The following is a 72,089-nucleotide window of genomic DNA, read 5'->3' on the forward strand; positions in this document are numbered from 1 at the left end:
TCCCCTCCACACACAGCCAGCACTGTCAGTGCTCCCACCACACAGCCAGCACTGTCAGTGCTCCCCCACAGCCAGCACTGTCAGTGCTCACCCCACACAGCCATCACTATCAGTGCTCCCCCACACAGCCAGCACTGTCAGTGCGCGCACCACACAGCCAGCACTGTCAGTGCTCCCCCGCCACAGCCAGCACTGTCAGTGCTCCCACCACACAGCCCGCACTGTCAGTGCTCCACCACACAGCCAGCACTGTCAGTGCTCCACCACACAGCCAGCACTGTCAGTGCACCCCCCACATAGCCAGCACCATCTGTGCTCCCACCACGCAACCAGCACTGTCAGTGTTCCCCCCACAGCCAGCACTGTCAGTGATCCACCACACAACCAGCACTGTCAGTGCTCCCCCCACACAGCCAGCACTGTCAGTGCCCCCGTCACAGTCAGCACTATCAGTGCTCCCACACACAGCCAGCACTGTCAGTGCTCCCCCACACAGCCAGCACTGTCAGTCCTCCCCCACACAGCCAGCACTGGCTGTGCTCCCCTCACACAGCCAGCACTGTTAGTGCTCCCCCCACACAGCCAGCACTGTCAGTGCTCGCACCACACAGCCAGCACAGTCAGTCCTCCCCACACACAGCCAGCACTGTCAGTGCTCGCACCACACAGCCAGCACTGTCAGTGCTCCCACGACATAGCCAGCACTGTCAGTGCTCCCACCACACAGCCAGTTCTGTCAGTGACCCCCCCCCCCACACAGCCAGCACTGTCAGTGCTCCCACAACACAGCCAGCACTGTCAGTGCTCCCCCTTTACAGCCAGCACTGTCAGTGCTCCCACCACACAGCCAGCACTGTCAGTGCTCCCCCCGTGCAGCCAGCTCTGTCAGTGCTCTCCCCTCACAGCCAGCACTGTCAGTGCTCCCCCACACAGCCAGCACTGTCAGTGCTCCCCCAAACAGCCAACACTGTCAGTGCTCCCACCACTCAGCCAGCACTGTCAGTGCTCCCACCACACATCCAGCACTGTCAGTGCTCCCCCACACAACCAGCACTCTCAGTGCTCCCCCCACACAGCCAGTACTGTCAGTGCTCCCCACACAGCCAGCACTGTCAGTGCTCCCCTCACACAGCCAGCACTGTCAGTCCTCCCCCACACAGCCAGCACTGTCAGTGCTCCCACCACACAGCCAACACTGTCAGTGCTCCCCAACACAGCCAGCACTGTCAGTGCTCCCACCACACAGCCATCACTGTCAGTGCTCCCCTCACACAGCCAGCACTGTCAGTGCTCCCCCACACAGCTAGCACTGTCAGTCCTCCATCACACAGCCAGCACTGTCTATCCTCCCCACACACAGCCAACACTGTTAGTGCTCCCCCACACAGCCAGCACTGTCAGTGCTCCCACCACACAGCCAGCACTGTCAGTGCTCCCACCACACAGCCAGCACTATCAGTGCTCCCCCACACAACCAGCACTCTCAGTGCTCCCCCCACACAGCCAGTACTGTCAGTGCTCCCCCACACAGCCAGCACTGTCAGTCCTCCCCTCAAACAGCCAGCACTGTCAGTCCTCCCCCACACAGCCAGCACTGTCAGTGCTCCCACCTCACAGCCAGCACTGTCAGTGCTCCCCTCACACAGCCAGCACTGTCAGTGCTCCCCCACACAGCTAGCACTGTCAGTCCTCCATCACACAGCCAGCACTGTCTATCCTCCCCACACACAGCCAGCACTGTCAGTGCTCCCACCACACAGCCAGCACTGTCAGTGCTCCCACCACACAGCCAGCACTGCCAATGGTCCCCACACACTGCCATCACTGCCAGTGCTTCCTCACAACAGTCAGCACTGCCAGTGCTCCCTTCCACCCACAGTCAGCACTGCCAGTGCTCCCCTCCACACACAGCCAGCACTATCAGTGCTCCCACCACACAGCCAGCACTGTCAATGCTCCCCCACAGCCAGCACTGTCAGTGCTCACCCCACACAGCCATCACTATCAGTGCTCCCCCACACAGCCAGCACTGTCAGTGCGCCCACCACACAGCCAGCACGGTCAGTGCTCCCCCGCCACAGCCAGTACTGTCAGTGCTCCCACCACACAGCCCGCACTGTCAGTGCTCCACCACACAGCCAGCACTGTCAGTGCTCCACCACACAGCCAGCACTGTCAGTGCACCCCCCACATAGCCAGCACTGTCTTTGCTCCCACCACGCAGCCAGCACTGTCAGTGTTCCCCCCACAGCCAGCACTGTCAGTGCTCCACTACACATCCAGCACTGTCAGTGCTCCCCCCACACAGCCAGCACTGTCAGTGCCCCCCTCACAGTCAGCACTATCAGTGCTCCCACACACAGCCAGCACTGTCAGTGCTCCCCCACACAGCCAGCACTGTCAGTCCTCCCCCACACAGCCAGCACTGGCAGTGCTCCCCTCACACAGCCAGCACTGTCAGTTCTCCCCCACACAGCCAGCACTGTCAGTGCTCGCACCACACAGCCAGCACAGTCAGTCCTCCCTCACACAGCCAGCATTGTCAGTGCTCGCACCACACAGGCAGCACTGTCAGTGCTCCCACGACATAGCCAGCGCTGTCAGTGCTCCCACCACACAGCCACTTCTGTCAGTGACCCCCCCCCCCACACAGCCAGCACTCTCAGTGCTCCCCCAACACAGCCAGCACTGTCAGTGCTCCCCCTTTACAGCCAGCACTGTCAGTGCTCCCACCACACAGCGAGCTCTGTCAGTGCTCTCCCCTCACAGCCAGCACTGTCAGTGCTCCCCCACACAGCCAGCACTGTCAGTGCTCCCCAAACAGCCAACACTGTCAGTGCTCCCACCCCTCAGCCAGCACTGTCAGTGCTCCCACCACACAGCCAGCACTGTCAGTGCTCCCCCACACAACCAGCACTGTCAGTGCTCCCCCCACACAGCCAGTACTGTCAGTGCTCCCCCACACAGCCAGCACTGTCAGTGCTCCCCTCACACAGCCAGCACTGTCAGTCCTCCCCCACACAGCCAGCACTGTCAGTGCTCCCACCACACAGCCAGCACTGTCAGTGTTCCCCCAACACAGCCAGCACTGTCAGTGCTCCCACCACACAGCCAGCACTGTCAGTGCTCCCCTCACACAGCCAGCACTGTCAGTGCTCCCCCACACAGCTAGCACTGTCAGTCCTCCATCACACAGCCAGCACTGTCTATCCTCCCCACACACAGCCAACACTGTCAGTTCTCCCCCACACAGCCAGCACTCTCAGTGCTCCCACCACACAGCCAGCACTGTCAGTCCTCCCCCACACAGCCAGCACTGTCAGTGCTCCCACCACACAGCCAGCACTGTCAGTGCTCCCCCACACATCCAGCGCTGTCAGTGCTCCCACCACACAGCCAGCACTGTCAGTGCTCCCCCACACAGCTAGCACTGTCAGTCCTCCATCACACAGCCAGCACTGTCAGTCCTCCCCACACACAGCCAGCACTGTAAGTGCTCGCACCACACAGTCAGCACTGTCAGTGCTCCCACGTCACAGCCAGCACTGTCAGTGCTCCCACCACACAGCCAGCACTGTCAGTGCTCCCAGCACACAGCTAGCATTGTCAGTGCTCCCACCACACAGCCAGCTCTGTCAGTGACCCCCCCACACAGCCAGCACTGTCAGTGCTACCCCAACACAGCCAGCACTGTCAGTGCTCCCCTTTACAGCCAGCACTGTCAGTGCTCCCACCACACAGCCAGCACTGTCAGTGCTCCCACCACACAGCCAGCACTGTCAGTGCTCCCCCACACAACCAGCACTGTCAGTGCTCCCCCCCCACACAGCCAGTACTGTCAGTGCTCCCCCACACAGCCAGCACTGTCAGTGCTCCCCTCACACAGCCAGCACTGTCAGTCCTCCCCCACACAGCCAGCACTGTCAGTGCTCCCACCACACAGCCAGCACTGTCAGTGTTCCCCCAACACAGCCAGCACTGTCAGTGCTCCCACCACACAGCCAGCACTGTCAGTGCTCCCCTCACACAGCCAGCACTGTCAGTGCTCCCCCACACAGCTAGCACTGTCAGTCCTCCATCACACAGCCAGCACTGTCTATCCTCCCCACACACAGCCAACACTGTCAGTGCTCCCCCACACAGCCAGCACTGTCAGTGCTCCCACCACACAGCCAGAACTGTCAGTCCTCCCCCACACAGCCAGCACTGTCAGTGCTCCCACCACACAGCCAGCACTGTCAGTGCTCCCCCACACATCCAGCGCTGACAGTGCTCCCACCACACAGCCAGCACTGTCAGTGCTCCCCCACACAGCTAGCACTGTCAGTCCTCCATCACACAGCCAGCACTGTCAGTCCTCCCCACACACAGCCAGCACTGTAAGTGCTCGCACCACACAGCCAGCACTGTCAGTGCTCCCACGTCACAGCCAGCACTGTCAGTGCTCCCACCACACAGCCAGCACTGTCAGTGCTCCCAGCACACAGCTAGCATTGTCAGTGCTCCGACCACACAGCAAGCTCTGTCAGTGACCCCCCACACAGCCAGCACTGTCAGTGCTACCCCAACACAGCCAGCACTGTCAGTGCTCCCCTTTACAGCCAGCACTGTCAGTGCTCCCACCACACAGCCAGCACTGTCAGTGCTCCCACCACACAGCCAGCACTGTCAGTGCTCGCACCACACAGCCAGCACTGTCAGTGCTCCCACCAGACAGCCAGCACTGCCAGTCCACCCCCAAACAGCCAGCACTGTCAGTGCTCGCACCACACAGCCAGCACTGTCAGTGCTCCCACCACACAGCCAGCACTGTCAGTGCTCCCACCACACAGCCAGCACTGCCAATGCTCCCCCCACACAGCCAGCACTGTCTGTGCCCCCCTCACAGTCAGCACTATCAGTGCTCCCACACACAGCCAGCACTGTCAGTGCTCCCACCACACAGCCAGCACTGTCAGTGCTCGCACCACACAGCCAGCACTGTCAGTGCTCCCACCAGACAGCCTGCACTGTCAGTTCTCCCACGACACAGCCAGCACTGTCAGTGCTCCCCCTTTACAGCCAGCACTGTCAGTGCTCCCACCACACAGCGAGCTCTGTCAGTGCTCTCCCCTCACAGCCAGCACTGTCAGTGCTCCCCCACACAGCCAGCACTGTCAGTGCTCCCCAAACAGCCAACACTGTCAGTGCTCCCACCCCTCAGCCAGCACTGTCAGTGCTCCCACCACACAGCCAGCACTGTCAGTGCTCCCCCACACAACCAGCACTGTCAGTGCTCCCCCCACACAGCCAGTACTGTCAGTGCTCCCCCACACAGCCAGCACTGTCAGTGCTCCCCTCACACAGCCAGCACTGTCAGTCCTCCCCCACACAGCCAGCACTGTCAGTGCTCCCACCACACAGCCAGCACTGTCAGTGTTCCCCCAACACAGCCAGCACTGTCAGTGCTCCCACCACACAGCCAGCACTGTCAGTGCTCCCCTCACACAGCCAGCACTGTCAGTGCTCCCCCACACAGCTAGCACTGTCAGTCCTCCATCACACAGCCAGCACTGTCTATCCTCCCCACACACAGCCAACACTGTCAGTTCTCCCCCACACAGCCAGCACTCTCAGTGCTCCCACCACACAGCCAGCACTGTAAGTCCTCCCCCACACAGCCAGCACTGTCAGTGCTCCCACCACACAGCCAGCACTGTCAGTGCTCCCCCACACATCCAGCGCTGTCAGTGCTCCCACCACACAGCCAGCACTGTCAGTGCTCCCCCACACAGCTAGCACTGTCAGTCCTCCATCACACAGCCAGCACTGTCAGTCCTCCCCACACACAGCCAGCACTGTAAGTGCTCGCACCACACAGTCAGCACTGTCAGTGCTCCCACGTCACAGCCAGCACTGTCAGTGCTCCCACCACACAGCCAGCACCGTCAGTGCTCCCAGCACACAGCTAGCATTGTCAGTGCTCCCACCACACAGCCAGCTCTGTCAGTGACCCCCCCACACAGCCAGCACTGTCAGTGCTACACCAACACAGCCAGCACTGTCAGTGCTCCCCCTTTACAGCCAGCACTGTCAGTGCTCCCACCACACAGCCAGCACTGTCAGTGCTCCCACCACACAGCCAGCACTGTCAGTGCTCCCCCACACAACCAGCACTGTCAGTGCTCCCCCCCACACAGCCAGTACTGTCAGTGCTCCCCCACACAGCCAGCACTGTCAGTGCTCCCCTCACACAGCCAGCACTGTCAGTCCTCCCCCACACAGCCAGCACTGTCAGTGCTCCCACCACACAGCCAGCACTGTCAGTGTTCCCCCAACACAGCCAGCACTGTCAGTGCTCCCACCACACAGCCAGCACTGTCAGTGCTCCCCTCACACAGCCAGCACTGTCAGTGCTCCCCCACACAGCTAGCACTGTCAGTCCTCCATCACACAGCCAGCACTGTCTATCCTCCCCACACACAGCCAACACTGTCAGTGCTCCCCCACACAGCCAGCACTGTCAGTGCTCCCACCACACAGCCAGAACTGTCAGTCCTCCCCCACACAGCCAGCACTGTCAGTGCTCCCACCACACAGCCAGCACTGTCAGTGCTCCCCCACACATCCAGCGCTGACAGTGCTCCCACCACACAGCCAGCACTGTCAGTGCTCCCCCACACAGCTAGCACTGTCAGTCCTCCATCACACAGCCAGCACTGTCAGTCCTCCCCACACAAAGCCAGCACTGTAAGTGCTCGCACCACACAGCCAGCACTGTCAGTGCTCCCACGTCACAGCCAGCACTGTCAGTGCTCCCACCACACAGCCATCACTGTCAGTGCTCCCAGCACACAGCTAGCATTGTCAGTGCTCCGACCACACAGCAAGCTCTGTCAGTGACCCCCCCACACAGCCAGCACTGTCAGTGCTACCCCAACACAGCCAGCACTGTCAGTGCTCCCCTTTACAGCCAGCACTGTCAGTGCTCCCACCACACAGCCAGCACTGTCAGTGCTCCCACCACACAGCCAGCACTGTCAGTGCTCGCACCACACAGCCAGCACTGTCAGTGCTCCCACCAGACAGCCAGCACTGTCAGTCCACCCCCAAACAGCCAGCACTGTCAGTGCTCGCACCACACAGCCAGCACTGTCAGTGCTCCCACCACACAGCCAGCACTGTCAGTGCTCCCACCACACAGCCAGCACTGCCAATGCTCCCCCCACACAGCCAGCACTGTCAGTGCCCCCCTCACAGTCAGCACTATCAGTGCTCCCACACACAGCCAGCACTGTCAGTGCTCCCACCACACAGCCAGCACTGTCAGTGCTCGCACCACACAGCCAGCACTGTCAGTGCTCCCACCAGACAGCCTGCACTGTCAGTTCTCCCACGACACAGCCAGCACTGTCAGTGCTCCCCCACAGCCAGCACTGTCAGTGCTCACCCCACACAGCCATCACTATCAGTGCTGCCCCACACATCCAGCACTGTCAGTGCTCCCCCCACACAGCCAGCACTGTCAGTGCCCCCCTCACAGTCAGCACTATCAGTGCTCCCACACACAGCCAGCACTGTCAGTCCTCCCCACACACAGCCAGCACTGTAAGTGCTCGCACCACACAGCCAGCACTGTCAGTGCTCTCACGTCACAGCCAGCACTGTCAGTGCTCCCACCACACAGCCAGCACTGTCAGTGCTCCCAGCACACAGCTAGCATTGTCAGTGCTCCCACCACACAGCCAGCTCTGTCAGTGACCCCCCCCATACAGCCAGCACTGTCAGTGCTACCCCAACACAGCCGGCACTGTCAGTGCTCCCCCTTTACAGCCAGCACTGTCAGTGCTCCCACCACACAGCCAGCACTGTGAGTGCTCCCACCACACAGCCAGCACTGTCAGTGCTCGCACCACACAGCCAGCACTGTCAGTGCCCCCCTCACAGTCAGCACTATCAGTGCTCCCACACACAGCCAGCACTGTCAGTGCTCCCCCACACAGCCAGCACTGTCAGTCCTCCCCCACACAGCCAGCACTGGCAGCGCTCCCTCACACAGCCAGCACTGTCAGTGCTCCCCCACACAGCCAGCACTGTCGGTGCTCGCACCACACAGCCAGCACAGTCAGTCCTCCCCACACACAGCCAGCATTGTCAATGCTCCCCACACACGGGCATCACCTCCTCACAACAGTCAGCACTGCCAGTGCTCCCCTCCACCCACAGTCAGCACTGCCAGTGCTCCCCTCCACACACAGCCAGCACTGTCAGTGCTCCCACCACACAGCCAGCACTGTCAGTCCACCCCCAAACAGCCAGCACTGTCAGTGCTCGCACCACACAGCCAGCACTGTCAGTGCTCCCACCACACAGCCAGCACTGTCAGTGCTCCCACCACACAGCCAGCACTGCCAATGCTCCCCACACACGGCCATCACCTCCTCACAACAGTCAGCACTGCCAGTGCTCCCCTCCACCCACAGTCAGCACTGCCAGTGCTCCCCTCCACACACAGCCAGCACTGTCAGTGCTCCCACCACACAGCCAGCACTGTCAGTGCTCCCCCACAGCCAGCACTGTCAGTGCTCACCCCACACAGCCATCACTATCAGTGCTCCCCCACACAGCCAGCACTGTCAGTGCGCCCACCACACAGCCAGCACTGTCAGTGCTCCCCCGCCACAGCCAGCACTGTCAGTGCTCCCACCACACAGCCCGCACTGTCAGTGCTCCACCACACAGCCAGCACTGTCAGTGCTCCACCACACAGCCAGCACTGTCAGTGCACCCCCCACACAACCCGCACTGTCAGTGCTCCACCACACAGCCAGCACTGTCAGTGCTCCACCACACAGCCAGCACTGTCAGTGCACCCCCCACATAGCCAGCACTGTCTGTGCTCCCACCACGCAGCCAGCACTGTCAGTGTTCCCCCCACAGCCAGCACTGTCAGTGCTCCACCACACAGCCAGCACTGTCAGTGCTCCCCCCACACAGCCAGCACTGTCAGTGCCCCCTCACAGTCAGCACTATCAGTGCTCCCACACACAGCCAGCACTGTCAGTGCTCCCCCACTCAGCCAGCACTGTCAGTCCTCCCCCACACAGCCAGCACTGGCAGTGCTCCCCTCACACAGCCAGCACTCTCAGTGCTCCCCCCACACAGCCAGCACTGTCAGTGCTCGCACCACACAGCCAGCACTGTCAGTGCTCCCACGACATAGCCAGCACTGTCAGTGCTCCCACCACACAGCCAGTTCTGTCAGTGACCCCCCCACACAGCCAGCACTGTCAGTGCTCCCACCACACAGCCAGCACTGTCAGTGCTCCCACAACACAGCCAGCACTGTCAGTGCTCCACCTTTACAGCCAGCACTGTCAGTGCTCCCACCACACAGCCAGCACTGTCAGTGCTCCCCCCGTGCAGCCAGCTCTGTCAGTGCTCTCCCCTCACAGCCAGCACTGTCAGTGCTCCCCCACACAGCCAGCACTGTCAGTGCTCCCTCAAACAGCCAACACTGTCAGTGCTCCCACCACTCAGCCAGCACTGTCAGTGCTCCCACCACACAGCCAGCACTGTCAGTGCTCCCCCACACAACCAGCACTCTCAGTGCTCCCCCCACACAGCCAGTACTGTCAGTGCTCCCCCACACAGCCAGCACTGTCAGTGCTCCCCTCACACAGCCAGCACTGTCAGTCCTCCCCCACACACAGCCAGCACTGTAAGTGCTCGCACCACACAGCCAGCACTGTCGGTGCTCCCACGTCACAGCCAGCACTGTCAGTGCTCCCACCACACAGCCAGCACTGTCAGTGCTCCCAGCACACAGCTAGCATTGTCAGTGCTCCCACCACACAGCCAGCTCTGTCAGTGACCCCCCCATACAGCCAGCACTGTCAGTGCTACCCCAACACAGCCGGCACTGTCAGTGCTCCCCCTTTACAGCCAGCACTGTCAGTGCTCCCACCACACAGCCAGCACTGTGAGTGCTCCCACCACACAGCCAGCACTGTCAGTGCTCGCACCACACAGCCAGCACTGTCAGTGCCCCCCTCACAGTCAGCACTATCAGTGCTCCCACACACAGCCAGCACTGTCAGTGCTCCCCCACACAGCCAGCACTGTCAGTCCTCCCCCACACAGCCAGCACTGGCAGCGCTCCCTCACACAGCCAGCACTGTCAGTGCTCCCCCACACAGCCAGCACTGTCGGTGCTCGCACCACACAGCCAGCACAGTCAGTCCTCCCCACACACAGCCAGCATTGTCAATGCTCCCCACACACGGCCATCACCTCCTCACAACAGTCAGCACTGCCAGTGCTCCCCTCCACCCACAGTCAGCACTGCCAGTGCTCCCCTCCACACACAGCCAGCACTGTCAGTGCTCCCACCACACAGCCAGCACTGTCAGTCCACCCCCAAACAGCCAGCACTGTCAGTGCTCGCACCACACAGCCAGCACTGTCAGTGCTCCCACCACACAGCCAGCACTGTCAGTGCTCCCACCACACAGCCAGCACTGCCAATGCTCCCCACACACGGCCATCACCTCCTCACAACAGTCAGCACTGCCAGTGCTCCCCTCCACCCACAGTCAGCACTGCCAGTGCTCCCCTCCACACACAGCCAGCACTGTCAGTGCTCCCACCACACAGCCAGCACTGTCAGTGCTCCCCCACAGCCAGCACTGTCAGTGCTCACCCCACACAGCCATCACTATCAGTGCTCCCCCACACAGCCAGCACTGTCAGTGCGCCCACCACACAGCCAGCACTGTCAGTGCTCCCCCGCCACAGCCAGCACTGTCAGTGCTCCCACCACACAGCCCGCACTGTCAGTGCTCCACCACACAGCCAGCACTGTCAGTGCTCCACCACACAGCCAGCACTGTCAGTGCACCCCCCACACAACCCGCACTGTCAGTGCTCCACCACACAGCCAGCACTGTCAGTGCTCCACCACACAGCCAGCACTGTCAGTGCACCCCCCACATAGCCAGCACTGTCTGTGCTCCCACCACGCAGCCAGCACTGTCAGTGTTCCCCCCACAGCCAGCACTGTCAGTGCTCCACCACACAGCCAGCACTGTCAGTGCTCCCCCCACACAGCCAGCACTGTCAGTGCCCCCTCACAGTCAGCACTATCAGTGCTCCCACACACAGCCAGCACTGTCAGTGCTCCCCCACTCAGCCAGCACTGTCAGTCCTCCCCCACACAGCCAGCACTGGCAGTGCTCCCCTCACACAGCCAGCACTCTCAGTGCTCCCCCCACACAGCCAGCACTGTCAGTGCTCGCACCACACAGCCAGCACTGTCAGTGCTCCCACGACATAGCCAGCACTGTCAGTGCTCCCACCACACAGCCAGTTCTGTCAGTGACCCCCCCACACAGCCAGCACTGTCAGTGCTCCCACCACACAGCCAGCACTGTCAGTGCTCCCACAACACAGCCAGCACTGTCAGTGCTCCACCTTTACAGCCAGCACTGTCAGTGCTCCCACCACACAGCCAGCACTGTCAGTGCTCCCCCCGTGCAGCCAGCTCTGTCAGTGCTCTCCCCTCACAGCCAGCACTGTCAGTGCTCCCCCACACAGCCAGCACTGTCAGTGCTCCCTCAAACAGCCAACACTGTCAGTGCTCCCACCACTCAGCCAGCACTGTCAGTGCTCCCACCACACAGCCAGCACTGTCAGTGCTCCCCCACACAACCAGCACTCTCAGTGCTCCCCCCACACAGCCAGTACTGTCAGTGCTCCCCCACACAGCCAGCACTGTCAGTGCTCCCCTCACACAGCCAGCACTGTCAGTCCTCCCCCACACACAGCCAGCACTGTAAGTGCTCGCACCACACAGCCAGCACTGTCAGTGCTCCCACGTCACAGCCAGCACTGTCAGTGCTCCCACCACACAGCCAGCACTGTCAGTGCTCCCAGCACACAGCTAGCATTGTCAGTGCTCCCACCACACAGCCAGCTCTGTCAGTGACCCCCCCATACAGCCAGCACTGTCAGTGCTACCCCAACACAGCCGGCACTGTCAGTGCTCCCCCTTTACAGCCAGCACTGTCAGTGCTCCCACCACACAGCCAGCACTGTGAGTGCTCCCACCACACAGCCAGCACTGTCAGTGCTCGCACCACACAGCCAGCACTGTCAGTGCCCCCCTCACAGTCAGCACTATCAGTGCTCCCACACACAGCCAGCACTGTCAGTGCTCCCCCACACAGCCAGCACTGTCAGTCCTCCCCCACACAGCCAGCACTGGCAGCGCTCCCTCACACAGCCAGCACTGTCAGTGCTCCCCCACACAGCCAGCACTGTCGGTGCTCGCACCACACAGCCAGCACAGTCAGTCCTCCCCACACACAGCCAGCATTGTCAATGCTCCCCACACACGGCCATCACCTCCTCACAACAGTCAGCACTGCCAGTGCTCCCCTCCACCCACAGTCAGCACTGCCAGTGCTCCCCTCCACACACAGCCAGCACTGTCAGTGCTCCCACCACACAGCCAGCACTGTCAGTCCACCCCCAAACAGCCAGCACTGTCAGTGCTCGCACCACACAGCCAGCACTGTCAGTGCTCCCACCACACAGCCAGCACTGTCAGTGCTCCCACCACACAGCCAGCACTGCCAATGCTCCCCACACACGGCCATCACCTCCTCACAACAGTCAGCACTGCCAGTGCTCCCCTCCACCCACAGTCAGCACTGCCAGTGCTCCCCTCCACACACAGCCAGCACTGTCAGTGCTCCCACCACACAGCCAGCACTGTCAGTGCTCCCCCACAGCCAGCACTGTCAGTGCTCACCCCACACAGCCATCACTATCAGTGCTCCCCCACACAGCCAGCACTGTCAGTGCGCCCACCACACAGCCAGCACTGTCAGTGCTCCCCCGCCACAGCCAGCACTGTCAGTGCTCCCACCACACAGCCCGCACTGTCAGTGCTCCACCACACAGCCAGCACTGTCAGTGCTCCACCACACAGCCAGCACTGTCAGTGCACCCCCCACACAACCCGCACTGTCAGTGCTCCACCACACAGCCAGCACTGTCAGTGCTCCACCACACAGCCAGCACTGTCAGTGCACCCCCCACATAGCCAGCACTGTCTGTGCTCCCACCACGCAGCCAGCACTGTCAGTGTTCCCCCCACAGCCAGCACTGTCAGTGCTCCACCACACAGCCAGCACTGTCAGTGCTCCCCCCACACAGCCAGCACTGTCAGTGCCCCCTCACAGTCAGCACTATCAGTGCTCCCACACACAGCCAGCACTGTCAGTGCTCCCCCACTCAGCCAGCACTGTCAGTCCTCCCCCACACAGCCAGCACTGGCAGTGCTCCCCTCACACAGCCAGCACTCTCAGTGCTCCCCCCACACAGCCAGCACTGTCAGTGCTCGCACCACACAGCCAGCACTGTCAGTGCTCCCACGACATAGCCAGCACTGTCAGTGCTCCCACCACACAGCCAGTTCTGTCAGTGACCCCCCCACACAGCCAGCACTGTCAGTGCTCCCACCACACAGCCAGCACTGTCAGTGCTCCCACAACACAGCCAGCACTGTCAGTGCTCCACCTTTACAGCCAGCACTGTCAGTGCTCCCACCACACAGCCAGCACTGTCAGTGCTCCCCCCGTGCAGCCAGCTCTGTCAGTGCTCTCCCCTCACAGCCAGCACTGTCAGTGCTCCCCCACACAGCCAGCACTGTCAGTGCTCCCTCAAACAGCCAACACTGTCAGTGCTCCCACCACTCAGCCAGCACTGTCAGTGCTCCCACCACACAGCCAGCACTGTCAGTGCTCCCCCACACAACCAGCACTCTCAGTGCTCCCCCCACACAGCCAGTACTGTCAGTGCTCCCCCACACAGCCAGCACTGTCAGTGCTCCCCTCACACAGCCAGCACTGTCAGTCCTCCCCCACACCGCCAGCACTGTCAGTGCTCCCACCACACAGCCAGCACTGTCAGTGCTCACACAACACAGCCAGCACTGTCAGTGCTCCCACCACACAGCCAGCACTGTCAGTGCTCCCCTCACACAGCCAGCACTGTCAGTGCTCCCCCACACAGCTAGCACTGTCAGTCCTCCATCACACAGCCAGCACTGTCTATCCTCCCCACACACAGCCAACACTGTCAGTGCTCCCCCACACAGCCAGCACTGTCAGTGCTCCCACCACACAGCCAGCACTGTCAGTCCTCCCCCACACAGCCAGCACTGTCAGTGCTCCCACCACACATCCAGCGCTGTCAGTGCTCCCACCACACAGCCAGCACTGTCAGTGCTCCCCCACAGCCAGCACTGTCAGTGCTCACCCCACACAGCCATCACTATCAGTGCTCCCCCACACAGCCAGCACTGTCAGTGCGCCCACCACACAGCCAGCACTGTCAGTGCTCCCCCGCCACAGCCAGCACTGTCAGTGCTCCCACCACACAGCCCGCACTGTCAGTGCTCCACCACACAGCCAGCACTGTCAGTGCTCCACCACACAGCCAACACTGTCAGTGCACCCCCCACATAGCCAGCACTGTCTGTGCTCCCACCACGCAGCCAGCACTGTCAGTGTTCCCCCCACAGCCAGCACTGTCAGTGCTCCACCACACAGCCAGCACTGTCAGTGCTCCCCCCACACAGCCAGCACTGTCAGTGCCCCCCTCACAGTCAGCACTATCAGTGCTCCCACACACAGCCAGCACTGTCAGTACTCCCCCACACAGCCAGCACTGTCAGTCCTCCCCCACACAGCCAGCACTGGCAGTGCTCCCCTCACACAGCCAGCACTGTCAGTGCTTCCCCCACACAGCCAGCACTGTCAGTGCTCGCACCACACAGCCAGCACTGTCAGTGCTCCCCCACACAGCTAGCACTGTCAGTCCTCCATCACACAGCCAGCACTGTCAGTCCTCCCCACACACAGCCAGCACTGTAAGTCCTCGCACCACACAGCCAGCACTGTCAGTGCTCCCACGTCACAGCCAGCACTGTCAGTGCTCCCACCACACAGCCAGCACTGGCAGTGCTCCCCTCACACAGCCAGCACTGTCAGTGCTTCCCCCACACAGCCAGCACTGTCAGTGCTCGCACCACACAGCCAGCACTGTCAGTGCTCCCCCACACAGCTAGCACTGTCAGTCCTCCATCACACAGCCAGCACTGTCAGTCCTCCCCACACACAGCCAGCACTGTAAGTCCTCGCACCACACAGCCAGCACTGTCAGTGCTCCCACCACTCAGCCAGCACTGTCAGTGCTCCCACCACACAGCCAGCACTGTCAGTGCTCCCCCACACAACCAGCACTCTCAGTGCTCCCCCCACACAGCCAGTACTGTCAGTGCTCCCCCACACAGCCAGCACTGTCAGTGCTCCCCTCACACAGCCAGCACTGTCAGTCCTCCCCCACACCGCCAGCACTGTCAGTGCTCCCACCACACAGCCAGCACTGTCAGTGCTCCCCCAACACAGCCAGCACTGTCAGTGCTCCCACCACACAGCCAGCACTGTCAGTGCTCCCCTCACACAGCCAGCACTGTCAGTGCTCCCCCACACAGCTAGCACTGTCAGTCCTCCATCACACAGCCAGCACTGTCTATCCTCCCCACACACAGCCAACACTGTCAGTGCTCCCCCACACAGCCAGCACTGTCAGTGCTCCCACCACACAGCCAGCACTGTCAGTCCTCCCCCACACAGCCAGCACTGTCAGTGCTCCCACCACACATCCAGCGCTGTCAGTGCTCCCACCACACAGCCAGCACTGTCAGTGCTCCCCCACAGCCAGCACTGTCAGTGCTCACCCCACACAGCCATCACTATCAGTGCTCCCCCACACAGCCAGCACTGTCAGTGCGCCCACCACACAGCCAGCACTGTCAGTGCTCCCCCGCCACAGCCAGCACTGTCAGTGCTCCCACCACACAGCCCGCACTGTCAGTGCTCCACCACACAGCCAGCACTGTCAGTGCTCCACCACACAGCCAACACTGTCAGTGCACCCCCCACATAGCCAGCACTGTCTGTGCTCCCACCACGCAGCCAGCACTGTCAGTGTTCCCCCCACAGCCAGCACTGTCAGTGCTCCACCACACAGCCAGCACTGTCAGTGCTCCCCTCACACAGCCAGCACTGTCAGTGCCCCCCTCACAGTCAGCACTATCAGTGCTCCCACACACAGCCAGCACTGTCAGTACTCCCCCACACAGCCAGCACTGTCAGTCCTCCCCCACACAGCCAGCACTGGCAGTGCTCCCCTCACACAGCCAGCACTGTCAGTGCTTCCCCCACACAGCCAGCACTGTCAGTGCTCGCACCACACAGCCAGCACTGTCAGTGCTCCCCCACACAGCTAGCACTGTCAGTCCTCCATCACACAGCCAGCACTGTCAGTCCTCCCCACACACAGCCAGCACTGTAAGTCCTCGCACCACACAGCCAGCACTGTCAGTGCTCCCACGTCACAGCCAGCACTGTCAGTGCTCCCACCACACAGCCAGCACTGTCAGTGCTCCCAGCACACAGCTAGCATTGTCAGTGCTCCCACCACACAGCCAGCTCTGTCAGTGACCCCCCCAGACAGCCAGCACTGTCAGTGCTACCCCAACACAGCCAGCACTGTCAGTGCTCCCCCTTTACAGCCAGCACTGTCAGTGCTCCAACCACACAGCCAGCACTGTCAGTGCTCCTACCAGACAGCCAGCACTGTCAGTGCTCCCCCACACAACCAGCACTGTCAGTGCTCCCCCCCACACAGCCAGTACTGTCAGTGCTCCCCCACACAGCCAGCACTGTCAGTGCTCCCCTCACACAGCCAGCACTGTCAGTCCTCCCCACACAGCCAGCAGTGTCAGTGCTCCCACCACACAGCCAGCACTGTCAGTGTTCCCCCAACACAGCCAGCACTGTCAGTGCTCCCACCACACAGCCAGCACTGTCAGTGCTCCCCTCACACAGCCAGCACTGTCAGTGCTCCCCCACACAGCTAGCACTGTCAGTCCTCCATCACACAGCCAGCACTGTCTATCCTCCCCACACACAGCCAACACTGTCAGTGCTCCCCCACACAGCCAGCACTGTCAGTGCTCCCACCACACAGCCAGAACTGTCAGTCCTCCCCCACACAGCCAGCACTGTCAGTGCTCCCACCACACAGCCAGCACTGTCAGTGCTCCCCCACACATCCAGCGCTGTCAGTGCTCCCACCACACTGCCAGCACTGTCAGTGCTCCCCCACACAGCTAGCACTGTCAGTCCTCCATCACACAGCCAGCACTGTCAGTCCTCCCACACACAGCCAGCACTGTAAGTGCTCGCACCACACAGCCAGCACTGTCAGTGCTCCCACGTCACAGCCAGCACTGTCAGTGCTCCCACCACACAGCCAGCACTGTCAGTGCTCCCAGCACACAGCTAGCATTGTCAGTGCTCCGACCACACAGCAAGCTCTGTCAGTGACCCCCCCACACAGCCAGCACTGTCAGTGCTACCCCAACACAGCCAGCACTGTCAGTGCTCCCCTTTACAGCCAGCACTGTCAGTGCTCCCACCACACAGCCAGCACTGTCAGTGCTCCCACCACACAGCCAGCACTGTCAGTGCTCGCACCACAAAGCCAGCACTGTCAGTGCTCCCACCAGACAGCCAGCACTGTCAGTCCACCCCCAAACAGCCAGCACTGTCAGTGCTCGCACCACACAGCCAGCACTGTCAGTGCTCCCACCACACAGCCAGCACTGTCAGTGCTCCCACCACACAGCCAGCACTGCCAATGCTCCCCCCACACAGCCAGCACTGTCAGTGCCCCCCTCACAGTCAGCACTATCAGTGCTTCCACACACAGCCAGCACTGTCAGTGCTCCCACCACACAGCCAGCACTGTCAGTGCTCGCACCACACAGCCAGCACTGTCAGTGCTCCCACCAGACAGCCAGCACTGTCAGTGCTCCCACCACACAGCCAGCACTGTCAGTGCTCCCCCACAGCCAGCACTGTCAGTGCTCACCCCACACAGCCATCACTATCAGTGCTCCCCCACACATCCAGCACTGTCAGTGCTCCCCCCACACAGCCAGCACTGTCAGTGCCCCCCTCACAGTCAGCACTATCAGTGCTTCCACACACAGCCAGCACTGTCAGTGCTCCCAGCACACAGCTAGCATTGTCAGTGCTCCGACCACACAGCAAGCTCTGTCAGTGACCCCCCCACACAGCCAGCACTGTCAGTGCTACCCCAACACAGCCAGCACTGTCAGTGCTCCCCTTTACAGCCAGCACTGTCAGTGCTCCCACCACACAGCCAGCACTGTCAGTGCTCCCACCACACAGCCAGCACTGTCAGTGCTCGCACCACACAGCCAGCACTGTCAGTGCTCCCACCAGACAGCCAGCACTGTCAGTCCACCCCCAAACAGCCAGCACTGTCAGTGCTCGCACCACACAGCCAGCACTGTCAGTGCTCCCACCACACAGCCAGCACTGTCAGTGCTCCCACCACACAGCCAGCACTGCCAATGCTCCCCCCACACAGCCAGCACTGTCAGTGCCCCCCTCACAGTCAGCACTATCAGTGCTTCCACACACAGCCAGCACTGTCAGTGCTCCCACCACACAGCCAGCACTGTCAGTGCTCGCACCACACAGCCAGCACTGTCAGTGCTCGCACCAGACAGCCAGCACTGTCAGTGCTCCCACCACACAGCCAGCACTGTCAGTGCTCCCCCACAGCCAGCACTGTCAGTGCTCACCCCACACAGCCATCACTATCAGTGCTCCCCCACACATCCAGCACTGTCAGTGCTCCCCCACACAGCCAGCACTGTCAGTGCCCCCTCACAGTCAGCACTATCAGTGCTCCCACACACAGCCAGCACTGTCAGTCCTCCCCACACACAGCCAGCACTGTAAGTGCTCGCACCACACAGCCAGCACTGTCAGTGCTCCCACGCCACAGCCAGCACTGTCAGTGCTCCCACCACACAGCCAGCACTGTCAGTGCTCCCAGCACACAGCTAGCATTGTCAGTGCTCCCACCACACAGCCAGCTCTGTCAGTGACCCCCCCACACAGCCAGCACTGTCAGTGCTACCCCAACACAGCCAGCACTGTCAGTGCTCCCCCTTTACAGCCAGCACTGTCAGTGCTCCCACCACACAGCCAGCACTGTGAGTGCTCCCACCACACAGCCAGCACTGTCAGTGCTCGCACCACACAGCCAGCACTGTCAGTGCTCCCACCAGACAGCCAGCACTGTCAGTCCACCCCCAAACAGCCAGCACTGTCAGTGCTCGCACCACACAGCCAGCACTGTCAGTGCCCCCCTCACAGTCAGCACTATCAGTGCTCCCACACACAGCCAGCACTGTCAGTGCTCCCCCACACAGCCAGCACTGTCAGTTCTCCCCCACACAGCCAGCACTGGCAGCGCTCCCTCACACAGCCAGCACTGTCAGTGCTCCCCCACACAGCCAGCACTGTCGGTGCTCGCACCACACAGCCAGCACAGTCAGTCCTCCCCACACACAGCCAGCATTGTCAATGCTCCCCACACACGGCCATCACCTCCTCACAACAGTCAGCACTGCCAGTGCTCCCCTCCACCCACAGTCAGCACTGCCAGTGCTCCCCTCCACACACAGCCAGCACTGTCAGTGCTCCCACCACACAGCCAGCACTGTCAGTCCACCCCCAAACAGCCAGCACTGTCAGTGCTCGCACCACACAGCCAGCACTGTCAGTGCTCCCACCACACAGCCAGCACTGTCAGTGCTCCCACCACACAGCCAGCACTGCCAAAGCTCCCCACACACGGCCATCACCTCCTCACAACAGTCAGCACTGCCAGTGCTCCCCTCCACCCACAGTCAGCACTGCCAGTGCTCCCCTCCACACACAGCCAGCACTGTCAGTGCTCCCACCACACAGCCAGCACTGTCAGTGCTCCCCCAGAGCCAGCACTGTCAGTGCTCACCCCACACAGCCATCACTATCAGTGCTCCCCCACACAGCCAGCACTGTCAGTGCGCCCACCACACAGCCAGCACTGTCAGTGCTCCCCCGCCACAGCCAGCACTGTCAGTGCTCCCACCACACAGCCCGCACTGTCAGTGCTCCACCACACAGCCAGCACTGTCAGTGCTCCACCACACAGCCAGCACTGTCAGTGCACCCCCCACACAACCCGCACTGTCAGTGCTCCACCACACAGCCAGCACTGTCAGTGCTCCACCACACAGCCAGCACTGTCAGTGCACCCCCCACATAGCCAGCACTGTCTGTGCTCCCACCACGCAGCCAGCACTGTCAGTGTTCCCCCCACAGCCAGCACTGTCAGTGCTCCACCACACAGCCAGCACTGTCAGTGCTCCCCCCACACAGCCAGCACTGTCAGTGCCCCCTCACAGTCATCACTATCAGTGCTCCCACACACAGCCAGCACTGTCAGTGCTCCCCCACTCAGCCAGCACTGTCAGTCCTCCCCCACACAGCCAGCACTGGCAGTGCTCCCCTCACACAGCCAGCACTCTCAGTGCTCCCCCCACACAGCCAGCACTGTCAGTGCTCGCACCACACAGCCAGCACAGTCAGTCCTCCCCACACACAGCCAGCACTGTCAGTGCTCGCACCACACAGCCAGCACTGTCAGTGCTCCCACGACACAGCCAGCACTGTCAGTGCTCCCACCACACAGCCAGTTCTGTCAGTGACTCCCCCACACAGCCAGCACTGTCAGTGCTCCCACCACACAGCCAGCACTGTCAGTGCTCCCACAACACAGCCAGCACTGTCAGTGCTCCCCCTTTACAGCCAGCACTGTCAGTGCTCCCACCACACAGCCAGCACTGTCAGTGCTCCCCCCGTGCAGCCAGCTCTGTCAGTGCTCTCCCCTCACAGCCAGCACTGTCAGTGCTCCCCCACACAGCCAGCACTGTCAGTGCTCCCCCAAACAGCCAACACTGTCAGTGCTCCCACCACTCAGCCAGCACTGTCAGTGCTCCGACCACACAGCCAGCACTGTCAGTGCTTCCCCACACAACCAGCACTTTCAGTGCTCCCCCCACACAGCCAGTACTGTCAGTGCTCCCCCACACAATAGCACTGTCAGTGCTCCCCTCACACAGCCAGCACTGTCAGTCCTCCCCCACACCGCCAGCACTGTCAGTCCTCCCACCACACAGCCAGCACTGTCAGTGCTCCCCCAACACAGCCAGCACTGTCAGTGCTCCCACCACACAGCCAGCACTGTCAGTGCTCCCCTCACACAGCCAGCACTGTCAGTGCTCCCCCACACAGCTAGCACTGTCAGTCCTCCATCCCACAGCCAGCACTGTCTATCCTCCCCACACACAGCCAACACTGTCAGTGCTCCCCCACACAGCCAGCACTGTCAGTGCTCCCACCACACAGCCAGCACTGTCAGTCCTCCCCCACACAGCCAGCACTGTCAGTGCTCCCACCACACAGCCAGCACAGTCGGTGCTCCCCCACACATCCAGCGCTGTCAGTGCTCCCACCACACAGCCAGCACTGTCAGTGCTCCCCCACAGCCAGCACTGTCAGTGCTCACCCCACACAGCCATCACTATCAGTGCTCCCCCACACAGCCAGCACTGTCAGTGCGCCCACCACACAGCCAGCACTGTCAGTGCTCCCCCGCCACAGCCAGCACTGTCAGTGCTCCCACCACACAGCCCGCACTGTCAGTGCTCCACCACACAGCCAGCACTGTCAGTGCTCCACCACACAGCCAGCACTGTCAGTGCACTCCCCACATAGCCAGCACTGTCTGTGCTCCCACCACGCAGCCAGCACTGTCAGTGTTCCCCCCACAGCCAGCACTGTCAGTGCTCCACCACACAGCCAGCACTGTCAGTGCTCCCCCCACACAGCCAGCACTGTCAGTGCCCCCCTCACAGTCAGCACTATCAGTGCTCCCACACACAGCCAGCACTGTCAGTGCTCCCCCACACAGCCAGCACTGTCAGTCCTCCCCCACACAGCCAGCACTGGCAGTGCTCCCCTCACACAGCCAGCACTGTCAGTGCTCCACCCACACAGCCAGCACTGTCAGTGCTCGCACCACACAGCCAGCACAGTCAGTCCTCCCCACACACAGCCAGCACTGTCAGTGCTCGCACCACACAGCCAGCACTGTCAGTGCTCCCACGACATAGCCAGCACTGTCAGTGCTCGCACCACACAGCCAGTTCTGTCAGTGACCCCCCCACAAAGCCAGCACTGTCAGTGCTCCCCCAACACAGCCAGCACTGTCAGTGCTCCCCCTTTACAGCCAGCACTGTCAGTGCTCCCACCACACAGCCAGCACTGTCAGTGCTCCCCTCGTGCAGCCAGCTCTGTCAGTGCTTCCCCTCACAGCCAGCACTGTCAGTGCTCCCCCACACAGCCAGCACTGTCAGTGCTCCCCCAAACAGCCAACACTGTCAGTGCTCCCACCACTCAGCCAGCACTGTCAGTGCTCCCACCACACAGCCAGCACTGTCAGTGCTCCCCCACACAACCAGCACTCTCAGTGCTCCCCCCACACAGCCAGTACTGTCAGTGCTCCCCCACACAGCCAGCACTGTCAGTGCTCCCCTCACACAGCCAGCACTGTCAGTCCTCCCCCACACAGCCAGCACTGTCAGTGCTCCCACCACACAGCCAGCACTGTCAGTGCTCCTCCAACACAGCCAGCACTGTCAGTGCTCCCACCACACAGCCAGCACTGTCAGTGCTCCCCTCACACAGCCAGCACTGTCAGTGCTCCCCCACACAGCTAGCACTGTCAGTCCTCCATCACACAGCCAGCACTGCCTATCCTCCCCACACACAGCCAACACTGTCAGTGCTCCCCCACACAGCCAGCACTGTCAGTGCTCCCACCACACAGCCAGCACTGTCAGTCCTCCCCCACACAGCCAGCACTGTCAGTGCTCCCACCACACAGCCAGCACTGTCAGTGCTCCCCCACACATCCAGCGCTGTCAGTGCTCCCACCACACAGCCAGCACTGTCAGTGCTCCCCCACACAGATAGCACTGTCAGTCCTCCATCACACAGCCAGCACTGTCAGTCCTCCCCACACACAGCCAGCACTGTAAGCGCTCGCACCACACAGCCAGCACTGTCAGTGCTCCCACGTCACAGCCAGCACTGTCAGTGCTCCCACCACACAGCCAGCACTGTCAGTGCTCCCCCCGTGCAGCCAGCTCTGTCAGTGCTCTCCCCTCACAGCCAGCACTGTCAGAGCTCCCCCACACAGCCAGCACTCTCAGTGCGCCCCCAAACAGCCATCACTGTCAGTGCTCCCACCACTCAGCCAGCACTGTCAGTGCTCCCACCACACAGCCAGCACTGTCAGTGCTCCCCCACACAACCAGCACTCTCAGGGCTCCCCCCACACAGCCAGTACTGTCAGTGCTCCCCCACACAGCCAGCACTGTCAGTGCTCCCCTCACACAGCCAGCACTGTCAGTCCTCCCCCACACAGCCAGCACTGTCAGTGCTCCCACCACACAGCCAGCACTGTCAGTGCTCCCCCAACACAGCCAGCACTGTCAGTGCTCCCACCACACAGCCAGCACTGTCAGTGCTCCCCTCACATAGCCAGCACTGTCAGTGCTCCCCCACACAGCTAGCACTGTCAGTCCTCCATCACACAGCCAGCACTGTCTATCCTCCCCACACACAGCCAACACTGTCAGTGCTCCCCCACACAGCCAGCACTGTCAGTGCTCCCACCACACAGCCAGCACTGTCAGTCCTCCCCCACACAGCCGGCACTGTCAGTGCTCCCACCACACAGCCAGCACTGTCAGTGCTCCCCCACACATCCAGCGCTGTCAGTGCTCCCACCACACAGCCAGCACTGTCAGTGCTCCCCCACAGCCAGCACTGTCAGTGCACACCCCACACAGCCATCACTATCAGTGCTCCCCCACACATCCAGCGCTGTCAGTGCTCCCACCACACAGCCAGCACTGTCAGTGCTCCCCCACAGCCAGCACTGTCAGTGCACACCCCACACAGCCATCACTATCAGTGCTCCCCCACACAGCCAGCACTGTCAGTGCTCCACCACACAGCCAGCACTGTCAGTGCACTCCCCACATAGCCAGCACTGTCTGTGCTCCCACCACGCAGCCAGCACTGTCAGTGTTGCCCCCACAGCCAGCACTGTCAGTGCTCCACCACACAGCCAGCACTGTCAGTGCTCCCCCCACACAGCCAGCACTGTCAGTGCCCCCCTCACAGTCAGCACTATCAGTGCTCCCACACACAGCCAGCACTGTCAGTGCTCCCCCACACAGCCAGCACTGTCAGTCCTCCCCCACACAGCCAGCACTGGCAGTGCTCCCCTCACACAGCCAGCACTGTCAGTGCTCCCCCCACACAGCCAGCACTGTCAGTGCTCGCACCACACAGCCAGCACAGTCAGTCCTCCCCACACACAGCCAGCACTGTCAGTGCTCGCACCACACAGCCAGCACTGTCAGTGCTCCCACGACATAGCGAGCACTGTCAGTGCTCGCACCACACAGCCAGTTCTGTCAGTGACCCCCCCACAAAGCCAGCACTGTCAGTGCTCCCCCAACACAGCCAGCACTGTCAGTGCTCCCCCTTTACAGCCAGCACTGTCAGTGCTCCCACCACATAGCCAGCACTGTCAGTGCTCCCCTCGTGCAGCCAGCTCTGTCAGTGCTTCCCCTCACAGCCAGCACTGTCAGTGCTCCCCCACACAGCCAGCACTGTCAGTGCTCCCCCAAACAGCCAACACTGTCAGTGCTCCCACCACTCAGCCAGCACTGTCAGTGCTCCCACCGCACAGCCAGCACTGTCAGTGCTCCCCCACACAACCAGCACTCTCAGTGCTCCCCCCACACAGCCAGTACTGTCAGTGCTCCCCCACACAGCTTGCACTGTCAGTGCTCCCCTCACACAGCCAGCACTGTCAGTCCTCCCCCACACAGCCAGCACTGTCAGTGCTCCCACCACACAGCCAGCACTGTCAGTGCTCCTCCAACACAGCCAGCACTGTCAGTGCTCCCACCACACAGCCAGCACTGTCAGTGCTCCCGTCACACAGCCAGCACTGTCAGTGCTCCCCCACACAGCTAGCACTGTCAGTCCTCCATCACACAGCCAGCACTGCCTATCCTCCCCACACACAGCCAACACTGTCAGTGCTCCCCCACACAGCCAGCACTGTCAGTGCTCCCACCACACAGCCAGCACTGTCAGTCCTCCCCCACACAGCCAGCACTGTCAGTGCTCCCACCACACAGCCAGCACTGTCAGTGCTCCCCCACACATCCAGCGCTGTCAGTGCTCCCACCACACAGCCAGCACTGTCAGTGCTCCCCCACACAGATAGCACTGTCAGTCCTCCATCACACAGCCAGCACTGTCAGTCCTCCCCACACACAGCCAGCACTGTAAGCGCTCGCACCACACAGCCAGCACTGTCAGTGCTCCCACGTCACAGCCAGCACTGTCAGTGCTCCCACCACACAGCCAGCACTGTCAGTGCTCCCCCCGTGCAGCCAGCTCTGTCAGTGCTCTCCCCTCACAGCCAGCACTGTCAGAGCTCCCCCACACAGCCAGCACTGTCAGTGCGCCCCCAAACAGCCATCACTGTCAGTGCTCCCACCACTCAGCCAGCACTGTCAGTGCTCCCACCACACAGCCAGCACTGTCAGTGCTCCCCCACACAACCAGCACTCTCAGGGCTCCCCCCACACAGCCAGTACTGTCAGTGCTCCCCCACACAGCCAGCACTGTCAGTGCTCCCCTCACACAGCCAGCACTGTCAGTCCTCCCCCACACAGCCAGCACTGTCAGTGCTCCCACCACACAGCCAGCACTGTCAGTGCTCCCCCAACACAGCCAGCACTGTCAGTGCTCCCACCACACAGCCAGCACTGTCAGTGCTCCCCTCACATAGCCAGCACTGTCAGTGCTCCCCCACACAGCTAGCACTGTCAGTCCTCCATCACACAGCCAGCACTGTCTATCCTCCCCACACACAGCCAACACTGTCAGTGCTCCCCCACACAGCCAGCACTGTCAGTGCTCCCACCACACAGCCAGCACTGTCAGTCCTCCCCCACACAGCCGGCACTGTCAGTGCTCCCACCACACAGCCAGCACTGTCAGTGCTCCCCCACACATCCAGCGCTGTCAGTGCTCCCACCACACAGCCAGCACTGTCAGTGCTCCCCCACAGCCAGCACTGTCAGTGCACACCCCACACAGCCATCACTATCAGTGCTCCCCCACACAGCCAGCACTGTCAGTGCGCCCACCACACAGCCAGCACTGTCAGTCCTCCCCCGCCACAGCCAGCACTGTCAGTGCTCCCACCACACAGCCCGCACTGGCAGTGCTCCACCACACAGCCAGCACTGTCAGTGCTCCACCACACAGCCAGCACTGTCAGTGCACCCCCCACATAGCCTGCACTGTCTGTGCTCCCACCACGCAGCCAGCACTGTCAGTGTTCCCCCCACAGCAAGCACTGTCAGTGCTCCACCACACAGCCAGCACTGTCAGTGCTCCCCACACACAGCCAGCACTGTCAGTGCTCCACCACACAGCCAGCACTGTCAGTCCTCCCCCACACAGCCAGCACTGGCAGTGCTCCCCTCACACAGCCAGCACTGTCAGTGCTCCCCCCACACAGCCAGCAGTGTCAGTGCTCGCACCACACAGCCAGCACAGTCAGTCCTCCCCACACACAGCCAGCACTGTCAGTGCTCGCACCACACAGCCAGCACTGTCAGTGCTCCCACGACATAGCCAGCACTGTCAGTGCTCGCACCACACAGCCAGTTCTGTCAGTGACCCCCCCCCCCACACACAGCCAGCACTGTCAGTGCTCCCCCAACACAACCAGCACTGTCAGTGCTCCCCCTTTACAGCCAGCACTGTCAGTGCTCCCACCACACAGCCAGCACTGTCAGTGCTCCCCCCGTGCAGCCAGCTATGTCAGTGCTCTCCCCTCACAGCCAGCACTGTCAGTGCTCCCCCACACAGCCAGCACTGTCAGTGCTCCCCCAAACAGCCAACACTGTCAGTGCTCCCACCACTCAGCCAGCACTGTCAGTGCTCCCACCACACAGCCAGCACTGTCAGTGCTCCCCCACACAACCAGCACTCTCAGTGCTCCCCCCACACAGCCAGTACTGTCAGTGCTCCCCACACAGCCAGCACTGTCAGTGCTCCCCTCACACAGCCAGCACTGTCAGTCCTCCCCCACACAGCCAGCACTGTCAGTGCTCCCACCACACAGCCAGCACTGTCAGTGCTCCCCCAACACAGCCAGCACTGTCAGTGCTCCCACCACACAGCCAGCACTGTCAGTGCTCCCCTCACACAGCCAGCACTGTCAGTGCTCCCCCACACAGCTAGCACTGTCAGTCCTCCATCACACAGCCAGCACTGTCTATCCTCCCCACACACAGCCAACACTGTCAGTGCTCCCCCACACAGCCAGCACTGTCAGTGCTCCCACCACACAGCCAGCTCTGTCAGTCCTCCCCCACACAGCCAGCACTGTCAGTGCTCCCACCACACAGCCAGCACTGTCAGTGCTCCCCCACACATCCAGCGCTGTCAGTGCTCCCACCACACAGCCAGCACTGTCAGTGCTCCCCCACACAGCTAGCACTGTCAGTCCTCCATCACACAGCCAGCACTGTCAGTCCTCCCCACACACAGCCAGCACTGTAAGTGCTCGCACCACACAGCCAGCACTGTCAGTGCTCCCACGTCACAGCCAGCACTGTCAGTGCTCCCACCACACAGCCAGCACTGTCAGTGCTCCCACCACACAGCCAGCATTGTCAGTGCTCCCACCACACAGCCCGCACTGTCAGTGCTCCACCACACAGCCAGCACTGTCAGTGCTCCACCACACAGCCAGCACTGTCAGTGCACCCCCCACACAGCCAGCACTGTCTGTGCTCCCACCACGCAGCAAGCACTGTCAGTGTTCCCCCCCACAGCCAGCACTGTCAGTGCTCCACCACACAGCCAGCACTGTCAGTGCACCCCCCACACAGCCAGCATTGTCAGTGCCCCCCTCACAGTCAGCACTGTCAGTGCTCCCACACACAGCCAGCACTGTCAGTGCTCCCCCACACTGCCAGCACTGTCAATGCTCCCACCACACGGCCAGCACTGTCAGTGCTCCCCCACACAGCCAGCACTGTCAGTGCTCCCGCCACACAGCCAGCACTGTCAGTGCTCCCCTCACACAGCCAGCATTGTCAGTCCTCCCCCACAGAGCCAGCACTGTCAGTCCTCCATCACACAGCCAGCACTGTCAGTCCTCCCCACACACACAGCCAGCACTGTCAGTGCTCCCTCACACAGCCAACACTGTCAGTGCTCCCCCCACACAGCCAGCACTGTCAGTGCTCCCACCACACAGCCAGCACTGTCAGTGCTCCCCCACACAGCCAGAACTGTCAGTGCTCCCCCACACAGCCAGCAATGTCAGTGCTCCTAGTCACAGCCTGCACTGTCAGTGTTCCCCCATCACAGCGAGCACTGTCAGTGCTCCCACCACACAGCCAGCACTGTTAGTGCTCCCAACACACAGGCAGCACTGCCAGTGCTCCCCCCACACAGCCAGCACTGTCAGTGCTCCACCACAGAGCCAGCACTGTCAGTCCTCCATCACACAGCCAGCACTGTCAGTCCTCCCCACACACACAGCCAGCACTGTCAGTGCTCCCTCACACAGCCAACACTGTCAGTGCTCCCCCCACACAGCCAGCACTGTCAGTGCTCCCACCACACAGCCAGCACTGTCAGTGCTCCCCCCACACAGCCAGAACTGTCAGTGCTCCCCCACACAGCCAGCAATGTCAGTGCTCCTAGTCACAGCCTGCACTGTCAGTGCTCCCCCATCACAGCGAGCACTGTCAGTGCTCCCACCACACAGCCAGCACTGTTAGTGCTCCCAACACACAGGCAGCACTGCCAGTGCTCCCCCCACACAGCCAGCACTGTCAGTGCTCCACCACAGAGCCAGCACTATCAGTGCTCCCACCACACAGCCAGCACTGTCAGTGCTCCCCCACACAGCCAGCACTGTCAGTGCTCACCTCACACAGCCAGCACTGTCAGTCCTCCACCACACAGCCAGCACTGTCAGTGCTCCCCTCACACAGCCAGCACTGTCAGTGCTCCCCCCACACAGCAACCGCTGTCAGTCCTCCCCACACAGCCAGCACTGTCAGTCCTCCCCACACACAGCCCGCACTGTCAGTGCTCGCACCACACATCCAGCACTGTCAGTGCTCCCACGACACAGCCAGCACTGTCAGTGCTCCCACCACACAGACAGCACTGTCAGTGCTCCCCCACAGAGCCAGCTCTGTCAGTGCCCCTCCCCACTCATAGCCAGCACTGTCAGTGCTGCCCCACACAGCCAACCCTGTCAGTGCTCCCCCACACAGCCAGCACTTTCAGTGCTCCCCCACACAGCCAGCACTGTGAATGCTCCCCCCACACAGCCAGCACTGTCAGTGCTCCGCCCACACAACCAGCACTGTCAGTGCTTCCCCCACACAGCCAGCACTGTCAGTGCTCCCACCACGCAGCCCGCACTGTCAGTGCTCCACCACACAGCCAGCACTGTCTGTGCTCCCACCACGCAGCCAGCACTTTCAGTGTCCCCCCCACAGCCAGCACTGTCAGTGCTCCACCACACAGCCAGCACTTTCAATGCTCCCCCACACAGCCAGCACTGTCAATGCTCCCACCACACGGCCAGCACTGTCAGTGCTCCCCCACACAGCCAGCACTGTCAGTGCTCCCGCCACACAGCCAGCACTGTCAGTGCTCCCCTCATACAGCCAGCACTGTCAGTCCTCCCCCACACAGCCAGCACTGTCAGTGCTCCCCTCACACAGCCAGCACTGTCAGTGCTCCCCCACACAGCCAGCACTGTCAGTGCTCGCACCACACAGCCAGCACAGTCAGTCCTCCCCACACACAGCCAGCACTGTCAGTGCTCGCACCACACAGCCAACAATGTCAGTGCTCCCACGACATAGCCAGCACTGTCAGTGCTCCCACCACACAGCCAGCACTGTCAGTGCTCCCACCACACAACTAGCATTGTCAGTGCTCCCACCACACAGCCAGTTCTGTCTGTGACCCCCCCCCCACACACAGCCAGCACTGTCAGTGCTCCCCCAACACAGCCAGCACTGTCAGTGCTCCCCCTTTACAGCCAGCACTGTCAGTGCTCGCACCACACATCCAGCACTGTCAGTGCTCCCACGACACAGCCAGCACTGTCAGTGCTCCCACCACACAGCCAGCACTGTCAGTGCTCCCCCTTTACAGCCAGCACTGTCAGTGCTCCCACCACACAGCCAGCACTGTCAGTGCTCCCCCGTGCAGCCAGCTCTGTCAGTGCTCCCCCTCACAGCCAGCACTGTCAGTGGACCCCCATACAGCCAGCACTGTCAGTGCTCCCCCAAACAGCGAACACTGTCAGTGCTCCCACCACTCAGCCAGCACTGTCAGTGCTCCCACCACACAGCCAGCACTGTCAGTGCTCCCCCACACAACCAGCACTGTCAGTGCTCCCCCACACAGCCAGCACTGTCAGTGCTCCCCCCACACAGCCAACACTGTCAGTGCTCCCCCACACAACCAGCAGTGTCAGTGCTCCCCCACCCAGCCAGCAGAATCAGTGCTCCCCCCACACAGCCAGCACTGTCAGTGCTCCTCCACCCAGCCAGCACTGTCAGTCCTCCCCCACGCAGCCAGCACTGTCAGTGCTCGCACGACACAGCCAGCACTGTCAGTGCTCCCACCACACAGACAGCACTGTCAGTGCTCCCCCACAGAGCCAGCTCTGTCAGTGCCCCTCCCCACTCATAGCCAGCACTGTCAGTGCTCCCACACACAGCCAACCCTGTCAGTGCTCCGTCACACAGCCAGCACTTTCAGTGCTCCCCCACACAGCCAGCACTGTGAATGCTCCCCCCACACAGCCAGCACTGTCAGTGCTCCCCCACACAGCCAGCACTGTCAGTGCTCCGCCCACACAACCAGCACTGTCAGTGCTCCCCCCACACAGCCAGCACTGTCAGTGCTCCCACCACGCAGCCCGCACTGTCAGTGCTCCACCACACAGCCAGCACTGTCTGTGCTCCCACCACGCAGCCAGCACTGTCAGTGTCCCCCCCACAGCCAGCACTGTCAGTGCTCCACCACACAGCCAGCACTTTCAGTGCTCCCCCACACAGCCAGCACTGTCAATGCTCCCACCACACGGCCAGCACTGTCAGTGCTCCCCCACACAGCCAGCACTGTCAGTGCTCCCGCCACACAGCCAGCACTGTCAGTGCTCCCCTCATACAGCGAGCACTGTCAGTCCTCCCCCACACAGCCAGCACTGTCAGTGCTCCCCTCACACAGCCAGCACTGTCAGTGCTCCCCCACACAGCCAGCACTGTCAGTGCTCGCACCACACAGCCAGCACAGTCAGTCCTCCCCACACACAGCCAGCACTGTCAGTGCTCGCACCACACAGCCAACAATGTCAGTGCTCCCACGACATAGCCAGCACTGTCAGTGCTCCCACCACACAGCCAGCACTGTCAGTGCTCCCACCACACAGCTAGCATTGTCAGTGCTCCCACCACACAGCCAGTTCTGTCAGTGACCCCCCCCCCACACAGCCAGCACTGTCAGTGCTCCCCCAACACAGCCAGCACTGTCAGTGCTCCCCCTTTACAGCCAGCACTGTCAGTGCTCCCACCACACAGCCAGCACTGTCAGTGCTCCCCCCGTGCAGCCAGCTCTGTCAGTGCTCTCTCCTCACAGCCAGCACTGTCAGTGCTCCCCCAGACAGCCAGCACTGTCAGTGCTCCCCCAAACAGCCAACACTGTCAGTGCTCCCACCACTCAGCCAGCACTGTCAGTGCTCCCACCACACGGCCAGCACTGTCAGTGCTCCCCCACACAGCCAGCACTGTCAGTGCTCCCACCACACAGCCAGCACTGTCAGTGCTCCCCCACACAGCTCGCACTGTCAGTCCTCCATCACACAGCCAGCGCTGTCAGTCCTCCCCACACACAGTCAGCACTGTAAGTGCTCGCACCACACAGCCAGCACTGTCAGTGCTCCCACGTCACAGCCAGCACTGTCAGTGCTCCCACCACACAGCCAGCACTGTCTGTGCTCCCACCACACAGCCAGCACTGTCAGTGCTCCCCCCACACAGCCAGCACTGTCAGTGCTCCCAACACACAGCCAGCACTCCCAGTGCTCCCCCCACACAGCCAGCACTGTCAGTGCTCCCACCACACAGCCAGCACTGTCAGTGCTCCCCCACAGAGCCAGCACTGTCAGTGCTCCCCTCACACAGCCAGCACTGTCAGTCCTCCCCCACACAGCCAGCACTGTCAGTGCTCCCCTCACACAGCCAGCACTGTCAGTGCTCCCCCAAACAGCTAGCGCTGTCAGTCCTCCCCCACACAGCCAGCACTGTCAGACCTCCCCACACACAGCCAGCACTGTCAGTGCTCGCACCACACAGCCAGCACTGTCAGTGCTCCCACGACACAGCCAGCACTGTCAGTGCTCCCACCACACAGCCAGCACTGTCAGTGCTCCCACCACACAGCTAGCATTGTCAGTGCTCCCACCACACAGCCAGCTCTGTCAGTGACCCCCCCACACAGCCAGCACTGTCAGTGCTGCCCCACACAGCCAACCCTGTCAGTGCTCCCCCACACAGCCAGCACTTTCAGTGCTCCCCCACACAGCCAGCACTGTGAATGCTCCCCCCACACAGCCAGCACTGTCAGTGCTCCCCCACACAGCCAGCACTGTCAGTGCTCCGCCCACACAACCAGCACTGTCAGAGCTTCCCCCACACAGCCAGCACTGTCAGTGCTCCCACCACGCAGCCCGCACTGTCAGTGCTCCACCACACAGCCAGCACTGTCTGTGCTCCCACCACGCAGCCAGCACTTTCAGTGTCCCCCCCACAGCCAGCACTGTCAGTGCTCCACCACACAGCCAGCACTTTCAATGCTCCCCCACACAGCCAGCACTGTCAATGCTCCCACCACACGGCCAGCACTGTCAGTGCTCCCCCACACAGCCAGCACTGTCAGTTCTCCCGCCACACAGCCAGCACTGTCAGTGCTCCCCTCATACAGCCAGCACTGTCAGTCCTCCCCCACACAGCCAGCACTGTCAGTGCTCCCCTCACACAGCCAGCACTGTCAGTGCTCCCCCACACAGCCAGCACTGTCAGTGCTCGCACCACACAGCCAGCACAGTCAGTCCTCCCCACACACAGCCAGCACTGTCAGTGCTCGCACCACACAGCCAACAATGTCAGTGCTCCCACGACATAGCCAGCACTGTCAGTGCTCCCACCACACAGCCAGCACTGTCAGTGCTCCCACCACACAACTAGCATTGTCAGTGCTCCCACCACACAGCCAGTTCTGTCTGTGACCCCCCCCCCCCCACACACAGCCAGCACTGTCAGTGCTCCCCCAACACAGCCAGCACTGTCAGTGCTCCCCCTTTACAGCCAGCACTGTCAGTGCTCGCACCACACATCCAGCACTGTCAGTGCTCCCACGACACAGCCAGCACTGTCAGTGCTCCCACCACACAGCCAGCACTGTCAGTGCTCCCCCTTTACAGCCAGCACTGTCAGTGCTCCCACCACACAGCCAGCACTGTCAGTGCTCCCCCGTGCAGCCAGCTCTGTCAGTGCTCCCCCTCACAGCCAGCACTGTCAGTGGACCCCCATACAGCCAGCACTGTCAGTGCTCCCCCAAACAGCGAACACTGTCAGTGCTCCCACCACTCAGCCAGCACTGTCAGTGCTCCCACCACACAGCCAGCACTGTCAGTGCTCCCCCACACAACCAGCACTGTCAGTGCTCCCCCACACAGCCAGCACTGTCAGTGCTCCCCCCACACAGCCAACACTGTCAGTGCTCCCCCACACAACCAGCAGTGTCAGTGCTCCCCCACCCAGCCAGCAGAATCAGTGCTCCCCCCACACAGCCAGCACTGTCAGTGCTCCTCCACCCAGCCAGCACTGTCAGTCCTCCCCCACGCAGCCAGCACTGTCAGTGCTCGCACGACACAGCCAGCACTGTCAGTGCTCCCACCACACAGACAGCACTGTCAGTGCTCCCCCACAGAGCCAGCTCTGTCAGTGCCCCTCCCCACTCATAGCCAGCACTGTCAGTGCTCCCACACACAGTCAACCCTGTCAGTGCTCCGTCACACAGCCAGCACTTTCAGTGCTCCCCCACACAGCCAGCACTGTGAATGCTCCCCCCACACAGCCAGCACTGTCAGTGCTCCCCCACACAGCCAGCACTGTCAGTGCTCCGCCCACACAACCAGCACTGTCAGTGCTCCCCCCACACAGCCAGCACTGTCAGTGCTCCCACCACGCAGCCCGCACTGTCAGTGCTCCACCACACAGCAGCACTGTCTGTGCTCCCACCACGCAGCCAGCACTGTCAGTGTCCCCCCCACAGCCAGCACTGTCAGTGCTCCACCACACAGCCAGCACTTTCAGTGCTCCCCCACACAGCCAGCACTGTCAATGCTCCCACCACACGGCCAGCACTGTCAGTGCTCCCCCACACAGCCAGCACTGTCAGTGCTCCCGCCACACAGCCAGCACTGTCAGTGCTCCCCTCATACAGCGAGCACTGTCAGTCCTCCCCCACACAGCCAGCACTGTCAGTGCTCCCCTCACACAGCCAGCACTGTCAGTGCTCCCCCACACAGCCAGCACTGTCAGTGCTCGCACCACACAGCCAGCACAGTCAGTCCTCCCCACACACAGCCAGCACTGTCAGTGCTCCCACCACACAGCCAGCACTGTCAGTGCTCCCACCACACAGCTAGCATTGTCAGTGCTCCCACCACACAGCCAGTTCTGTCAGTGACCCCCCCCCCCCACACAGCCAGCACTGTCAGTGCTCCCCCAACACAGCCAGCACTGACAGTGCACCCCCTTTACAGCCAGCACTGTCAGTGCTCCCACCACACAGCCAGCACTGTCAGTGCTCCCCCCGTGCAGCCAGCTCTGTCAGTGCTCTCTCCTCACAGCCAGCACTGTCAGTGCTCCCCCAGACAGCCAGCACTGTCAGTGCTCCCCCAAACAGCCAACACTGTCAGTGCTCCCACCACTCAGCCAGCACTGTCAGTGCTCCCACCACACAGCCAGCACTGTCAGTGCTCCCCCACACAGCCAGCACTGTCAGTGCTCCCACCACACAGCCAGCACTGTCAGTGCTCCCCCACACAGCTCGCACTGTCAGTCCTCCATCACACAGCCAGCGCTGTCAGTCCTCCCCACACACAGTCAGCACTGTAAGTGCTCGCACCACACAGCCAGCACTGTCAGTGCTCCCACGTCACAGCCAGCACTGTCAGTGCTCCCACCACACAGCCAGCACTGTCAGTGCTCCCACCACACAGCCAGCACTGTCAGTGCTCCCCCCACACAGCCAGCACTGTCAGTGCTCCCAACACACAGCCAGCACTCCCAGTGCTCCCCCCACACAGCCAGCACTGTCAGTGCTCCCACCACACAGCCAGCACTGTCAGTGCTCCCCCACAGAGCCAGCACTGTCAGTGCTCCCCTCACACAGCCAGCACTGTCAGTCCTCCCCCACACAGCCAGCACTGTCAGTGCTCCCCTCACACAGCCAGCACTGTCAGTGCTCCCCACACACAGCCAGCACTGTCAGTGCTCGCACCACACAGCCAGCACTGTCAGTGCTCCCACGACACAGCCAGCACTGTCAGTGCTCCCACCACACAGCCAGCACTGTCAGTGCTCCCACCACACAGCTAGCATTGTCAGTGCTCCCACCACACAGCCAGCTCTGTCAGTGACCCCCCCACACAGCCAGCACTGTCAGTGCTACCCCAACACAGCCAGCACTGTCAGTGCTCCCCCTTTACAGCCAGCACTGTCAGTGCTCCCACCACACAGCCAGCACTGTCAGTGCTCCCACCACACAGCCAGCACTGTCAGTGCTCGCACCACACAGCCAGCACTGTCAGTGGTCCCACCACACAGCCAGCACTGCCAGTCCTCCCCCAAACAGCCAGCACTGTCAGTGCTTGCACCACACAGCCAGCACTGTCAGTGCTCCCACCACACAGCCAGCACGGTCAGTGCTCCCACCACACAGCCAGCACTGCCAATGCTCGCCACACACGGCCATCACTGCCAGTGCCTCCTCACAACAGTCAGCACTGCCAGTGCTCCCCTCCACCCACAGTCAGCACTGCCAGTGCTCCCCTACACAAACAGCCAGCACTGTCATTGCTCCCACCACACAGCCAGCACTGTCAGTGCTCCCCCACAGCCAGCACTGTCAGTGCTCACCCCACACAGCCATCACTATTAGTGCTCACCCACACAGCCAGCACTGTCAGTGCGCCCACCACACAGCCAGCACTGTCAGTGCTCCCCCGCCACAGCCAGCACTGTCAGTGCTCCCACCACACAGCCCGCACTGTCAGTGCTCCACCACACAGCCAGCACTGTCAGTGCTCCACCACACAGCCAGCACTGTCAGTGCACCCCCCACATAGCCAGCACTGTCTGTGCTCCCACCACGCAGCCACAACTGTCAGTGTTCCCCCCACAGCCAGCACTGTCAGTGCTCCCCCCACACAGCCAGCACTGTCAGTGCCCCCCTCACAGTCAGCACTGTCAGTGCTCCCACACACAGCCAGCACTGTCAGAGCTCTCCCACACAGCCAGCACTGTCAGTCCTCCCCCACACAGCCAGCACTGGCAGTGCTCCCCTCACACAGCCAGCACTGTCAGTGCTCCCCCCACAGAGCCAGCACTGTCAGTGCTCGCACCACACAGCCAGCACAGTCAATCCTCGCCGCACACAGCCAGCACTGTCAGTGCTCGCACCACACAGCCAGCACTGTCAGTGCTCCCACCACATAGCCAGCACTGTCAGTGCTCCCACCACACAGCCAGTTCTGTCAGTGATCCCCCCCCCACACAGCCAGCACTGTCAGCGCTCCCCCAACACAGCCAGCACTGTCAGTGCCCCCCTTTACAGCCAGCACTGTCAGTGCTCCCACCACACAGCCAGCACTGTCAGTGCTCCCCCCGTGCAGCCAGCTCTGTCAGTGCTCTCCCCTCACAGCCAGCACTCAGTGCTCCCCCACACAGCCAGCACTGTCAGTGCTCCCCCAAACAGCCAACACTGTCAGTGCTCCCACCACTCAGCCAGCTCTGTCAGTGCTCCCACCACACAGCCAGCACTGTCAGTGCTCCCCCACACAACCAGCACTGTCAGTGCTCCCCCACACAGCCAGTACTGTCAGTGCTCCCCCACACAGCCAGCACTGTCAGTGCTCCCCTCACACAGCCAGCACTGTCAGTGCTCCCATCACACAGCCAGCACTGTCAGTGCTCCCCCAACACAGCCAGCACTGTCAGTGCTCCCACCACACAGCCAGCACTGTCAGTGCGCCCCTCACACAGCCAGCACTGTCAGTGCTCCCCCACACAGCTAGCACTGTCAGTCCTCCATCACACAGCCAGCACTCTCTAGCCTCCCCACACACAGCCAACACTGTCAGTGCTCCCCCACACAGCCAGCACTGTCAGTGCTCCCACCACACAGCCAGCACTGTCAGTCCTCCCCCACACAGCCAGCACTGTCAGTGCTCCCACCACACAGCCAGCACTGTCAGTGCTCCCCCACACATCCAGCGCTGTCAGTGCTCCCACCACACAGCCAGCACTGTCAATGCTCCCCCACACAGCTAGCACTTTCAGTCCTCCATCACACAGCCAGCACTGTCAGTCCTCCCCACACACAGCCAGCACTGTCAGTGCTCGCACCACACAGCCAGCACTGTCAGTGCTCCCACGACACAGCCAGCACTGTCAGTGCTCCCACCACACAGCCAGCACTGTCAGTGCTCCCACCACACAGCTAGCATTGTCAGTGCTCCCACCACACAGCCAGATCTGTCAGTGACCCCCCCACACAGCCAGCACTGTCAGTGTTACCCCAACACAGCCAGCACTGTCAGTGCTCCCCCTTTACAGCCAGCACTGTCAGTGCTCCCACCACACAGCCAGCACTGTCAGTGCTCCCACAACACAGCCAGCACTGTCAGTGCTCGCACCACACAGCCAGCACTGTCAGTGCTCCCACCACACAGCCAGCACTGTCAGTCCTCCCCCAAACAGCCAGCACTGTCAGTGCTTGCACCACACAGCCAGCACTGGATGTGCTCCCACCACACAGCCAGCACGGTCAGTGCTCCCACCACACAGCCAGCATTGCCAATGCTCGCCACACACGGCCATCACTGCCAGTGCCTCCTCACAACAGTCAGCACTGCCAGTGCTCCCCTCCACCCACAGTCAGCACTGCCAGTGCTCCCCTCCACAAACAGCCAGCACTGTCATTGCTCACCCCACACAGCCATCACTATTAGTGCTCCCCCACACAGCCAGCACTGTCAGTGCGCCCACCACACAGCCAGCACTGTCAGTGCTCCCCCGCCACAGCCAGCACTGTCAGTGCTCCCACCACACAGCCCGCACTGTCAGTGCTCCACCACACAGCCAGCACTGGCAGTGCTCCCCTCACACAGCCAGCACTGTCAGTGCTCCCCGCACACAGCCAGCACTGTCAGTGCTCGCACCACACAGCCAGCACAGTCAGTCCTCGCCGCACACAGCCTGCACTGTCAGTGCTCGCACCACACAGCCAGCACTGTCAGTGTTCCCACCACATAGCCAGCACTGTCAGTGCTCCCACCACACAGCCAGTTCTGTCAGTGACCCCCCCCCCCACACAGCCAGCACTGTCAGCGCTCCCCCAACACAGCCAGCACTGTCAGTGCTCCCCCTTTACAGCCAGCACTGTCAGTGCTCCCACCACACAGCCAGCACTGTCAGTGCTCCCCCCGTGCAGCCAGCTCTGTCAGTGCTCTCCCCTCACAGCCAGCACTGTCAGTGCTCCCCCACACAGCCAGCACTGTCAGTGCTCCCCCAAACAGCCAACACTGTCAGTGCTCCCACCACTCAGCCAGCACTGTCAGTGCTCCCACCACACAGCCAGCACTGTCAGTGCTCCCCCACACAACCAGCACTGTCAGTGCTCCCCCACACAGCCACTACTGTCAGTGCTCCCCCACACAGCCAGCACTGTCAGTGCTCCCCTCACACAGCCAGCACTGTCAGTGCTCCCATCACACAGCCAGCACTGTCAGTGCTCCCCCACACATCCAGCGCTGTCAGTGCTCCCACCACACAGCCAGCACTGTCAGTGCTCCCCCACACAGCTAGCACTTTCAGTCCTCCATCACACAGCCAGCACTGTCAGTCCTCCCCACACACAGCCAGCACTGTCAGTGCTCGCACCACACAGCCAGCACTGTCAGTGCTCCCACGACACAGCCAGCACTGTCAGTGCTCCCACCACACAGCTAGCATTGTCAGTGCTCCCACCACACAGCCAGCTCTGACAGTGAACCCCCAAACATCCAGCACTGTCAGTGCTACCCCAACACAGCCAGCACTGTCAGTGCTCCCCCTTTACAGCCAGCACTGTCAGTGACCCCCCCACACAGCCAGCACTGTCAGTGCTACCCCAACACAGCCAGCACTGTCAGTGCTCCCCCTTTACAGCCAGCACTGTCAGTGCTCCCACCACACAGCCAGCACTGTCTGTGCTCCCACCACACAGCCAGCACTGTCAGTGCTCGCACCACACAGCCAGCACTGTCAGTGCTCCCACCACACAGCCAGCACTGTCAGTCCTCCCACAAACAGCCAGCACTGTCAGTGCTTGCACCACACAGCCAGCACTGTCAGTGCTCCCACCACACAGCCAGCACGGTCAGTGCTCCCACCACACAGCCAGCACTGCCAATGCTCGCCACACACGGCCATCACTGCCAGTGCCTCCTCACAACAGTCAGCACTGCCAGTGCTCCCCTCCACCCACAGTCAGCACTGCCAGTGCTCCCCTCCACAAACAGCCAGCACTGTCATTGCTCCCACCACACAGCCAGCACTGTCAGTGCTCCCCAACAGCCAGCACTGTCAGTGCTCACCCCACACAGCCATCACTATTAGTGCTCCCCCACACAGCCAGCACTGTCAGTGCGCCCACCACACAGCCAGCACTGTCAGTGCTCCCCCGCCACAGCCAGCACTGTCAGTGCTCCCACCACACAGCCCGCACTGTCAGTGCTCCACCACACAGCCAGCACTGTCAGTGCTCCACCACACAGCCAGCACTGTCAGTGCACCCCCCCACATAGCCAGCACTGTCTGTGCTCCCACCACGCAGCCAGCACTGTCAGTGTTCCCCCCACAGCCAGCACTGTCAGTGCTCCACCACACAGCCAGCACTGTCAGTGCTCCCCCCACACAGCCAGCACTGTCAGTGCCCCCCTCACAGTCAGCACTGTCAGTGCTCCCACACACAGCCAGCACTGTCAGTGCTCCCCCACACCGCCAGCACTGTCAGTCCTCCCCCACACAGCCAGCACTGGCAGTGCTCCCCTCACACAGCCAGCACTGTCAGTGCTCCCCCCACACAGCCAGCACTGTCAGTGCTCGCACCACACGGCCAGCACAGTCAGTCCTCGCCGCACACAGCCAGCACTGTCAGTGCTCGCACCACACAGCCAGCACTGTCAGTGCTCCCACCACATAGCCAGCACTGTCAGTGCTCCCACCACACAGCCAGTTCTGTCAGTGACCCCCCCCCCCACACAGCCAGCACTGTCAGCGCTCCCCCAACACAGCCAGCACTGTCAGTGCTCCCCCTTTACAGCCAGCACTGTCAGTGCTCCCACGACACAGCCAGCACTGTCAGTGCTCCCACCACACAGCCAGCACTGTCAGTGCTCCCACCACACAGCTAGCATTGTCAGTGCTCCCACCACGCAGCCAGCACTGTCAGTGACCCCCCCACACAGCCAGCACTGTCAGTGCTACCCCAACACAGCCAGCACTGTCAGTGCTCCCCCTTTACAGCCAGCACTGTCAGTGCTCCCACCACACAGCCAGCACTGTCAGTGCTCCCACCACACTGCCAGCACTGTCAGTGCTCGCACCACACAGCCAGCACTGTCAGTGGTCCCACCACACAGCCAGCACTGTCAGTCCTCCCCCAAACAGCCAGCACTGTCAGTGCTTGCACCACACAGCCAGCACTGTCAGTGCTCCCACCACACAGCCAGCACGGTCAGTGCTCCCACCACACAGCCAGCACTGCCAATGCTCGCCACACACGGCCATCACTGCCAGTGCCTCCTCACAACAGTCAGCACTGCCAGTGCTCCCCTCCACCCACAGTCAGCACTGCCAGTGCTCCCCTCCACAAACAGCCAGCACTGTCATTGCTCCCACCACACAGCCAGCACTGTCAGTGCTCCCCCACAGCCAGCACTGTCAGTGCTCACCCCACACAGCCATCACTATTAGTGCTCCCCCACACAGCCAGCACTGACAGTGCGCCCACCACACAGCCAGCACTGTCAGTGCTCCCCGCCACAGCCAGCACTGTCAGTGCTCCCACCACACAGCCCGCACTGTCAGTGCTCCACCACACAGCCAGCACTGTCAGTGCTCCACCACACAGCCAGCACTGTCAGTGCACCCCCCACATAGCCAGCACTGTCTGTGCTCCCACCACGCAGCCATCACTGTCAGTGTTCCCCCCACAGCCAGCACTGTCAGTGCTCCACCACACAGCCAGCACTGTCAGTGCTCCCCCGACACAGCCAGCACTGTCAGTGCCCCCCTCACAGTCAGCACTGTCAGTGCTCCCACACACAGCCAGCACTGTAAGTGCTCTCCCACACAGCCAGCACTGTCAGTCCTCCCCCACACAGCCAGCACTGGCAGTGCTCCCCTCACACAGCCAGCACTGTCAGTGCTCCCCCCACACAGCCAGCACTGTCAGTGCTCGCACCACACAGCCAGCACAGTCAGTCCTCGCCGCACACAGCCAGCACTGTCAGTGCTCGCACCACACAGCCAGCACTGTCAGTGCTCCCACCACATAGCCAGCACTGTCAGTGCTCCCACCACACAGCCAGTTCTGTCAGTGATCCCCCCCCCACACAGCCAGCACTGTCAGCGCTCCCCCAACACAGCCAGCACTGTCAGTGCTCCCCCTTTACAGCCAGCACTGTCAGTGCTCCCACCACACAGCCAGCACTGTCAGTGCTCCCCCCGTGCAGCCAGCTCTGTCAGTGCTCTCCCCTCACAGCCAGCACTGTCAGTGCTCCCCCACACAGCCAGCACTGTCAGTGCTCCCCCAAACAGCCAACACTGTCAGTGCTCCCACCACTCAGCCAGCACTCTCAGTGCTCCCACCACACAGCCAGCACTGTCAGTGCTCCCCCACACAACCAGCACTGTCAGTGCTCCCCCACACAGCCAGTACTGTCAGTGCTCCCCACACAGCCAGCACTGTCAGTGCTCCCCTCACACAGCCAGCACTGTCAGTGCTCCCATCACACAGCCAGCACTGTCAGTGCTCCCCCAACACAGCCAGCACTGTCAGTGCTCCCACCACACAGCCAGCACTGTCAGTGCTCCCCTCACACAGCCAGCACTGTCAGTGCTCCCCACACAGCTAGCACTGTCAGTCCTCCATCACACAGCCAGCACTGTCTATCCTCCCCACACACAGCCAACACTGTCAGTGCTCCCCCACACAGCCAGCACTGTCAGTGCTCCCACCACACAGCCAGCACTGTCAGTCCTCCCCCACACAGCCAGCACTGTCCGTGTTCCCACCACACAGCCAGCACTGTCAGTGCTCCCCCACACATCCAGCGCTGTCAGTGCTCCCACCACACAGCCAGCACTGTCAGTGCTCCCCCACACAGCTAGCACTTTCAGTCCTCCATCACACAGCCAGCACTGTCAGTCATCCCCACACACAGCCAGCACTGTCAGTGCTCGCACCACACAGCCAGCACTGTCAGTGCTCCCACGACACAGCCAGCACTGTCAGTGCTCCCACCACACAGCCAGCACTGTCAGTGCTCCCACCACACAGCTAGCATTGTCAGTGCTCCCACCACACAGCCAGCTCTGTCAGTGACCCCCCCACACAGCCAGCACTGTCAGTGCTACCCCAACACAGCCAGCACTGTCAGTGCTCCCCCTTTACAGCCAGCACTGTCAGTGCTCCCACCACACAGCCAGCACTGTCAGTGCTCCCACAACACAGCCAGCACTGTCAGTGCTCGCACCACACAGCCAGCACTGTCAGTGCTCCCACCACACAGCCAGCACAGTCAGTCCTCCCCCAAACAGCCAGCACTGTCAGTGCTTGCACCACACAGCCAGCACTGTCAGTGCTCCCACCACACAGCCAGCACGGTCAGTGCTCCCACCACACAGCCAGCACTGCCAATGCTCGCCACACACGGCCATCACTGCCAGTGCCTCCTCACAACAGTCAGCACTGCCAGTGCTCCCCTCCACCCACAGTCAGCACTGCCAGTGCTCCCCTCCACAAGCAGCCAGCACTGTCATTGCTCCCACCACACAGCCAGCACTGTCAGTGCTCCCCCACAGCCAGCACTGTCAGTGCTCACCCCACACAGCCATCACTATTAGTGCTCCCCCACACAGCCAGCACTGTCAGTGCGCCCACCACACAGCCAGCACTGTCAGTGCTCCCCCGCCACAGCCAGCACTGTCAGTGCTCCCACCACACAGCCCGCACTGTCAGTGCTCCACCACACAGCCAGCACTGTCAGTGCTCCACCACACAGCCAGCACTGTCAGTGCACCCCCCACATAGCCAGCACTGTCTGTGCTCCCACCACGCAGCCAGCACTGTCAGTGTTCCCCCCACAGCCAGCACTGTCAGTGCTCCACCACACAGCCAGCACTGTCAGTGCTCCCCCCACACAGCCAGCACTGTCAGTGCCCCCCTCACAGTCAGCACTGTCAGTGCTCCCACATACAGCCAGCACTGTCAGTGCTCCCCCACACAGCCAGCACTTTCAGGACTCCCCCACACAGCCAGCACTGGCAGTGCTCCCCTCACACAGCCAGCACTGTCAGTGCTCCCCCCACACAGCCAGCACTGTCAGTGCTCGCACCACACAGCCAGCACAGTCAGTCCTCGCCGCACACAGCCAGCACTGTCAGTGCTCGCACCACACAGCCAACACTGTCAGTGCTCCCACCACATAGCCAGCACTGTCAGTGCTCCCACCACACAGCCAGTTCTGTCAGTGACCCCCCCCCCCCCCACACAGACAGCACTGTCAGCGCTCCCCCAACACAGCTAGCACTGTCAGTGCTCCCCCTTTACAGCCAGCACTGTCAGTGCTCCCACCACACAGCCAGCACTGTCAGTGCTCCCCCCGTGCAGCCAGCTCTGTCAGTGCTCTCCCCTCACAGCCAGCACTGTCAGTGCTCCCCCACACAGCCAGCACTGTCAGTGCTCCCCCAAACAGCCAACACTGTCAGTGCTCCCACCACTCAGCCAGCACTGTCAGTGCTCCCACCACACAGCCAGCACTGTCAGTGCTCCCCCACACAACCAGCACTGTCAGTGCTCCCCCACACAGCCAGTACTGTCAGTGCTCCCCCACACAGCCAGCACTGTCAGTGCTCCCCTCACACAGCCAGCACTGTCAGTGCTCCCATCACACAGCCAGCACTGTCAGTGCTCCCCCAACACAGCCAGCACTGTCAGTGCTCCCACCACACAGCCAGCACTGTCAGTGCTCCCCTCACACAGCCAGCACTGTCAGTGCTCCCCCACACAGCTAGCACTGTCAGTCCTCCATCACACAGCCAGCACTGTCTATCCTCCCCACACACAGCCAACACTGTCAGTGCTCCCCCACACAGCCAGCACTGTCAGTGCTCCCACCACACAGCCAGCACTGTCAGTTCTCCCCCACACAGCCAGCACTGTCAGTGCTCCCACCACACAGCCAGCACTGTCAGTGCTCCCACGACACAGCCAGCACTGTCAGTGCTCCCACCACACAGCTAGCACTGTCAATGCTCCCACCACACAGCTAGCATTGTCAGTGCTCCCACCACACAGCCAGCTCTGTCAGTGACCCCCCCACACAGCCAGCACTGTCAGTGCTACCCCAACACAGCCAGCACTGTCAGTGCTCCCCTTTACAGCCAGCACTGTCAGTGCTCCCACCACACAGCCAGCACTGTCAGTGCTCCCACCACACAGCCAGCACTGTCAGTGCTCGCACCACACAGCCAGCACTGTCAGTGCTCCCACCACACAGCCAGCACTGTCAGTCTTCCCCCAAACAGCCAGCACTGTCAGTGCTTGCACCACACAGCCAGCACTGTCAGTGCTCCCACCACACAGCCAGCACGGTCAGTGCTCCCACCACACAGCCAGCACTGCCAATGCTCGCCACACACGGCCATCACTGCCAGTGCCTCCTCACAACAGTCAGCACTGCCAGTGCTCCCCTCCACCCACAGTCAGCACTGCCAGTGCTCCCCTCCACAAACAGCCAGCACTGTCATTGCTCCCACCACACAGCCAGCACTGTCAGTGCTCCCCCACAGCCAGCACTGTCAGTGCTCACCCCACACAGCCATCACTATTAGTGCTCCCCCACACAGCCAGCACTGTCAGTGCGCCCACCACACAGCCAGCACTGTCAGTGCTCCCCCGCCACAGCCAGCACTGTCAGTGCTCCCACCACACAGCCCGCACTGTCAGTGCTCCACCACACAGCCAGCACTATCAGTGCTCCACCACACAGCCAGCACTGTCAGTGCACCCCCCCACATAGCCAGCACTGTCTGTGCTCCCACCACGCAGCCAGCACTGTCAGTGTTCCCCCCACAGCCAGCACTGTCAGTGCTCCACCACACAGCCAGCACTGTCAGTGCTCCCCCCACACAGCCAGCACTGTCAGTGCCCCCCTCACAGTCAGCACTGTCAGTGCTCCCACACACAGCCAACACTGTCAGTGCTCCCCCACACAGCCAGCACTGTCAGGACTCCCCCACACAGCCAGCACTGGCAGTGCTCGCACCACACAGCCAGCACAGTCAGTGCTCCCCCCACACAGCCAGCACTGTCAGTGCTCGCACCACACAGCCAGCACTGTCAGTGCTCCCACCACATAGCCAGCACTGTCAGTGCTCCCACCACACAGCCAGTTCTGTCAGTGACACCCCCCCACACAGACAGCACTGTCAGCGCTCCCCCAACACAGCTAGCACTGTCAGTGCTCCCCCTTTACAGCCAGCACTGTCAGTGCTCCCACCACACAGCCAGCACTGTCAGTGCTCCCCCCGTGCAGCCAGCTCTGTCAGTGCTCTCCCCTCACAGCCAGCACTGTCAGTGCTCCCCCACACAGCCAGCACTGTCAGTGCTCCCCCAAACAGCCAACACTGTCAGTGCTCCCACCACTCAGCCAGCAATGTCAGTGCTCCCACCACACAGCCAGCACTGTCAGTGCTCCCCCACACAACCAGCACTGTCAGTGCTCCCCCACACAGCCAGTACTGTCAGTGCTCCCCCACACAGCCAGCACTGTCAGTGCTCCCCTCACAGAGCCAGCACTGTCAGTGCTCCCATCACACAGCCAGCACTGTCAGTGCTCCCCCAACACAGCCAGCACTGTCAGTGCTCCCACCACACAGCCAGCACTGTCAGTGCTCCCCTCACACAGCCAGCACTGTCAGTGCTCCCCCACACAGCTAGCACTGTCAGTCCTCCATCACACAGCCAGCACTGTCTATCCTCCCCACACACAGCCAACACTGTCAGTGCTCCCCCACACAGCCAGCACTGTCAGTGCTCCCACCACACAGCCAGCACTGTCAGTTCTCCCCCACACAGCCAGCACTGTCAGTGCTCCCACCACACAGCCAGCACTGTCAGTGCTCCCCCACACATCCAGCGCTGTCAGTGCTCCCACCACACAGCCAGCACTGTCAGTGCTCCCCCACACAGCTAGCACTTTCAGTCCTCCATCACACAGCCAGCACTGTCAGTCCTCCCCACACACAGCCAGCACTGTCAGTGCTCGCACCACACAGCCAGCACTGTCAGTGCTCCCACGACACAGCCAGCACTGTCAGTGCTCCCACCACACAGCTAGCACTGTCAATGCTCCCACCACACAGCTAGCATTGTCAGTGCTCCCACCACACAGCCAGCTCTGTCAGTGACCCCCCCACACAGCCAGCACTGTCAGTGCTACCCCAACACAGCCAGCACTGTCAGTGCTCCCCTTTACAGCCAGCACTGTCAGTGCTCCCACCACACAGCCAGCACTGTCAGTGCTCCCACCACACAGCCAGCACTGTCAGTGCTCGCACCACACAGCCAGCACTGTCAGTGCTCCCACCACACAGCCAGCACTGTCAGTCTTCCCCCAAACAGCCAGCACTGTCAGTGCTTGCACCACACAGCCAGCACTGTCAGTCCTCCATCACACAGCCAGCACTGTCTATCCTCCCCACACACAGCCAACACTGTCAGTGCTCCCCCACACAGCCAGCACTGTCAGTGCTCCCACCACACAGCCAGCACTGTCAGTCCTCCCCCACACAGCCAGCACTGTCCGTGTTCCCACCACACAGCCAGCACTGTCAGTGCTCCCCCACACATCCAGCGCTGTCAGTGCTCCCACCACACAGCCAGCACTGTCAGTGCTCCCCCACACAGCTAGCACTTTCAGTCCTCCATCACACAGCCAGCTCTGTCAGTCATCCCCACACACAGCCAGCACTGTCAGTGCTCGCACCACACAGCCAGCACTGTCAGTGCTCCCACGACACAGCCAGCACTGTCAGTGCTCCCACCACACAGCCAGCACTGTCAGTGCTCCCACCACACAGCTAGCATTGTCAGTGCTCCCACCACACAGCCAGCTCTGTCAGTGACCCCCCCACACAGCCAGCACTGTCAGTGCTACCCCAACACAGCCAGCACTGTCAGTGCTCCCCCTTTACAGCCAGCACTGTCAGTGCTCCCACCACACAGCCAGCACTGTCAGTGCTCCCACAACACAGCCAGCACTGTCAGTGCTCGCACCACACAGCCAGCACTGTCAGTGCTCCCACCACACAGCCAGCACAGTCAGTCCTCCCCCAAACAGCCAGCACTGTCAGTGCTTGCACCACACAGCCAGCACTGTCAGTGCTCTCACCACACAGCCAGCACGGTCAGTGCTCCCACCACACAGCCAGCACTGCCAATGCTCGCCACACACGGCCATCACTGCCAGTGCCTCCTCACAACAGTCAGCACTGCCAGTGCTCCCCTCCACCCACAGTCAGCACTGCCAGTGCTCCCCTCCACAAACAGCCAGCACTGTCATTGCTCCCACCACACAGCCAGCACTGTCAGTGCTCCCCCACAGCCAGCACTGTCAGTGCTCACCCCACACAGCCATCACTATTAGTGCTCCCCCACACAGCCAGCACTGTCAGTGCGCCCACCACACAGCCAGCACTGTCAGTGCTCCCCCGCCACAGCCAGCACTGTCAGTGCTCCCACCACACAGCCCGCACTGTCAGTGCTCCACCACACAGCCAGCACTGTCAGTGCTCCACCACACAGCCAGCACTGTCAGTGCACCCCCCACATAGCCAGCACTGTCTGTGCTCCCACCACGCAGCCAGCACTGTCAGTGTTCCCCCCACAGCCAGCACTGTCAGTGCTCCACCACACAGCCAGCACTGTCAGTGCTCCCCCCACACAGCCAGCACTGTCAGTGCCCCCCTCACAGTCAGCACTGTCAGTGCTCCCACATACAGCCAGCACTGTCAGTGCTCCCCCACACAGCCAGCACTTTCAGGACTCCCCCACACAGCCAGCACTGGCAGTGCTCCCCTCACACAGCCAGCACTGTCAGTGCTCCCCCCACACAGCCAGCACTGTCAGTGCTCGCACCACACAGCCAGCACAGTCAGTCCTCGCCGCACACAGCCAGCACTGTCAGTGCTCGCACCACACAGCCAGCACTGTCAGTGCTCCCACCACATAGCCAGCACTGTCAGTGCTCCCACCACACAGCCAGTTCTGTCAGTGACCCCCCCCCCACACACAGACAGCACTGTCAGCGCTCCCCCAACACAGCTAGCACTGTCAGTGCTCCCCCTTTACAGCCAGCACTGTCAGTGCTCCCACCACACAGCCAGCACTGTCAGTGCTCCCCCCGTGCAGCCAGCTCTGTCAGTGCTCTCCCCTCACAGCCAGCACTGTCAGTGCTCCCCCACACAGCCAGCACTGTCAGTGCTCCCCCAAACAGCCAACACTGTCAGTGCTCCCACCACTCAGCCAGCACTGTCAGTGCTCCCACCACACAGCCAGCACTGTCAGTGCTCCCCCACACAACCAGCACTGTAAGTGCTCCCCCACACAGCCAGTACTGTCAGTGCTCCCCCACACAGCCAGCACTGTCAGTGCTCCCCTCACACAGCCAGCACTGTCAGTGCTCCCATCACACAGCCAGCACTGTCAGTGCTCCCCCAACACAGCCAGCACTGTCAGTGCTCCCACCACACAGCCAGCACTGTCAGTGCTCCCCTCACACAGCCAGCACTGTCAGTGCTCCCCCACACAGCTAGCACTGTCAGTCCTCCATCACACAGCCAGCACTGTCTATCCTCCCCACACACAGCCAACACTGTCAGTGCTCCCCCACACAGCCAGCACTGTCAGTGCTCCCACCACACAGCCAGCACTGTCAGTTCTCCCCCACACAGCCAGCACTGTCAGTGCTCCCACCACACAGCCAGCACTGTCAGTGCTCCCACGACACAGCCAGCACTGTCAGTGCTCCCACCACACAGCTAGCACTGTCAATGCTCCCACCACACAGCTAGCATTGTCAGTGCTCCCACCACACAGCCAGCTCTGTCAGTGACCCCCCCACACAGCCAGTACTGTCAGTGCTACCCCAACACAGCCAGCACTGTCAGTGCTCCCCTTTACAGCCAGCACTGTCAGTGCTCCCACCACACAGCCAGCACTGTCAGTGCTCCCACCACACAGCCAGCACTGTCAGTGCTCGCACCACACAGCCAGCACTGTCAGTGCTCCCACCACACAGCCAGCACTGTCAGTCTTCCCCCAAACAGCCAGCACTGTCAGTGCTTGCACCACACAGCCAGCACTGTCAGTGCTCCCACCACACAGCCAGCACGGTCAGTGCTCCCACCACACAGCCAGCACTGCCAATGCTCGCCACACACGGCCATCACTGCCAGTGCCTCCTCACAACAGTCAGCACTGCCAGTGCTCCCCTCCACCCACAGTCAGCACTGCCAGTGCTCCCCTCCACAAACAGCCAGCACTGTCATTGCTCCCACCACACAGCCAGCACTGTCAGTGCTCCCCCACAGCCAGCACTGTCAGTGCTCACCCCACACAGCCATCACTATTAGTGCTCCCCCACACAGCCAGCACTGTCAGTGCGCCCACCACACAGCCAGCACTGTCAGTGCTCCCCCGCCACAGCCAGCACTGTCAGTGCTCCCACCACACAGCCCGCACTGTCAGTGCTCCACCACACAGCCAGCACTATCAGTGCTCCACCACACAGCCAGCACTGTCAGTGCACCCCCCCACATAGCCAGCACTGTCTGTGCTCCCACCACGCAGCCAGCACTGTCAGTGTTCCCCCCACAGCCAGCACTGTCAGTGCTCCACCACACAGCCAGCACTGTCAGTGCTCCCCCCACACAGCCAGCACTGTCAGTGCCCCCCTCACAGTCAGCACTGTCAGTGCTCCCACACACAGCCAACACAGTCAGTGCTCCCCCACACAGCCAGCACTGTCAGGACTCCCCCACACAGCCAGCACTGGCAGTGCTCGCACCACACAGCCAGCACAGTCAGTGCTCCCCCCACACAGCCAGCACTGTCAGTGCTCGCACCACACAGCCAGCACTGTCAGTGCTCCCACCACATAGCCAGCACTGTCAGTGCTCCCACCACACAGCCAGTTCTGTCAGTGACACCCCCCCACACAGACAGCACTGTCAGCGCTCCCCCAACACAGCTAGCACTGTCAGTGCTCCCCCTTTACAGCCAGCACTGTCAGTGCTCCCACCACACAGCCAGCACTGTCAGTGCTCCCCCCGTGCAGCCAGCTCTGTCAGTGCTCTCCCCTCACAGCCAGCACTGTCAGTGCTCCCCCACACAGCCAGCACTGTCAGTGCTCCCCCAAACAGCCAACACTGTCAGTGCTCCCACCACTCAGCCAGCAATGTCAGTGCTCCCACCACACAGCCAGCACTGTCAGTGCTCCCCCACACAACCAGCACTGTCAGTGCTCCCCCACACAGCCAGTACTGTCAGTGCTCCCCCACACAGCCAGCACTGTCAGTGCTCCCCTCACACAGCCAGCACTGTCAGTGCTCCCATCACACAGCCAGCACTGTCAGTGCTCCCCCAACACAGCCAGCACTGTCAGTGCTCCCACCACACAGCCAGCACTGTCAGTGCTCCCCTCACACAGCCAGCACTGTCAGTGCTCCCCCACACAGCTAGCACTGTCAGTCCTCCATCACACAGCCAGCACTGTCTATCCTCCCCACACACAGCCAACACTGTCAGTGCTCCCCCACACAGCCAGCACTGTCAGTGCTCCCACCACACAGCCAGCACTGTCAGTTCTCCCCCACACAGCCAGCACTGTCAGTGCTCCCACCACACAGCCAGCACTGTCAGTGCTCCCCCACACATCCAGCGCTGTCAGTGCTCCCACCACACAGCCAGCACTGTCAGTGCTCCCCCACACAGCTAGCACTTTCAGTCCTCCATCACACAGCCAGCACTGTCAGTCCTCCCCACACACAGCCAGCACTGTCAGTGCTCGCACCACACAGCCAGCACTGTCAGTGCTCCCACGACACAGCCAGCACTGTCAGTGCTCCCACCACACAGCTAGCACTGTCAATGCTCCCACCACACAGCTAGCATTGTCAGTGCTCCCACCACACAGCCAGCTCTGTCAGTGACCCCCCCACACAGCCAGCACTGTCAGTGCTACCCCAACACAGCCAGCACTGTCAGTGCTCCCCTTTACAGCCAGCACTGTCAGTGCTCCCACCACACAGCCAGCACTGTCAGTGCTCCCACCACACAGCCAGCACTGTCAGTGCTCGCACCACACAGCCAGCACTGTCAGTGCTCCCACCACACAGCCAGCACTGTCAGTCTTCCCCCAAACAGCCAGCACTGTCAGTGCTTGCACCACACAGCCAGCACTGTCAGTGCTCCCACCACACAGCCAGCACGGTCAGTGCTCCCACCACACAGCCAGCACTGCCAATGCTCGCCACACACGGCCATCACTGCCAGTGCCTCCTCACAACAGTCAGCACTGCCAGTGCTCCCCTCCACCCACAGTCAGCACTGCCAGTGCTCCCCTCCACAAACAGCCAGCACTGTCATTGCTCCCACCACACAGCCAGCACTGTCAGTGCTCCACCACAGCCAGCACTGTCAGTGCTCACCCCACACAGCCATCACTATTAGTGCTCCCCCACACAGCCAGCACTGTCAGTGCGCCCACCACACAGCCAGAACTGTCAGTGCTCCCCCGCCACAGCCAGCACTGTCAGTGCACCCCCCACATAGCCAGCACTGTCTGTGCTCCCACCACGCAGCCAGCACTGTCAGTGTTCCCCCCACAGCCAGCACTGTCAGTGCTCCACCACACAGCCAGCACTGTCAGTGCTCCCCCCACACAGCCAGCACTGTCAGTGCCCCCCTCACAGTCAGCACTGTCAGTGCTCAAACACACAGCCAGCACTGTCAGTGCTCCCCCACACAGCCAGCACTGTCAGTCCTCCCCCACACAGCCAGCACTGGCAGTGCTCCCCTCACACAGCCAGCACTGTCAGTGCTCCCCCACACAGCTCGCACTGTCAGTCCTCCATCACACAGCCAGCGCTGTCAGTCCTCCCCACACACAGCCAGTTCTGTCAGTGCTCGCACCACACAGCCAGCACAGTCAGTCCTCGCCGCACACAGCCAGCACTGTCAGTGCTCGCACCACACAGCCAGCACTGTCAGTGCTCCCACCACATAGCCAGCACTGTCAGTGCTCCCACCACACAGCCAGTTCTGTCAGTGACTCCCCCCCCACACAGCCAGCACTGTCAGCGCTCCCCCAACACAGCCAGCACTGTCAGTGCTCCCCCTTTACAGCCAGCACTGTCAGTGCTCCCACCACACAGCCAGCACTGTCAGTGCTCCCCCACACAACCAGCACTGTCAGTACTCCCCCACACAGCCAGCACTATCAGTGCTCCCACCACACAGCCAGCACTGTCAGTGCACCCCCAACACAGCCAGCACTGTCAGTGCTCCCACCACACAGCCAGCACTGTCAGTGCTCCCCTCACACAGCCAGCACTGTCAGTGCTACCCCACACAGCTAGCACTGTCAGTCCTCCATCACAAAGCCAGCACTGTCTGTCCTCCCCACACACAGGCAACACTGTCAGTGCTCCCCCAAACAGCCAGCACTGTCAGTGCTCCCACCACACAGCCAGCACTGTCAGTCCTCCCCCACACAGCCAGCACTGTCAGTGCTCCCACCACACAGCCAGCACTGTCAGTGCTCCCCCACACAGCCAGCACTGTCAGTGCTCCCACCACACAGCCAGCACTGTCAGTGCTCCCCCACACAGCTCGCACTCTCAGTCCTCCATCACACAGCCAGCGCTGTCAGTCCTCCCCACACACAGCCAGCACTGTAAGTGCTCGCACCACACAGCCAGCACTGTCAGTGCTCCCCCACACAACCAGCACTGTCAGTACTCCCCCACACAGCCAGCACTGTCAGTGCTCCCACCACACAGCCAGCACTGTCAGTGCACCCCCAACACAGCCAGCACTGTCAGTGCTCCCACCACACAGCCAGCACTGTCAGTGCTCCCCTCACACAGCCAGCACTGTCAGTGCTACCCCACACAGCTAGCACTGTCAGTCCTCCATCACAAAGCCAGCACTGTCTGTCCTCCCCACACACAGGCAACACTGTCAGTGCTCCCCCAAACAGCCAGCACTGTCAGTGCTCCCACCACACAGCCAGCACTGTCAGTCCTCCCCCACACAGCCAGCACTGTCAGTGCTCCCACCACACAGCCAGCACTGTCAGTGCTCCCCCACACAGCCAGCACTGTCATTGCTCCCACCACACAGCCAGCACTGTCAGTGCTCCCCCACACAGCTCGCACTCTCAGTCCTCCATCACACAGCCAGCGCTGTCAGTCCTCCCCACACACAGCCAGCACTGTAAATGCTCGCACCACACAGCCAGCACTGTCAGTGCTCCCACGTCACAGCCAGCACTGTCAGTGCTCCCACCACACAGCCAGCACTGTCAGTGCTCCCACCACACAGCCAGCACTGTCAGTGCTCCCCCACACAGCCAGCACTGTCAGTGCTCCCAACACACAGCCAGCACTGCCAGTGCTCCCCCCACACAGCCAGCACTGTCAGTGCTCCCACCACACAGCCAGCACTGTCAGTGCTCCCCCACAGAGCCAGCACTGTCAGTGCTCCCCTCACACAGCCAGCACTGTCAGTCCTCCCCCACACAGCCAGCACTGTCAGTGCTCCCCTCACACAGCCAGCACTGTCAGTCCTCCCCACACACAGCCAGCACTGTCAGTGCTCGCACCACACAGCCAGCACTGTCAGTCCTCCCCACACACAGCCAGCACTGTAAGTGCTCCCACCACACAGCCAGCACTGTCAGTGCTCCCCCACACAACCAGCACTGTCAGTACTCCCCCACACAGCCAGCACTGTCAGTGCTCCCTGACAAATAAGAAGGGTGCAGTCACAATGTTGGGGGTATACTACAGGCCTCCCAACAGCCAGCGGGAGATAGAGGAGCAGATAGGTAGACAGATTTTGGAAAAGAGTAAAAACAACAGGGTTGTGGTGATGGGAGACTTCAACTTCCCCAATATTGACTGGGACTCACTTAGTGCCAGGGGCTTAGACGGGGCAGAGTTTGTAAGGAGCATCCAGGAGGGCTTCTTAAAACAATATGTAAACAGTCCAACTAGGGAAGAGGCGGTACTGGACCTGGTATTGGGGAATGAGCCCGGCCAGGTGGTAGATGTTTCAGTAGGGGAGCATTTCGGTAACAGTGACCACAATTCAGTAAGTTTTAAAGTACTGGTGGACAAGGATAAGAGTGGTCCGAGGATGAATGTGCTAAATTGGGGGAAGGCTAATTATAACAATATTAGGCGGGAACTGAAGAGCATAGATTGGGGGCGGATGTTTGAGGGCAAATCAACATCTGACATGTGGGAGGCTTTCAAGTGTCAGTTGATAGGAATACAGGACAGGCATGTTCCTGTGAGGAAGAAAGACAAATACGGCAATTTTCGGGAACCTTGGATGACGAATGATATTGTAGGCCTCGTCAAAAAGAAAAAGGAGGCATTTGTCAGGGCTAAAAGGCTGGGAACAGACGAAGCCTGTGTGGCATATAAGGAAAGTAGGAAGGAACTTAAGCAGGGAGTCAGGAGGGCTAGAAGGGGTCATGAAAAGTCATTGGCAAATAGGGTTAAGGAAAATCCCAAGGCTTTTTACACTTACATAAAAAGCAAGAGGGTAGCCAGGGAAAGGGTTGGCCCACTGAAGGATAGGCAAGGGAATCTATGTGTGGAGCCAGAGGAAATGGGCGAGGTACTAAATGAATACTTTGCATCAGTATTCACCAAAGAGAAGGAATTGGTAGATGTTGAGTCTGGAGAAGGGGGTGTAGATAGCCTGGGTCACATTGTGATCCAAAAAGACGAGGTGTTGGGTGTCTTAAAAAATATTAAGGTAGATAAGTCCCCAGGGCCGGATGGGATCTACCCCAGAATACTGAAGGAGGCTGGAGAGGAAATTGCTGAGGCCTTGACAGAAATCTTTGGATCCTCGCTGTCTTCAGGGGATGTCCCGGAGGACTGGAGAATAGCCAATGTTGTTCCTCTGTTTAAGAAGGGTGGCAGGGATAATCCCGGGAACTACAGGCCGGTGAGCCTTACTTCAGTGGTAGGGAAATTACTGGAGAGAATTCTTCGAGACAGGATCTACTCCCATTTGGAAGCAAATGGACGTATTAGTGAGAGGCAGCACGGTTTTGTGAAGGGGAGGTCGTGTCTCACTAACTTGATAGAGTTTTTCGAGGAGGTCACTAAGATGATTGATGCAGGTAGGGCAGTAGATGTTGTCTATATGGACTTCAGTAAGGCCTTTGACAAGGTCCCTCATGGTAGACTAGTACAAAAGGTGAAGTCACACGGGATCAGGGGTGAACTGGCAAGGTGGATACAGAACTGGCTAGGCCATAGAAGGCAGAGGGTAGCAATGGAGGGATGCTTTTCTAATTGGAGGGCTGTGACCAGTGGTGTTCAACAGGGATCAGTGCTGGGACCTTTGCTCTTTGTAGTATATATAAATGATTTGGAGGAAAATGTAACTGGTCTGATTAGTAAGTTTGCAGACGACACAAAGGTTGGTGGAATTGCGGATAGCGATGAGGACTGTCTGAGGATACAGCAGGATTTAGATTGTCTGGAGACTTGGGCGGAGAGATGGCAGATGGAGTTTAACCTGGACAAATGTGAGGTAATGCATTTTGGAAGGGCTAATGCAGGTAGGGAATATACAGTGAATGGTAGAACCCTCAAGAGTATTGAAAGTCAAAGAGATCTAGGAGTACAGGTCCACAGATCACTGAAAGGGGCTACACAGGTGGAGAAGGTAGTCAAGAAGGCATACGGCATGCTTGCCTTCATTGGCCGGGGCATTGAGTATAAGAATTGGCAAGTCATGTTGCAGCTGTATAGAACCTTAGTTAGGCCACACTTGGAGTATAGTGTTCAATTCTGGTCGCCACACTACCAGAAGGATGTGGAGGCTTTAGAGAGGGTGCAGAAGAGATTTACCAGAATGTTGCCTGGTATGGAGGGCATAAGCTATGAGGAGCGGTTGAATAAACTCGGTTTGTTCTCACTGGAACGAAGGAGGTTGAGGGGCGACCTGATAGAGGTATACAAAATTATGAGGGGCATAGACAGAGTGGATAGTCAGAGGCTTTTCCCCAGGGTAGAGGGGTCAATTACTAGGGGGCATAGGTTTAAGGTGAGAGGGGCAAAGTTTAGAGTAGATGTACGAGGCAAGTTTTTTACGCAGAGGGTAGTGGGTGCCTGGAACTCACTACCGGAGGAGGTAGTGGAGGCAGGGACGATAGGGACATTTAAGGGGCATCTTGACAAATATATGAATAGGATGGGAATAGAAGGATACGGACCCAGGAAGTGTAGAAGATTGTAGTTTAGTCGGGCAGTATGGTCGGCACGGGCTTGGAGGGCCGAAGGGCCTGTTCCTGTGCTGTACATTTCTTTGTTCTTTGTTCTTTGTTTGCACACAGCCAGCACTGTCAGTGCTCCCACGACACAGCCAGCACTGTCAGTGCTCCCACCACACAGCCAGCACTGTCAGTGCTCCCACCACACAGCTAGCATTGTCAGTGCTCCCACCACACAGCCAGCTCTGTCAGTGACCCCCCCACACAGCCAGCACTGTCAGTGCTACCCCAAAACAGCCAGCACAGTCAGTGCTCCCCCTTTACAGCCAGCACTGTCAGTGCTCCCACCACACAGCCAGCACTGTCAGTGCTCCCACCACACAGCCAGCACTGTCAGTGCTCGCACCACACAGCCAGCACTGTCAGTGCTCCCACCACACAGTCAGCACTGTCAGTCCTCCCCCAAACAGCCAGCAATGTCAGTGCTTGCACCACACAGCCAGCACTGTCAGTGCTCCCACCACACAGCCAGCACGGTCAGTGCTCCCACCACACAGCCAGCACTGCCAATGCTCGCCATACACGGCCATCACTGCCAGTGCCTCCTCACAACAGTCAGCACTGCCAGTGCTCCCCTCCACCCACAGTCAGCACTGCCAGTCCTCCCCTCCACAAACAGCCAGCACTGTCATTGCTCCCACCACACAGCCAGCACTGTCAGTGCTCCCCCACAGCCAGCAATGTCAGTGCTCACCCTACACAGCCATCACTATTAGTGCTCCCCCACACAGCCAGCACTGTCAGTGCGCCCACCACACAGCCAGCACTGTCAGTGCTCCCCCGCCACAGCCAGCACTGTCAGTGCTCCCACCACACAGCCCGCACTGTCAGTGCTCCACCACACAGCCAGCACTGTCAGTGCTCCACCACACAGCCAGCACTGTCAGTGCACCCCCCACATAGCCAGCACTGTCTGTGCTCCCACCACGCAGCCAGCACTGTCAGTGTTCCCCCTACAGCCAGCACTGTCAGTGCTCCACCACACAGCCAGCACTGTCAGTGCTCCCCCCACACAGCCAGCACTGTCATTGCCCCCCTCACAGTCAGCACTGTCAGTGCTCCCACACACAGCCAGCACTGTCAGTGCTCCCCCACACAGCCAGCACTGTCAGTCCTCCCCCACACAGCCAGCACTGGCAGTGCTCCCCTCACACAGCCAGCACTGTCAGTGCTCCCCCCACACAGCCAGCACTGTCAGTGCCCCCCTCACAGTCAGCACTGTCAGTGCTCCCACACACAGCCAGCACTGTCAGTGCTCCCCCACACAGCCAGCACTGTCAGTCCTCCCCCACACAGCCAGCACTGGCAGTGCTCCCCTCACACAGCCAGCACTGTCAGTGCTCCCCCCACACAGCCAGCACTGTCAGTGCTCGCACCACACAGCCAGCACAGTCAGTCCTCGCCGCACACAGCCAGCACTGTCAGTGCTCGCACCACACAGCCAGCACTGTCAGTGCTCCCACCACATAGCCAGCACTGTCAGTGCTCTCACCACACAGCCAGTTCTGTCAGTGACTCCCCCCCCACACAGCCAGCACTGTCAGCGCTCCCCCAACACAGCCAGCACTGTCAGTGCTCCCCCTTTACAGCCAGCACTGTCAGTGCTCCCACCACACAGCCAGCACTGTCAGTGCTCCCCCACACAACCAGCACTGTCAGTACTCCCCCACACAGCCAGCACTGTCAGTGCTCCCACCACACAGCCAGCACTGTCAGTGCACCCCCAACACAGCCAGCACTGTCAGTGCTCCCACCACAAAGCCAGCACTGTCAGTGCTCCCCTCACACAGCCAGCACTGTCAGTGCTACCCCACACAGCTAGCACTGTCAGTCCTCCATCACAAAGCCAGCACTGTCTGTCCTCCCCACACACAGCCAACACTGTCAGTGCTCCCCCACACAGCCAGCACTGTCAGTGCTCCCACCACACAGCCAGCACTGTCAGTCCTCCCCCACACAGCCAGCACTGTCAGTGCTCCCACCACACAGCCAGCACTGTCAGTGCTCTCCCACACAGCCAGCACTGTCAGTGCTCCCACCACACAGCCAGCACTGTCAGTGCTCCCCCACACAGCTCGCACTGTCAGTCCTCCATCACACAGCCAGCGCTGTCAGTCCTCCCCACACACAGCCAGCACTGTAAGTGCTCGCACCACACAGCCAGCACTGTCAGTGCTCCCACGTCACAGCCAGCACTGTCAGTGCTCCCACCACACAGCCAGCACTGTCAGTGCTCCCACCACACAGCCAGCACTGTCAGTGCTCCCCCCACACAGCCAGCACTGTCAGTGCTCCCAACACACAGCCAGCACTGCCAGTGCTCCCCCACACAGCCAGCACTGTCAGTGCTCCCACCACACAGCCAGCACTGTCAGTGCTCCCCCACAGAGCCAGAACTGTCAGTGCTCCCCTCACACAGCCAGCACTGTCAGTCCTCCCCCACACAGCCAGCACTGTCAGTGCTCCCCTCACACAGCCAGCACTATCAGTCCTCCCCACACACAGCCAGCACTGTCAGTGCTCGCACCACACAGCCAGCACTGTCAGTGCTCCCACGACACAGCCAGCACTGTCAGTGCTCCCACCACACAGCCAGCACTGTCAGTGCTCCCACCACACAGCTAGCATTGTCAGTGCTCCCACCACACAGCCAGCTCTGTCAGTGACCCCCCCACACAGCCAGCACTGTCAGTGCTACCCCAACACAGCCAGCACTGTCAGTGCTCCCCCTTTACAGCCAGCACTGTCAGTGCTCCCACCACACAGCCCGCACTGTCAGTGCTCCACCACACAGCCAGCACTGTCAGTGCTCCACCACACAGCCAGCACTGTCAGTGCACCCCCCACATAGCCAGCACTGTCTGTGCTCCCACCACGCAGCCAGCACTGTCAGTGTTCCCCCTACAGCCAGCACTGTCAGTGCTCCACCACACAGCCAGCACTGTCAGTGCTCCCCCCACACAGCCAGCACTGTCATTGCCCCCCTCACAGTCAGCACTGTCAGTGCTCCCACACACAGCCAGCACTGTCAGTGCTCCCCCACACAGCCAGCACTGTCAGTCCTCCCCCACACAGCCAGCACTGGCAGTGCTCCCCTCACACAGCCAGCACTGTCAGTGCTCCCCCCACACAGCCAGCACTGTCAGTGCCCCCCTCACAGTCAGCACTGTCAGTGCTCCCACACACAGCCAGCACTGTCAGTGCTCCCCCACACAGCCAGCACTGTCAGTCCTCCCCCACACAGCCAGCACTGGCAGTGCTCCCCTCACACAGCCAGCACTGTCAGTGCTCCCCCCACACAGCCAGCACTGTCAGTGCTCGCACCACACAGCCAGCACAGTCAGTCCTCGCCGCACACAGCCAGCACTGTCAGTGCTCGCACCACACAGCCAGCACTGTCAGTGCTCCCACCACATAGCCAGCACTGTCAGTGCTCTCACCACACAGCCAGTTCTGTCAGTGACTCCCCCCCCACACAGCCAGCACTGTCAGCGCTCCCCCAACACAGCCAGCACTGTCAGTGCTCCCCCTTTACAGCCAGCACTGTCAGTGCTCCCACCACACAGCCAGCACTGTCAGTGCTCCCCCACACAACCAGCACTGTCAGTACTCCCCCACACAGCCAGCACTGTCAGTGCTCCCACCACACAGCCAGCACTGTCAGTGCACCCCCAACACAGCCAGCACTGTCAGTGCTCCCACCACAAAGCCAGCACTGTCAGTGCTCCCCTCACACAGCCAGCACTGTCAGTGCTACCCCACACAGCTAGCACTGTCAGTCCTCCATCACAAAGCCAGCACTGTCTGTCCTCCCCACACACAGCCAACACTGTCAGTGCTCCCCCACACAGCCAGCACTGTCAGTGCTCCCACCACACAGCCAGCACTGTCAGTCCTCCCCCACACAGCCAGCACTGTCAGTGCTCCCACCACACAGCCAGCACTGTCAGTGCTCTCCCACACAGCCAGCACTGTCAGTGCTCCCACCACACAGCCAGCACTGTCAGTGCTCCCCCACACAGCTCGCACTGTCAGTCCTCCATCACACAGCCAGCGCTGTCAGTCCTCCCCACACACAGCCAGCACTGTAAGTGCTCGCACCACACAGCCAGCACTGTCAGTGCTCCCACGTCACAGCCAGCACTGTCAGTGCTCCCACCACACAGCCAGCACTGTCAGTGCTCCCACCACACAGCCAGCACTGTCAGTGCTCCCCCCACACAGCCAGCACTGTCAGTGCTCCCAACACACAGCCAGCACTGCCAGTGCTCCCCCACACAGCCAGCACTGTCAGTGCTCCCACCACACAGCCAGCACTGTCAGTGCTCCCCCACAGAGCCAGAACTGTCAGTGCTCCCCTCACACAGCCAGCACTGTCAGTCCTCCCCCACACAGCCAGCACTGTCAGTGCTCCCCTCACACAGCCAGCACTATCAGTCCTCCCCACACACAGCCAGCACTGTCAGTGCTCGCACCACACAGCCAGCACTGTCAGTGCTCCCACGACACAGCCAGCACTGTCAGTGCTCCCACCACACAGCCAGCACTGTCAGTGCTCCCACCACACAGCTAGCATTGTCAGTGCTCCCACCACACAGCCAGCTCTGTCAGTGACCCCCCCACACAGCCAGCACTGTCAGTGCTACCCCAACACAGCCAGCACTGTCAGTGCTCCCCCTTTACAGCCAGCACTGTCAGTGCTCCCACCACACAGCCACCACTGTCAGTGCTCCCACCACACAGCCAGCACTGTCAGTGCTCGCACCACACAGCCAGCACTGTCAGTGCTCCCACCACACAGTCAGCACTGTCAGTCCTCCCCCAAACAGCCAGCACTGTCAGTGCTTGCACCACACAGCCAGCACTGTCAGTGCTCCCACCACACAGCCAGCACGGTCAGTGCTCCCACCACACAGCCAGCACTGCCAATGCTCGCCATACACGGCCATCACTGCCAGTGCCTCCTCACAACAGTCACCACTGCCAGTGCTCCCCTCCACCCACAGTCAGCACTGCCAGTCCTCCCCTCCACAAACAGCCAGCACTGTCATTGCTCCCACCACACAGCCAGCACTGTCAGTGCTCCCCCACAGCCAGCACTGTCAGTGCTCACCCCACACAGCCATCACTATTAGTGCTCCCCCACACAGCCAGCACTGTCAGTGCGCCCACCACACAGCCAGCACTGTCAGTGCTCCCCCGGCACAGCCAGCACTGTCAGTGCTCCCACCACACAGCCCGCACTGTCAGTGCTCCACCACACAGCCAGCACTGTCAGTGCACCCCCCACATAGCCAGCACTGTCTGTGCTCCCACCACGCAGCCAGCACTGTCAGTGTTCCCCCTACAGCCAGCACTGTCAGTGCTCCACCACACAGCCAGCACTGTCAGTGCTCCCCCCACACAGCCAGCACTGTCATTGCCCCCCTCACAGTCAGCACTGTCAGTGCTCCCACACACAGCCAGCACTGTCAGTGCTCCCCGACACAGCCAGCACTGTCAGTCCTCCCCCACACAGCCAGCACTGGCAGTGCTCCCCTCACACAGCCAGCACTGTCAGTGCTCCCCCCACACAGCCAGCACTGTCAGTGCTCGCACCACACAGCCAGCACAGTCAGTCCTCGCCGCACACAGCCAGCACTGTCAGTGCTCGCACCACACAGCCAGCACTGTCAGTGCTCCCACCACATAGCCAGCACTGTCAGTGCTCCCACCACAAAGCCAGTTCTGTCAGTGACCCCCCCCCCCACACAGCCAGCACTGTCAGCGCTCCCCCAACACAGCCAGCACTGTCAGTGCTCCCCCTTTACAGCCAGCACTGTCAGTGCTCCCACCACACAGCCAGCACTGTCAGTGCTCCCCGTGCAGCCAGCTCTGTCAGTGCTCTCCCCTCACAGCCAGCACTGTCAGTGCTCCCCCACACAGCCAGCACTGGCAGTGCTCCCCCAAACAGCCAACACTGTCAGTGCTCCCATCACTCAGCCAGCACTGTCAGTGCTCCCACCACACAGCCAGCACTGTCAGTGCTCCCCACACAACCAGCACTGTCAGTGCTCCCATCACACAGCCAGCACTGTCAGTGCTCCCCCAACACAGCCAGCACTGTCAGTGCTCCCACCACACAGCCAGCACTGTCAGTGCTCCCCTCACACAGCCAGCACTGTCAGTGCTCCCCACACAGCTAGCACTGTCAGTCCTCCATCACACAGCCAGCACTGTCTATCCTCTCCACACACAGCCAACACTGTCAGTGCTCCCCCACACAGCCAGCACTGTCAGTGCTCCCACCACACAGCCAGCACTGTCCATCCTCCCCCACACAGCCAGCACTGTCAGTGCTCCCACCACACAGCCAGCACTGTCAGTGCTCCCCCACACATCCAGCGCTGTCAGTGCTCCCACCACACAGCCAGCACTGTCAGTGCTCCCCCACACAGCTAGCACTTTCAGTCCTCCATCACACAGCCAGCACTGTCAGTCCTCCCCACACACAGCCAGCACTGTAAGTGCTCGCACCACACAGCCAGCACTGTCAGTGCTCCCACGTCACAGCCAGCACTGTCAGTGCTCCCACCACACAGCCAGCACTGTCAGTGCTCCCACCACACAGCCAGCATTGTCAGTGCTCCCACCACACAGCCCGCACTGTCAGTGCTCCACCACACAGCCAGCACTGTCAGTGCTCCACCACACAGCCAGCACTGTCAGTGCACCTCCCACACAGCCAGCACTGTCTGTGCTCCCACCACGCAGCCAGCACTGTCAGTGTTCCCCCCACAGCCAGCACTGTCAGTGCTCCACCACACAGCCAGCACTGTCAGTGCCCCCCTCACAGTCAGCACTGTCAGTGCTCCCACACACAGCCAGCATTGTCAGTGCTCCCACCACACAGCCCGCACTGTCAGTGCTCCACCACACAGCCAGCACTGTCAGTGCTCCACCACACAGCCAGCACTGTCAGTGCCCCCCTCACAGTCAGCACTGTCAGTGCTCCCACACACAGCCAGCACTGTCAGTGCTCCCCCACACAGCCAGCACTGTCAATGTTCCCACCACACGGCCAGCACTGTCAGTGCTCCCCCACACAGCCAGCACTGTCAGTGCTCCCGCCACACAGCCAGCACTGTCAGTGCTCCCCTCACACAGCCAGCACTGTCAGTCCTCCCCCACACAGCCAGCACTGTCAGTGCTCCCCTCACACAGCCAGCACTGTCAGTGCGCCCCCCACACAGCCAGCACTGTCAGTGCTCGCACCACACAGCCAGCACAGTCAGTCCTTCCCACACACAGCCAGCACTGTCAGTGCTCGCACCACACAGCCAGCAATGTCAGTGCTCCCACGACATAGCCAGCACTGTCAGTGCTCCCACCACACAGCCAGAACTGTCAGTGCCCCCCCTCACAGTCAGCATTTTCTGTGCTCCCACCACGCAGCCAGCACTGTCAGTGTTCCCCCCACAGCCAGCACTGTCAGTGCTCCCCCACACAGCCAGCACTGTCAGTGCCCCCCTCACAGTCAGCACTGTCAGTGCTCCCACACACAGCCAGCACTGTCAGTGGTCCCCCACACAGCCAGCACTGTCAATGCTCCCACCACACGGCCAGCACTGTCAGTGCTCCCCCACACAGCCAGCACTGTCAGTGCTCCCGCCACACAGCCAGCACTGTCAGTGCTCCCCTCACACAGCCAGCACTGTCAGTCCTTCCCCACACAGCCAGCACTGTCAGTGCTCCCCTCACACAGCCAGCACTGTCAGTGCGCCCCCCACACAGCCAGCACTGTCAGTGCTCGCACCACACAGCCAGCACAGTCAGTCCTTCCCACACACAGCCAGCACTGTCACTGCTCGCACCACACAGCCAGCAATGTCAGTGCTCCCACGACATAGCCAGCACTGTCAGTGCTCCCACCACACAGCCAGCACTGTCAGTGCCCCCCCTCACAGTCAGCACTGTCAGTGCTCCCACACACAGCCAGCACTGTCAGTGCTCCCCCACACAGCCAGCACTGTCAATGCTCCCACCACACGGCCAGCACTGTCAGTGCTCCCTCACACAGCCAGCACTGTCAGTGCTCCCGCCACACAGCCAGCACTGTCAGTGCTCCCCTCACACAGCCAGCACTGTCAGTCCTCCCCCACACAGCAAGCACTGTCTGTGCTCCCCTCACACAGCCAGCACTGTCAGTGATCCCCCCACACAGCCAGCACTGTCAGTGCTCGCACCACACAGCCAGCACAGTCAGTCCTCCCCACACACAGCCAGCACTGTCTGTGCTCGCACCACACAGCCAGCAATGTCAGTGCTCCCACGACATAGCCAGCAGTGTCAGTGCTCCCACCAGACAGCCAGCACTGTCAGTGCTCCCACCACACAGCTAGCATTGTCAGTGCTCCCACCACACAGCCAGTTCTGTCAGTGCTCCCCCAAACAGCCAACACTGTCAGTGCTCACACCACACAGCCAGTTCTGTCAGTGCTCTCCCCTCACAGCCAGCACTGTCTGTGCTCCCCCACACAGCCAGCACTGTCAGTGCTCCCCCAAACAGCCAACACTGTCAGTGCTCCCACCACTCAGCCAGCACTGTCAGTGCTCCCCGAACACAGCCAGCACTGTCAGTGCTTCCCCTTTACAGCCAGCACTGTGAGTGCTCCCACCACACAGCCAGCACTGTCAGTGCTCCCCCCGTGCAGCCAGCTCTCTCAGTGCTCTCCCCTCACAGCCAGCACTGTCTGTGCTCCCCCACACAGCCAGCACTGTCAGTGCTCCCCCAAGCAGCCAACACTGTCAGTGCTCCCACCACTCAGCCAGCACTGTCAGTGCTCCAACCACACAGCCAGCACTGTCAGTGCTCCCCCACACAACCAGCACTGTCAGTGCTCCCCCCACACAGCCAGTACTGTCAGTGCTCTCCCACATTGCCAGCACTGTCAGTGCTCCCCTCACACAGCCAGCACTGTGAGTCCTCCCCATTCAGCCAGCACTGTCAGTGCTCCCACCGCACAGCCAGCACTGTCAGTGCTCCCCCAACACAACCAGCACTGTCAGATCTCCCACCACACAGCCAGCACTGTCAGTGCTCCCCTCACACAGCCAGCACTGTCAGTGCTCCCCCACACAGCTAGCACTGCCAGTCCTCCATCACACAGCCAGCACTGTCTGTCCTCCCCACACACAGCCAACACTGTCAGTGCTCCCCCACAGCCAGCACTGTCAGTGCTCACCCCACACAGCCATCACTATCAGTGCTCCCCCACACAGCCAGCACTGTCAGCGCGCCCACCACACAGCCAGCACTGTCAGTCCTCCCCTACACAGCCAGCACTGTCAGTGCTCCCCTCACACTGCCAGCACTGTCAGTGCTCCCCCCACACAGCTAGCGCTGTCAGTCCTCCCCCACACAGCCAGCACTGTCAATCCTCCCCACACACAGCCAGCACTGTCAGTGCTCGCACCACACATCCAGCACTGTCAATGCTCCCACGACACAGCCAGCACTGTCAGTGCTCCCACCACACAGCCAGCACTGTCAGTGCTCCCACCACACAGCTAGCATTGTCAGCGCTCCCACCACACAGCCAGCTCAGTCAGTGGCCCCCCCACACAGCCAGCACTGTCAGTGCTACCCCAACACAGCCAGCACTGTCAGTGCTCCCCCTTTACAGCCAGCACTGTCAGTGCTCCCACCACACAGCCAGCACTGTCAGTGCTCCCACCACACAGCCAGCACTGTCAGTGCTCCCACCACACAGCCAGCACTGTCAGTGCTCCCACCACACAGCCAGCACTGTCAGTCCTCCCCCAAACAGCCAGCACTGTCAGTGCTCGCACCACACAGCCAGCACTGTCAGTGCTCCCACCACACAGCCAGCACTGTCAGTGCTCCCACCACACAGCCAGCACTGCAATGCTCCCCACACACGGCCATCACTGCCAGTGCCTCCTCACAACAGTCAGCACTGCCAGTGCTCCCCTCCACCCACAGTCAGCACTGCCAGTGCTCCCCTCCACCCACAGCCAGCACTGTCAGTGCTCCCACCACACAGCCAGCACTGTCAGTGCTCCCCCACAGCCAGCACTGTCAGTGCTCACCCCACACAGCCATCACTATCAGTGCTCCCCCACACAGCCAGCACTGTCAGTGCGCCCACCACACAGCCAGCACTGTCAGTGCTCCCCCGCCACAGCCAGCACTGTCAGTGCTCCCCCCACACAGCCAGCACTGTCAGTGCGCCCACCACACAGCCAGCACTGTCAGTGCTCCCACCACACAGCCAGCACTGTCAGTGCTCCCCCACAGCCAGCACTGTCAGTGCTCACCCCACACAGCCATCACTATCAGTTCTCCCCCACACAGACAGCACTGCCTGAGCTCCCCCCATGCAGCCAGTACTGCCAGTGCTCCCCCACAACCACCACTGCCGGTTCTCCCCCGACAGCCGGTGCTCCGCCCCACAGCCAGCACTGCCAGAGCTCCCTCCACACAGCCAGAAATGCCAGTGCTCCCCCACAGCCAGCACTGCCAGTGCTTCACCCCACAGTCTGTGTCTCTGCCAGGGCTGCCCACACAGACAGCACTGGAAATGCTCCCCCCAAACTCTGTCTATGTCTCTGTCTGTGTCGCTGTGTCTGTCTGTGTCTCTGTCTGTGTGTCTGTCTCTGTCTCTGTCTCTCTCTCTGTCTGTGTCCCTGTCTCTGCCTGCGTCTCTGTCTGTGTCTCTGTCTGTGTCCCTGTCTCTGTCTGTGTCCCTGTCTGTGTCTCTGTGTCTGTCTGTGTCTTAGTCTCTGTCTGTGTCTCTGTCTATGTCTGTGTCTCTGTCTGTATGTCTGTCTGTGTCTCTGTGTCTGTCTGTATCTCTCTCTGTGTCTCTGGTCTGTCTGTGTCTCAGTCTCTGTCTCTGCCTCTGTCTGTGTCTCTCTGTCTGTCGGTGTCTGTGTCTCACTCTCTGTCTCTGTCTGTATCTCCATGTCTGTCAGTGTCTCAGTCTCTGTCTCTGTCTGGGGCACATTCTGCTGCACAGACTGTGTTTAGGTGTGAGGCACACACCCAGCTGATCGGCATTGGGGGAGTCACACACACCCAGCTGATCGGCCATGGTGGAGGCACATACCCAGCTGATTGGCAATGGGGAGAAGCACACGTCCAGCTGATCGGCATTGGGGGAGTCACACACACCCAGCTGATCGGCCATGGGGGAATCACACAGACCCAGCTCATCGGCAATCGGGGTGAAGCACACACCCAGCTGATCAGCCGTGGGGGGAAGCACAATCCTAGCTGATCAGCAATGGGGGGGGGAAGCACACACACAGCTGATGGGCCATGGGGGAGTCACACTGAACCAGCTGATCGGCCATGGGGGAGTCAGACTGACCCAACTGATCGGCCATGGGGGGGAGTCACACTGAACCAGCTGATCGGCCATGGGGGAGTCAAACTGACCCAGCTGATCGGCCAGGGGGGAGTCACACCCACCCACCGACAGTCTCTCCTGGTAATGCAGAATGGTAAATCTCTGCCTGTGCCTCTGCCTGTATCTGTCCAATTCTCTCTCTGTCTGTGTTTCTGTCTGTTTCTCTGTCTGTGTCTGTCTCTGTCGCTGTTTCTGTCTGTTTCTTTGTCTACATCTGTGTCTCTGTCTATATCTGTGCCTGTGTCTCTGTCTGTATCTGTGCCTGTGTCTCTGTCTGTGCCTGTGTCTCTGTCTGTGCCTGTGTCCCTGTCTCTGTTTGCGTCTCTGTCTATATCTGTGCCTGAGTCCCTGTCTCTGTCTGTGTCTATGTCTCTGCCTGTGCCTGTCTGTGCCGCTGTCTCTGTCGCTGTTTCTGTCTGTTTCTCTGTCTATGTCTGAGTCTGTGTCTCTGTCTATATCTGTGCCTGTGTCTCTGTCTGTGCCTGTGCCCCTGCCTCTGTCTGTGTCTCTGTCTGTGTCTCTGCCTGTGTCTATGTCTCTGTCTGTGTCTCCGCCTGTGTCTGTCTGTGTCGCAGTCTCTGTCCCTGTCTCTGTTGCTGTCTCTGTCTGTGTCTCTGTCTGTGTCTCCGTCTGTGTCTGTGTCGAATTCTGTGACTCTGTGTCTGCCTGTGTCCCTGTCTAAGTCTGTGCCCCTGTCTGTGTCTGTGTCTCCGTCTGTGTCTCCGTCTCGCGCTGCCTGTGTCTCTGCCTGTGTCTGTGTCTCTGTCTGAGTCTATGTTTGTGTCTGTGCCTTTGTGTCTCTGTTTGTGTCTGTGTCTCTGTCTGTGATTCTGTCTCTGTCTGTGTCGGTGTCGGTGTCTGTGCCTGTGTCTGTATCTCTCTCTCTGTGTCTGTGTCCCTGTTGTGCCTGTGTCTCTATATGTGTCTCTATCTGTGTCTCTATCGGTGTCTCTATCTGTATCTGTCTGTGTTTCTGTCTGTGTCTCTGGCTGTGTCTCTTTCTCTGTCTGTGTTTGTCTCTGTATCTCTGTCTGTGTCTCTATCTGTGTCACTGCCGCTGTCTCTGTCTGTGTCTCTGTGTCTTTCTGTTTCTGTGTTTGTGTCTCTACCTGCGTCCCTGCCTCTGTCTGTGTCTGTGTGTGTGTCTTTATATGTGTCTCTGTCTGTGTCTCTGCCTCTGTCTGTGTCTATGTCACTGTCTGTGTCTCTGCATGTGCCCCTGTCTCTGTCTGTGTCACTCTGTAACTCTGTCTGTGTCTCTGTGTCTGTCTGTGTCTCAGTCTCTGTCCCTGTCTGGGGCACATTCTGCTGCACAGACTGTGTTTAGGTGTGAGGCACCGACCCAGCTGATCGGCATTGGGGGAAACACACACCCAGCTGATCGGCATTGGGGGAGTCACACACGCCCAGCTGATCGGTAATTGGGGGAAGCACACACGCAGCTGATCGGCAATGGGAGGAAGCATACACGCAGCTGAACGGCAATGTGGGGAAGGATAGACCCAGCTGATCGTCAATGGGGGAAGCATAAACCCAGCTGATCGGCAATGCGGGGAAGGATAGACCCAGCTGATCGTCAATGGGGGGAAGCATAAACCCAGCTGATCGGCAATGCGGGGAAGGATAGACCCAGCTGATCGTCAATGGGGGGAAGCACACGCCCAGCTGATCGGCAATGCGGGGAAGGATAGACGCAGCTGATCGTCAATGGGGGGAAGCACACAACCAGCTGATCGGCAATGTGGGGAAGGATAGACCCAGCTGATCGTCAATGGGGGAAGCAGAAACCCAGCTGATCGGCAATGCGGGGAAGGATAGACCCAGCTGATCGTCAATGGGGGGAAGCATAAACCCAGCTGATCGGCAATGCGGGGAAGGATAGACCCAGCTGATCGTCAATGGGGGGAAGCACACACCCAGCTGATCGGCAATGCGGGGAAGGATAGACCCAGCTGATCGTCAATGGGGGGAAGCACACACCCAGCTGATTGGCAATGCGGGGATGGGTAGACCCAGCTGATCGGAAATGGAGGGAAGCACGCTCCCAGCTGATCGGCAATGGGGGGAAGCACACACCCAGCTGATTGGCAATGCGGGGAAGCACGCTCCAAGCTGATCGGCAATGCGGTGAAGGACAGACCCAGCTGATCGGCAATGGGGGGATGGGTAGACCCAGTTGATCGGCAATGGAGGGAAGCACGCTCCCAGCTGATCGGCAATGGGGGAAAGCACACACCCAGCTGAATGGCAATGCGGGGAAGCACACTCCTAGCTGATCGGCAATGCGGTGAAGGACAGACCCAGCTGATCGGCAATGCGGGGAAGCACACACCTAGATGATCGGCAATGCGGGGAAGGACACACCCTGCTGATCGGCAATGGGGGGAAGGACAGACCCAGCTGATGGCAATGCGGGGAAGGACAGTACCAGCTGATCGGCAATGCGGGGGAAGGAGAGACCCAGCTGGTCGGCAATGGGGAGGAAGGACAGACCCAGCTGGTCGGCAATGGGGGAAGGACACACCCAGCTGATCAGCAACGGGGGGAAGGACAGACCCAGCTGATCGGCAATGCGGGGAAGCACACACCCAGCTGATCGGCAATGGGGGGAGGCAAACACCCAACTGATCGGCAATGGGGGGAAGGACACTCCCAGCTGATCGGCAATGCACCCAGCTGATCGGCAATGGGGGGAAGCACACTCCCAGCTGATCGGAAATGGGGGGAGGGACACACCCAGCTGATCGGCACTGCGGGGAAGGACACTCCCAGCTGATCTGCAATGGGGGGGAAGGACACACCCAGCTGATCGGCAATGGGGGGAAGCACACACCCAGTTGATCGGCAATGCGGGGAAGCACACTCCCAGCTGATCGGCAATGGGGGGAAGCACACACCCAGCTGATCGGCAATGGAAGGAAGGACACACCCAGCTGATCGGCAATGGGGAGAAGCACACACCCAGCTGATCGGCAATGCGGGGAAGGACACACCCAGCTGATCGGCAATGGGGGGAAGCTCAGACCCAGCTGATCGGCAATGGGGGGAAGGACAGACCCAGCTGATCGGCAAAAGGGGGAAGGACACACCCAGCTGACCGGCAATGCGGGGAAGCACACACCCAGCTGATCGGCAATGCGGGGAAGCACACTCCCAGCTGATCGGCAATGGGGGGAAGCACACACCCAGCTGATCGGCATTGGGGGGGAAGGACGGACCCAGATGATCGGCAATGCGTGGAAGGACACTCCCAGCTGATTGGCAATGGGGGGAAGC

Source organism: Scyliorhinus torazame, chromosome 5, assembly GCF_047496885.1.
Source record: "Scyliorhinus torazame isolate Kashiwa2021f chromosome 5, sScyTor2.1, whole genome shotgun sequence".
Classification (NCBI taxonomy): domain Eukaryota; kingdom Metazoa; phylum Chordata; class Chondrichthyes; order Carcharhiniformes; family Scyliorhinidae; genus Scyliorhinus; species Scyliorhinus torazame.